General features: G+C 42.5%; 2 protein-coding genes across 5 annotated transcripts in view; both read right to left on the reverse strand.

Annotated features, from left to right (window-relative positions):
* The window catches only part of LOC122178201 (complement C1q and tumor necrosis factor-related protein 9A-like), a 9,015-nt gene extending 7,918 nt beyond the window's left edge, over positions 1 to 1,097 (reverse strand). The window contains exon 1 of the mRNA XM_042868236.1: positions 1 to 1,097. This exon is cut by the window's left edge and continues 224 nt beyond it. The gene's annotated coding sequence lies outside the window, so the exon portion shown is untranslated.
* Positions 1,098 to 2,739: 1,642 nt separating this feature from the next.
* Positions 2,740 to 60,566, reverse strand: SPATA13 (spermatogenesis associated 13). Of its 4 annotated transcripts, none has more exons than XM_042868232.1 (13): positions 60,390 to 60,566; positions 44,339 to 46,132; positions 32,040 to 32,402; positions 28,710 to 28,854; positions 18,547 to 18,683; positions 17,930 to 18,109; positions 16,690 to 16,875; positions 14,226 to 14,405; positions 13,349 to 13,581; positions 10,583 to 10,712; positions 9,668 to 10,040; positions 7,823 to 7,897; positions 2,740 to 6,611 (listed from the first exon to the last, which is right to left on the reverse strand). In XM_042868232.1, the coding sequence occupies exons 2-13, from the start codon at positions 45,971 to 45,973 to the stop codon at positions 6,430 to 6,432; spliced, it is 3,819 nt and encodes a 1,272-aa protein (XP_042724166.1). In that variant the 5' UTR covers positions 45,974 to 46,132; positions 60,390 to 60,566; the 3' UTR covers positions 2,740 to 6,429. The 4 variants fall into 4 exon arrangements, with proteins under 4 accessions (XP_042724166.1, XP_042724167.1, XP_042724168.1 ...); XM_042868233.1 differs by lacking the exon at positions 60,390 to 60,566 and adding an exon at positions 47,384 to 47,410; XM_042868234.1 differs by lacking the exons at positions 44,339 to 46,132; positions 60,390 to 60,566 and adding an exon at positions 34,289 to 34,477.
* Positions 60,567 to 72,089: the final 11,523 nt, after the last annotated feature.

The raw sequence follows: 72,089 nt of genomic DNA on the forward strand, positions 1-72,089 counted from the left end.
ACTTCAGCTTTTGCCACGGTTATGTGAAATAAAATTGTTAGGATGAATCAGTAAAGCTTTGATATGCCTGTTCCATTATACAAATGTGTTATTTAAGTTTGTAGGACAGAACGCAGGTCCCATGGCGTTATTTTAGCAAAGGAAACTTACAAAGGTCAGTTAGCAGTTTATGATGGAAGTGGGGACAAAAAGAATATAGAAATTACAACAAAATTAGAACTGTGAATGTGACATCACCAATGTTAGGTGATTATGGAAAAGAAGTAACAGGGCTGAGTTAAGTAAAGAAATTGAATGGCAAAGAGCTTTTCACGTGTAGTTAGCAAGCTCTCCATTGCTGTTTGAAGGGTCGGTCATAGTTACAGCACCTCTGAGTTTATGACCCAAATTTGAAGAAGCCATAACTTGATGCTTCGGTGCATCTTATTGACATTACTGAAACTGCTGCTCTCCGAGGCCTAGCAGGAAAGCAACTCAGTATATCATCAGCTCCACAAATGCTGATCATGAACAGTGAAGGGTGAAAACCATTAGTAAAAGGAGTTAAATGATATAAGAAGTGGCCTCAGTTCACCCTGGTTGTGCAAGTGATTGAAAACCTTGTGTCCGGGGTGGTTCCCGCACTGCTAACAGCTGACAAACCCGGTCTGTCCATTGAACAACCTTTTAAAAAAGCCAGAGCACAGCTGAGCAGTGAATGGTTTTCACTAAGATCTTCACCCCCACCCCGTGGTAATAAAAAATATTACAAGCTTTATGGTGAGAAAAGGTGCATTGTGCAGCAATTAGCTGCTCTCCTTGAATCATAGAATCATTGAATCACCAAGGTTGGAAAAGACCTACAAGATCATCCAGCCCAAGCATCCACCTACCCTATAGTTCTCACTAAATCGTATTCCTCAGCACAACATCTGAATGTTCCCCTAACACCTCCCTGGCAGCCTATTCCAGCCTGACCACTCTACTGGAGAAGCAGTATTTCCTAATGTTCAACCTGAATCTCCCGTGGTACAACTTGAAGCTGTTCCCTCTAGTCCTATCACTGCTTGCATGAGAGAAGAGGCTGACTCCCACCTTCCTACAACCTCCCTACCGGCAGTTGTAGAGAGCAGTATGGTCTCCACTAAGCCTCCTCTTCTCCAGACTGAACAATCCCACCTCTGCAGCCAAATTAACCTATTTGCTATGCTAATGTGAAGAAATGAGAGCCACTACAAACAATGCCTTTCTCTTTACCCCTCAGACCAGCACTATTAATCCAATTTGATGCCTTTTTGTTGGTTTTATTGAACGCAGAACCAAGAAGGACAAACGTTTCCATCAGCTGTTTTGTAGCATTCCTTGTCACAGAAAAGATGGCTCGGAAGTAGTTGTGCAGAAGCAAAAGGTCATCATTCGTTCTTATCAATGCTGCACCTGAGTGGCAGGAAATGCATATATGGTTTTTTTAGATTGATTAGTTTGATAATTACCTTTGTTAGGGCTGAACATGACAGTAGCGATCATGGGATATATAGTTATTATATATCCAACTGTATGACTGGGTATCTCCAAAGTCATAAAACGAAAAGCTTCACCTGATAGATCAGCTCTTGAAGAACTTAAAAGACAGTGCTAAGCAACTCCCTACGGAATTGGGCCTGAATGTCAAAACATTAAATAAAGTGCACAAATGAGGTCACCATGGCCAGATTTCAGTTGTTAGAGACTTCTGAGGGACATCCTCTTCAGGAAGCCTACTGACCATGACATTGTACTCCATGGTTTGCAGAAAGTATGTTTCTCAGCCATCCACAGCCTCACTCTGTGCTCACATTATGTATTTTGCTTCGATCCCTGAGCATTCAAAACAAACCTTGTCCAGCAGTGGCACTTGGAGGCCTGGAAATTGCCAGCTCTGAAGTGAACCAAGAACTAGATATAAAAGATTGAACATTGAAAGGAAAGGGATAAGTCAGCAAGCCCAACTAATTTGCTATCTTCTGAGTTCAGCAAAACGTTTTTCATGAAAAGATTTCAGGAAATCAGATTATTTTGTCAAAGCTATTGTGTCTCGGTGAAACCATTTTTTAACATGGCCTTGAGCAGGAAGGACACGTGCATGCCATTCAGATGTGGTCCCTTGCTGCGTCACAATGATGAGATACAAAAGACTTTTCTCCACTAGCCAGGGCAGCAAGCTGAACCACACGCATTTACACAGCACGCCCTTTGGGTGAATCCTTTTCCTGGGATTTGGGTATTTTCCAAAGAAAACAGAACATAAACCTCCTCACCTAAACCACAGAACTTAAATCACCATCCTCTGTTTGCTACAGTTTTATTAATAGAGCAGCTGCATTTGCACTTACTTCCAAGGGTACTGGAGAACAGACTGCTAGGACAAGGTAAAGTACAATGACAGTGGATGCATATATCTGGGGTCTTAATAAGGATGGTTTCTGAATGAACAAAGAAGAGTTCAGCCCCACAACTGGGTTCAGCAGTCTGCTAAAATGAATTCGTACTGGGAAGTACTGAAGTTGTTACTAGAAACCAACAGAAGATGGTGTGATATGTTTTTTCCTTTAAAATAATAAAGTAAATGGGACAGCTGAAAAACGCTTGCTACACAGAAGAGATTTTGTAGCCAGTGTAAGAAGTCCAGCACTTCTAAAACTGTACAATAAAATTTTATAAGACACAGCTGAAGAACTTCAGCTGTACATTATTTAATTAAAACACGTACAACGAGAGGAAAACAATGGGAATGGAAGTTTGTACTTATTTCCAGAAAATAGATTCATTTGACAACGTTCCAAGAGTAAACAAACATTGTAATGCAATTACTTCAGAACAAATACACATGAAGACACTGCAGTCCTATACATTGTGTTTCAGCCGTCAACAGCCAACTCATCTGCTCTGTAGCCAAGACGCTTGATTTACAGCACATGTAACAGCACACAGATGGTGAGATGCACAAAGTAAGATAAAATGTTACAAAACACTTGTCAAAATAAAATACACACGCAAGTTCATCCCTAGTATTTACAACAAATAGTTTTAAATTAGAGATCGTTCAGAAGGCATCTCCTACACACTGATGCCACATATAGAAAAAAAGCAGAAAGGCGGTCGAGGAAAGGTACTGTGTTAGTTATGGCTAAAGACCTTTGGCTCCAAAACTCTGCTCCAATTATTTTCAAAAGACAGCTAAAACGCAGAACATTTAAGCAGTCTGTCTTTGAACTCCTTCACTACACCGACCACTAAAACTCAATGTGAAATTTAGCATGGCAAGAGCCACTTGTAAAACAATCGTATTATTTTATACATCAAATGCTCCCAGTTAGATGCAATTATGGTTTGGCATTATCCTAACTCAGTGGGAACACATTTGAAGACAATTACATTTTACTGCATCTCATGCAAAAAGTCTGAGGTTGTCTGCTCAGCAGGCCATCAGGAAGGCTCTGGCTGTGCTTTAGCTAAATGAGGCACAAGTATGCTTAGTAGTTGCCCTAGAACATTTGACAGTAACTTATAGCAAACAAAAGTGAGTGGAAAAGAGCTTTCTGAAGGTAAGTTTTGTCATCAGGAAAGTCAAGACTTTCATGTTCTGCTAAAGGACAGAGATGCTAGAGCTGAAAATTTTACATTTTATTAGCAGCTCTTTTCCCCACAGACTCTGAAATCAGACTGATCCCCGAGTAAACATTCGCCTTACTTGTTGGATAATGTAATCGTGTTTTTGTTTAACCGTAATTCATTTAAAAGATTATGGTGTAGTTCAAATTTGGCCTGCCTCCTTACATTTTATCAGTCTTGCTGTATAGCCAGCACATTCTTTGACCGACAAATATATAACCCAATAAAGTACAGTGTTGGTAGCCTCTTCAGCTATTGAAGATTGCAAAGAAAGACACAGAGGACATTATAAAACACATCTACAAGTAGGGCACTATATATAAAACTGTCCTGAGTAATTTGCACCATGAAACGTTTTCTCTTTTTGAAAGTTCTCTTAAGGGAAAAAAACAAAACACAACAAAACAACCTGCTGCATCCAAAACCACATACAAACATTTCTGTTCATTGTTAGGGCTAAGGCACCAGCACTACTACATGGGAGGAGCCTTTATGGGCACTGATGTGACAGAAGATACATCCCAAAATCTTTTCATCAAAGACAAAATTGTGAATCTAACTCTCACAATGTCTCCAGGTCACTCTGGGAAAGTTTCTGCATCTGAACTGCAATCCAACTTCAGATGTGTTTGCATCTGGAACAATTCTTTCAAAATGTGGATACGAAATATCTCCGCTTCCATGATATGTGCACTGCTTTGGTTTGCAGGCCTGAACACGGGATGTACCCGTGAAAATGAGTACGTAAGAAGCAGAGAAGGGTTGCTCAGTTATGTGGAAGGGCATGCATCTACACTGGCATTTGGAAGTCAGTTCATCAGTTTAAATTGAGCATGCCAAATTATCTCTTAGACAGCTTGTTTTAAACACGAGAACTGAACCCAGCCAGCTTTTGTCACCGTCCTTCTTGTGCGCTGTCTTTAAGCTGGGCTGTTGAAAATGTCAGTGCATATTTCCAGTTCCTAACTGTTTCAGGTCATCTTCTATCACTACAGAAAAGCACAAGCAATGAAGTTCACTATGGAGTGAACAATTTGGCTGAGCATCACCAGACTTTGCATTATTGCTGAGCTATATACACAAGGCATTTGAAATGTACAGTCGTCACAGATGTCATTTAAAATCAAAACTACAAACCTGCACTTTGCAGAAGTTGCAGAAAGTTACCAAATCATAAAACCATCAGAGTAGTGGGATTCAACACTGATGATAAGTAGAAAGTTAGAGGTAAGAATAGCAGTAGGAACAAATACATGTTTAAAATAAGGCTTTTTTTACATTGTTATTAAGATGCCTGGCTTCTAGCCCATTGTTTGTTCTTCATATATTACAGATTCATTACAAAGGTGATTGCATCCACTGTCAAAGAATACTCTTGGATCTACACTTATCATTTGATAATGCCCCTAATCAGCAGCATATGATAAAGTATTTGAAAGACATTCATAACAAATCAGTTCTGAAACATAAGGAGTCCTCTTTTCCTTCCATATTACCAATAGTCTTGCCATTCTTTGTGAGTTAGTGAGTAGAAATGATCAGTGCTGCAAATAGTGAGATCCTGTTTCTTCTTGGTGGCACTTAGAAGTTGTTCTTCCAGATCAACTCACAGCAATGCAGGTCACATCCTGTGGATGTGACCAGAGCTGACTTTTCTCCAGCCAGATCCTTCCCCTTCCAGCACAGGCCAATGACTCTGAGACAGAAATCCATCTTTGATCCACATAATTATTCTGTCCCTTCCAGTAGGACTTCTCTTTCTTTGTGAAGAAATCTGGTCACAACTCATTGTTGATTTCCAGTATAGAAGAAGCATGGATCCAGACTGTTCTGAGAACTTAATGGAGACATTTCCACTACCATTCATCCATTTTCTAAGTGAAGCTACATGAGTACAAAGTGTGTGGGCTAAGTAGCATAGCCATCAGTCAGCAGTCAGCTCGTACTGTCTCACCTCTGACATTGTACATTCACATTATCTCCATTAAAAAAAAAAAAACAAACTTTTTTCACAGAGAAATAAGCATACTGGGAATATAAAGAAGCGTCTCCCAGGCTAAGAAGTGCACAAGAAGTGATATAAAAGCTCTATACTGAAGAGTATACATGCAAGCAGTATATTGCTCTGACTGAAAGAAATCAGAGATGCCCTGGGCGCCTCTTGTATCCACTTGTATGCAATAAATGCACACATCTTTGTAGTCCATTTTGCACTCTCTTCATGTTTCTATATGACAGAATAAAACTCCCCTGTTCCAATCTGGAATATGGTAAGGCCCTGTGAGACATTCTCCTGCCACTTGGCAATTTAATAGAAAAAGACAGGAAGGATTAGGCATGTTATCCACCTGATTTTAATGGGCAGCTCTGCTTGGTTCTCCAAAAGGAGAAAACTCCCCCAAGATTCCTTGCTCACATACCCTTAAGGAAAAATCCCTCCCTGTACTAAATTTGGCCATCAGCGTAAGATTAAGAAAAATGAAATGTTACAATGATCTGCACAGTTCTATCATTACTTCAGCATAACTAAGAAACAGATCAAATACTGCTGCTTTAGAGTAACAGTAAGCTGTCTTTGTCCAAAGGAAACTGCTCTTCATTAGCAATGCTGACACTTGGCAACATTTACTTCAGAGCAGGGCTGAGCCACTTCATTATTCTTCTAGACAAAGTTTTATTTCTGGCTCAAGGGAGCCCACGGTTTTTCCTCCAAAACTGGAGATTCACTGAGCTTAAATACGCTTAACTGGGTCTCCAAGGTCCTTCCTTGGAATAAGTCTCTCTCCATGCTGGCGCCCTTCACTTTTTGAACGGGGTGAGTTTGTTGAAGGTATGCCAGAAGAGGGATGGCTTCCGCTTGGGTTCTGCCAGGGCGAAGACCTGCTGCTGTGGGATGCTGGTGGGCACGGTGATGTGGCGCTGATGGATGGGATGCAAGCTCTGGTGCAGAGGAGGCACAGGACACCCATTATAGCTTACACCTGGAACAGGAAGAGTTGAAGAAAGTATGAGACAGCTAGCAGAGTTACCAGCGAGGGGAAAAATTGAGCATGGCATCATGGGACAGATCCGGTAGTCAGTAAAGACAGAATTTATTTTGCCATGACATTACATGAAAGCACTACTAGGTGTCACCCTCTCTGATGCACAACCTTTTAATTGCTGCGCTTATTTGTGCTAAGAATAACACCAGTACAAATCACTGGTACAAAAAACAAGCAACCATTTCACAATGCCTGGCAACATTATCCGTATGGGTAAATTTGCATATATCAAAAGGGAGACGCTTAAAAAAGTAGAACCTTTTACTGTAGTCAACCCCCTGATAAGACTAAGTAAAATGCCGCTACCAATGAAAATATATTTCTTCATTTTGGGAAATATTTCTGCAGGCAAATATCCTTAGACTTTGGACCTGGATATTCTGAACAGAATCTCCTGATCACAACTTTCAGCCACTCCCCTGGTAATCCAGAGCGGTTTTACAGATATCTCATGATTGCTAAAGTGCTTTAAAATAGCATTAATCCCAGGGAATAGAGATTAATTTACTCCTTTACTCCTAAATTCTGACTTGGTCTGTTCCCACTTGCTCTATTTATTTTCTCAACACACTCAGAAACTTACTCAAATTAAGATTGAAAAAGACAAAACCACACGATTTCTGAGAGGGAAAGAATAAAAAAAGTTTCCAGAAAACCAAGTTTCTACTCCTTCACTGTGCACTTCTAAGTAATTAGCAAGAGAGGACAGCAAGGAACTATTCTGACTATGCTATTTATGAGCTCACCAACATGTGGCACGCAGAAAGCATATTAAAAACTTTTCAATAGAAAGCACAGAATTACTGAAGAGTAAATTGTCAGAATAAAAACAAAGGAAGGAAAAGGTAACTCTCATTTTTGATTTCCTCTCTGCAAACGCTTTCTTACAGCTGTAAATAAACCTCTTGTTCTTCTTCTCTGATAAAGAGATAATGGCAGTTTACTGTCTAGAGGAGAACGGGAAACTGACTTAGTAGGCAGTTCACAAAGGTGTTTCAGTTTGAAATTGGGCTAATGGGAATAATTCAATCTCCATGTAAACCCAAGAAGAAAAGGTAAAAGCTTCAGAAAATCAATCCCTGTACTTATTCCTGATAACAAACATGCTGCAACAAAATAGGAGCACAATGCCATTCCTAAACACCTACCTTTCATTTTTCCATGCCTTGACTTACGGGCGTTCTGCATGGCTTGTTTCTTCTGGTTTTCTGAGATTTCCATTCCTATGAGAAAGAGTAAAGAAAGGACATGATATGAAAATATTTATCTAATCATTGCTTATACTTCCCATATTTAATGAATTCATTTGCTGATCCACATGGAATAAAAGATGTGATTTAAAAGCTGGAAAAGCTTTCTGTGCACTGAGCAAATCCATGCTCTTATGTTAGATTAGCCTCTATGTATAAACTCAGTACAACACAAAGAAGGAACTATTGTAACTCCTTTGCACAGTTCTTGAACAAGACACTGGGTGGACATCATCTTCATACAGCATGTCCTCAACATGCCAAGGAAGTGTCCCTGGCAGCGCAGACATGGCAGAAGGCTATGGAGGCCAACATTCCCTCTACCCCGAGGACAGAGCATCCCATTGGGGCTGCCATCAGCCTGGGGTTGGATCCCACATTCCAGTTTCTCACATATGACATACATCAGGTATGTGACTGATGTGTGCTGAGTACAGACAAGGCAGACATCCACTGTGAAAGGCAGCCAAAGATCTGGCATCATTTGGAGCCCATGGACATGCACTTTATTTTCCTCTCCCTGCACACATGGCATTGGAGACACACAGGTATGTTATGCCAGCATGAGCAAACTACGCGTTATGTGATGTCTCTCCTTTCACTGATCTGTACTTGAAGAGCACAGAAGCTGCAATTCAAAAGCAGAATGAAGTAGCTGCTCTCATTCCATTCTGCCTTTCCCTGCATAGCTCTATGCTTTTAAAACTCCCCTTACTCTTTTAGCCCGAACTTACAGAGAACTTACTACAAATCAGTCTATTAACTTACAAAGAGCATTAAGCCATAATTTCGGGGTGTGAGGTTTCTTTTATTTTATTCTGCTTTTTTTTTTTTCCTTTATAGAAACAAGAAAACAGACAAAAAAAAAATGAAAGCAGTTTCATCAGCAGAGATCAGACCACTTTCTTAGGGTTACTATTAGTGGTTTGGAGAAGGATTTTCTGGATGTGGGCTTTTTTCATATGTATTCATAAAAGCTAAGAAAAGCGAGATATGGTTTGGGAGACAATGACCCGCACCAAAGTGTTTTTGAAAATAGAAGTAAAATGCCATTTGACGAGTGTGTATTTCATCTCAGAGCAGTTAGATTAGAGGCTTTACGCAAACTCCAGCAAGATAACTTACAAAATCAACAAGACAAATTTAAACCTGAGGTTGAGAGCACTGGCGCCCTTCCACTGGTTTTGGCTGAAGGAAGTGTTCACTTATGAAAAAAAAAAAAAAAGAAGAAAAACAAGTTGTCTTCTGGGTAATGGAGAAAATATCCAAGCTACTGTCACACAAAACCAGACAGATATTGGCTATTTCTACTCAACTATACTTCTTCTAGCTCAAGACACCTGCGTCAAAACAGGTACAACTACTATGGACCTGCTCAGCTCCACAGAATTGCATGACCCAGGCTTAAATAAGTGTTAGTGCTATTAAAACAAATCTCCTCATTATCATTGCCACTGCTACCTCTCTTCTGCAGCTACCCCTTTTGAGTTTCCCCACGCTCAGGGTGTTCTGGAGCAGTGTTGCCTACCAGGAAGGGAATGGTAACATGGAGCAGAATGGCACACGATGACAGCACAAACACACCTGAACAGGCTTCACTTATACAGCTAAAGGCCATGTCAGGTAACAGAGGCAACAGCTCCAGAAGGCAGAGTGCACATCTGCACAAAGCATAAAAAAAAGTGGAAAACAACATCCTCTTTTGTTCTTACTACCAGAAAGAGAGGAAATCCTTGCACTTACCCATTTCCTTATCTTCTCGAACTCTTCTCCTTTCACTTTCACATGCCTCCATCCATCTCTTCTTATCCTCCTGCTTTTTTGCACAGAACAAATGAACCTCTTCTGTTGCTCTGTTTATTATCTTAAAAGCATTCTTGACATTAATGTTAAAGTCTTTGTCTCTGCCATCCTCAGTGTCTACAAGTTTCATCTCATCCATGTCGATACGATCCTTATAATACAAGATGTCCCTTCTCAGTAGGTCCTTCTTACAGAACACAAGTTGATGGTCAAAGAGGAAGAAAGTCCTCTGCTGGCTTTTGCCTTGCTTTGATATTTTGGTCAGTTCTCCTGAGTGGATCAGTTCCGAGCTTCTGGCTAACACATCTGGTCCCTAAGATGATACACAGTCTTTAAGTAAGTAAACATTATTTTCGGATCTTAGCATGTGCCTAATCAGTCTCACTTCACTAATCAAGTCTTAACTCCATTTTATTGTATTTTAACTATTAGAGCTGAAAATGCCATAGAAAGTAGATAATCTCATACAGGTGAACTCAATAAAAGTGATTCTGGTCTGCTTTCTTTCAGCATAAATTGGGAGGACACTTGTTAAAGTCACTGAAGCAGGTTCAAGTTTGATAAAACAACCACAAATCTGGATGAGATTCTACAATCCAAGTACAAAAGAAAAATCCATTTTGTCATCTCCTACATGTCAGTGCCATCTCAAAGACATCTGATCGTGCACTACCTGCTGCTCTTCCTGAGCGATAAACAAAGTAACCAGTAACAAAACCACTGCAACTGGACTTTCAACTGAGCAGTGACCAGCTGAAAAGTAGACACCCACCAACGACCCTCCATGCAGAAGGACAGACCTTGTAGAAGACACTGCACGCAGTACCTTTGATCAGGAAAGGGTCTGGCACTTACCTCCCAGTCTACTATAGACACTTGCCAACATGCAATCTTGTCTATGCTTTCCAATCTTCGTTTTCGCTCATTGATTAGGCATGCCACATTCTTCATGGCCTCATAAGCAGCTTTTATGTTGTTATAATCACTGTGAAATGTAGGCATGTTTCAAAGATCACTTGTACAATGGGCATGATGCACTTAGAAAATGTGACATGGTACTCGAACTACTGTCCTGCATTTATCCTTTTACTCAAAGCACTTAAAGAAGAGACATGATTCTCAGCTATCCTCGACCTCACACAACAATCTGTACAGTGCACTGCTGCATTCTGTGCAGGAGCAAATGACTGAACTGGTGCAAGGAGGCAGAAGTAGATTAATGAATAGATATAGTGTCTCTACTGAAAGCGATGGTAAAACCCAAAACTGATTATACATTTCACCAAAGGGATTTAGAGGGATTTTATAGTGACGATCATCCCTTTGATCAAGTTTAACAGTTGCATTTCCTTCTTTTCATTCCCAGTGGCTGGGGGAACAAATGTGAACAAGGAAAGTTATGCAGGCAGAAAAGATACCAACAGCAACCTCAAACAAGTTGAGCAAGGGACCCAAGAGCCTGAGCACCAAGGAGAATTAAAGTGATAAAGTGGCCCATTCTCGTGGAGAAAGTGTGCGAGAGCCAAGGCTGTCACCTTCCCCCATCTGCTCCAGATGGAATTCAGTCTCCCGTTCTTCCTCCATTGCTCTGCTCCCCTCTTCTCTCCCTGAGCTCCACATATGCTTATGGCTCTCCCCAGCCAGTAGGCAGGTTTGGATTTCCCTCTGTATAGAATCCATCCCTCCTTCACCTTTCTCAAATAGTCTCTAAGAAGAAGGAAGGAAAGAGGCTTATTTTTTGCCTTACAGTCCCAGCTGCCTCTGTTCCATTATCATTATGACTCCTGCAGAAAAGGAAGCTGGAGGTATAGTATGAGACAGAAATAAACCCTGCCAGAACATCAGTGTCACTGTCCTGTTTATCTGCTTCTGTCTCCGTTCCTATTTTCATCAGCTGCTGCTGATGGATGCATTTCTTTACACATCTGCACTCAGTATACTCAAGAAGTGAGATGAACAACAACAAGATCCTCCCTGTGTCTGGGAGACGTCCCAGGGGTGACCACTGGACAGTCACAGTGCTACTCCTGTCCTTCCTTATCTCAGCTCCCTCTCCCAGTGTGTACATCAGCCCTCACTTGTGGCACAAAGCATGGCCTTCATGGCAGCCTGTCCACACCTTCAGCCACTTTAAGACAACAAAAGAAAAAGCCACAGAAGAATAGGCTGAATTTGAGCTTTGCTGAGGTTCTGTGTGAGTGTGGGCCCGTCTGCTTGTGGGCACCTCTGGACACTGAGAGCATGGCTGTGTCTGTAGGCACCAGAACTAAAGCCCTGAATACCAGCAGTCAACATCCCTTCTGGTCCCTAGCAAAAATGCCCTTGTTTCCAAGTGGAGTTTCCTGAAGGCTGAACAAGCACAGACTTCTGCCCACAAAGCATCACCTCAGGCTGCATTTGGACTTTGAGCACTGGGGTCACAGAGGAATATTTTTCTTGCAATTGTACGATAAAAAGGTAGGCATTTAAAGATAAAATCTTAATTTAGTCAAAGAGGTAATCAGCCTAGGAGTGTATCCGAAAGGCTAATAACCTGCAACTTCAGCTCTTACTTATCCCAGGTGAAAATCTAATGTCTGGTGTTGTTTCCCAAACAGGGTAGATTTAGGCTAGATATAAGGAAAAATTCTTTTACAGTGAGGGTGTTGCAGCAATGGAACAGGTTGCTCAAAGATGTGCTGGATCCTCACCCATACAGACTTTCTAGGCAAGGCTGGATCAGGCCCTAGGCAACCTGATGGAGCTGTGGTGTCCCTGCTCATTGCAGGGGAGTTGGACTAGATGGCCTTTAAAGATCCCTTCCTACACTCAGGATTCTATGATTCTATTCAATGATTCTAAGTAGTTCGGAGGAATGGAAGAAAAATCAATCGTCCCTTCTAGTATCAAAGCCTTCTGGTACACACCAAATAAAAAAGTATTTATTGTGGGTTCATGAGAAGAATTCTTTTATTAATTTATAGCTTTCCTTTTCTGAAGAGCTGTTACTTTTACAGTACTTTTCCTATCCTGTTAAGATCTCTTCTCTAGTTCTGTATTTTTCCTCTGATTTTCATCACTTGCAATGTTACACTGAGTGGTAAAAACTCAGCTTGTGTTTGGTGAGGAGTTCAGTTCTGAGAGAATGGGATCATTACGGTGAGCTTACAAATGAACAAAACAGTTGTTCTAGCATGTATCCAGAAAGCCCACTGATGTAGCTTAGATATAAAGCAGATTACAAAGAGTGCAAATAACAAAGATCCTCATATCAGATTTTTAATGGAACTGCTATGGAAATAGCGATCTCCAAGTATTCTGTATTTATTTTGGGGCAATAAGAATTTGCCTTGAAGTTACTGGGAGACTTGGTGGAGTACAACCTACTTTTATTGTCAATTTTTATCAGAAGGCCACAGCAACAAATGCAAGAATACCCAGGAAATCCCTGAACAACATTTTGCTAATGATTTTTTATAAAATTTTGATAATGTTGTGATGGGTCCAAGATGCCCATAAGGAGCTCCCCTCTATTGGAGTCACTGGTAGTTTTGCTCCTGATCTTGAGAACTGCTGCTTTGTCACCAAAAGCTTTCAGTAATTAGGTTACTGGGTAAAGGTTTGCCTTTTTAATTCTCTCACCTGTGCTCCTGCGTGGTGTATTTGAGCAATTCTGCAAGCTGCAGAGGGTATTTGCAGATTTTTTGAACAGGTGTGAGAAGAAAACCATCGATGGCAATGTCAATCATCTGCTGAAGCAAGCGACAGGCCTCGAAGAAGTGACGGTATTTGCCCTGTTTCATTAGTTTGGAAAGTTCAATGCAGGCACTGGGATGATTGTTACAATATTCTGAATAAATAGCAAAGCCTTCTTGCTACAAAAAAGAAAAAGTCAAAGCATTAACCGATGTAGTTGATTACAAAGGATGAAAGACATTTTTTGTAACAGCTGCTATATCTACTTTAATTGATTCATTTTTAATATTGTTTCTAAATTCAGTAACAACCAGCTTTGTAATTACACATAAATCTACCTTTAACTTCCAAAGCTGTGTATGTTCTCTGTATGAACACAGAGATAAAAGCTTTCATTAAGTCAGGATGATCAAGCTCATTACTTCAAGAAGTGCTTTTGTTTGGGGAATCCTTGAAATCACAATGACTTGACAGCTACATTTCTATTATGAATTAAGACTCCTTGCCCACCACCTTCAATCCTTATTTTCTTTAGGAAGTTACTGCATGCCCAAATAAGCGATCTGAGATCATTGCAGACAGTCCAGCTCATCTGTGATCACTATGGTTTTGAAATCGTGCACAAAGACACATACTTCCTAAAGAGGAATCTGAAATATTTAAATATTTTTAAATTTGATTGCAAATACTTTACATTCTAAAATGCTACCTGTTTAAAGCTCAACATTTGATAGCCACTTGTTAGTGAAGTCCCCTCAAGCAGTTATCATTTTCTGATCAGATTTTGTTCATATCATAAATAAAACCAACTTCTGCAACGTACATGTTGGAGAAAGCATGACCCTATCTCACTCAGATGAGGTTCTTCTTTGTTGTACTGTTTCTCAAGATCCTTCAAAAACTTTCTTTGGAATTTGTAAATATCCTCAATATTTCCAAAAATGGTGCTCAGCTGGGCTGTGGTGAACATTCCTGTATGTTTGCGACACTGCCGAATGTAACCCTGGAAACAACAAAAACCTCATCAGTTTGAAGATACAATAACAGTTTCTGCCCTGAAAGCATCCCATTCAACTGGCAAAAATCCAATGATTGACGGGCATGTGAGTGGTTTCCCAGCCATACAGACACGACTGGACAAGGAGATTGCAGATTCATGCCCAAATCGATTCTTCCAATGCAACATGCAACTACTGCTCCGGCTGCTGTGCTTTTCTGTAATCCCCTGTGCCATAACAGTTCTTCTTTACAGGAACAAACACTGAAACAATTAATATACAGACAATTTCTACCAAGGATAAAATACTGGTTCCTTAGGCAGCTGGTATAGGTAGGACCCAGTCTAAGTCAGGGAAGCAAAATTAAGGTCATATTATGATATGTTCAGAACATTTAGCTATTCTTCGCTGAAAGTACTGGTATAGTACAAGAAAGATTGACACAAAAATACAATTAGTTTTCCCTTTTTGTGTGTGCTCACTTGCAAGGACATTACACAGGTCCAGTTCCTTTGTATCCAATGGTAAGTAGATGCAAGTTCTACTCCACAGCATTAGGTCAGTAACCAGATCCTATCAGTGCTCCCACAGCCAAGAGGTAAACATGAGGCCAGGGGCTCCAGACTCAGCTGCTGTCACCATGCAGAACTTCAGCTACCTGCTGCTCTGGCTGTGCAGTGACAGGAGTGTGCAGAACAGCAGCTGATAGCACGAATAGCAGCTGTGCTCCATTCCCTTGTCAGTTATGGGTGCAGATGACTCCAAAGGGTAGCTGGTATGACAGGGGCTATCTGTCAGGCTGCTCCATGTGGCCGCTTCCAGGCAGGGTTCTCCCAAACAGCTTTGGGAGCAGACAGATGTAAAAAGCCTGCTATTGAGGTTTACCAGGAAAATAAGCTCCTGTGTAGCTCTTTAATGTGGACTGCAGGCACTTCTCAAACACAGCAAATTTCTCCTTCTTGGCTGCACCAGCGCTAGTGATTCATTCTAGTGCAGCACTGGCACATTTGGACTATTATCTGCAGCAGCTTTTCTGGCTCAGTCCTATCTGAGTGTATTTTCAGCTCATGCCTGCTTGCACCACCCTACAGATTCACTTGGAGGATAACAGACCATCTCTACCCAAAATGTTGAACATGCAGTACTGTTTCTATACTTCAAAAATGTGTATGCTCTTCTGTACAAAGCTCAGAGGAATGTCATCTTATTTGAAGGAGATATGTATTAGAGAAACACAACAGCAGACTAAAAGTTAGTAAGTTGGTACAACATGTAGAGAGCCCCAGAACTCGGCTAGCCATGGCACTGATGCAGCTGTGTGTACAAATTCCTCCCTCATCCTTTAGGCACTCAATCAAGCTTGCTATCAGAAGGAAACAGTAAATCTAAATGACAAAACTTGCATTTAAAGTTTTGTTTTTTTTTTAAAAGCCTGCCAGTTAACAAAAAAATTTTGTGTTTTTGTCTTCCCTTATATCTTTCCTCAAAAAGGCCTGATTCACTAAAAAACAAACTGCTGTCATGTCTACTGCGTGGTCCATGAAAGAACCTAGCAATGACTGAAGGATAACAACATAGCAAATACAGAGAGAACCAGCAAACTAAGTGTAGTAAGAACATCCTGTAGGTTGCTAAGCACCCATCCAGATGTTAACCACAAACACACGTGAAAAACAAGTCAGATGCATCACAGTCCACATCAGAGAAAGCAAATGTCAGTGAAAAGTATTAAGAAGCTTCTTGATGGAATGAGGTCCCTCATGAAAATTTGAATAATAAGAAAAAAAACAGTGTTCTCAATATTTCATGGTTCAAACCAATTAGTTCTTTAAAGACTTTGTAGCTCTGAAGCATCCAAAAAAAGTCTCTTTGCTGGAGAAAATCTCATCCAGAAAACATTCTTTTTGCACACTACTTACAAAAGGTTTAGTCTCTGAACTGTAGCAGATTCTATTAAAATCACTGTAAGTTCTCTATCTAAACCAAGTGATAAAAAGCTTTAAATAAACTGCACTTCCTCTCACTTATTACTATGGAAATAGCAGTCAGACATGCAAACTATTTTTTCCGTGTCAAAAGTGGAATGTTTTTTTTTTCAAAAAGGAAGTGGTGCCTTGTGGCAGCCTGCAGAGAGGAAAGCCTTACGAGGGCACAACGAGGATCTGACCGACAGCATTACAAGCACAGTTTAGAATATTGTGACATGGGAAACAATTCCCTTTCTTAACTTAGATGGGATGCTTTGCTCCCATCAAGTCAACTGAATGCCCTCAGCTAAAAAGTAAGTACCTCACAGATGTCCTTGAGATGCTTGATATAGACTCGTTCTGTGTTCATAATTTCCTGTATAACGTTGGTTCTCATCTGATCCTTGTTTTCAGCTATTTTCTGACGATGCTTGCTAATATCTGCATCTTGTTCTTCATCCTGGATACTATTGCAGTTTTCTGGCAGTTCTTCCTGATTAACTCGCAGCTGCAGCCACAACAAAGCAGAGCAGAGTAAAACAGCAAACTTTTACAAAACATGACAAAATCATTACAAACATCTTACAAATAAGAGATAACTTGTGACAGAAATGTTCCCATCCCTTCCTTACAAGACAGCATTCCACAGAAATAAAAATTCCCATTCTACTCACCAGATATTCAAATAATGTGTTGAGATTTTTTTTTCAAGTTGGTTAAATCCATGGCTCTCTACACCCAGCATCAGAGAGATGCATGTTGTGTAGCCTGTGTATCCTCCAGAATTAAGTTTATTTCTTGCCCTTACTAATAGTTAATGTGCAATTTGGGCCATACCAGCTTATGAGTAAAAATTTAAAAAGCAAACAACTCTTTCAAACACTTCAAAATATTCTTTTACTGCCCCAACTCCCTGTCTGAGTAACAGCACCTCCCTCATCCACTTTCTTCTGATTGTCCATTTTGTTTAGAGAGCTAAAGGCAGGAACCACCTCTTGCAGACTGCGCAGTACTTAAGTACAGTGTAGCCCAAGTTTCATTAAAGGCTCTCAAAAAGTAAATTAAATTAAATTATAAAACATAATTCAGTGAGATCACTCAAGAGTCACAATAACTTGGTTAAGTTCTGACGAGGAATCTCAGACTATGAACCAGACTCCTAAAGAAGACTATGGTAATAAATTATGCCATTTTACCAAGAAATCCCTGCAGTATCAGAAGCCAGCAGCACACAGCACAGCTTGCCCCAGTCTCTCACACAAACTGCTGTTCTCTTTGTATACACTCCTGGCTGAGCTTTCTGCTGTCCTCATTTCTACTAGTGAAATTTCTTTGACTACAAAAGGACCATACAAATAAAGAAGTGAGGAGCCAGAGGATCTGAGGGTACGATCCTCTACTGCATTATAATGTGGGAAGTCACCATGAGTTACACCTCTGGTGTTTGGATGTAAAGATGCTGAAGATCTGCCCCTTCTTTTGGACTTAACACCATGGTCTCCGCCATGTTCTACTACAAGGACCTCATGTATGAATGGTGCAAAAGCAACAGAGATACTAACCCTGACAAAGCTAGCTGGAAACCAGGCTTCTTTGTCCTCATTTCTTCCCCACCACCAGTCTTTGTTGGAAGCTTCCAGGACTCTAATGACATCTCCAGCTTTGAAGCCCAGCTCTTGATCATCCATAGTGACATGGTCCCAGAGAGCTTCTGCATAGACAATGCTGCCATCGCTTATCAGCTGAGATGAGAAGAGAAAAGGGATGTGAAGGACAAAGGATAAACAATGAACTATTTATAAATTACCAAAAAAAAGATCAAAACATCTCACCAGGGTGCCCAAGATTCATCCTCCTAGAGGATAAAACTAAAATTCTGGAATTTCAGAAATCTGTGCATGCATCCATTAGAGTAAGAACAAGCAGAGTCCTACTGCAGAGCAGCTATATAGCTAATGAGTCAGGCTTCCAGTGAAGTGTTGTCACTGTGCTCTTCCCTTGGCATCTCACCTTGCACACTGTCCGAGGCAGGATACCACAAATGCTGGATACTTCATTATGATGGTTACAGCCATTACCCTTTTTATTAATAAGAAACCACCCACGTGCGGAAAGCACGCACTGCACCGTGTTAACAATGCAAAGATTCCCCAGGATGGAATGCAACCCAGGACGTTACCTCATTGATGGCGAGCTGTTCCCCTCCAGGCTGCAGGTACCTCGGTGTGGCTTGGCAGAGCTCTTCGTAGCTGTAATCTTCCTCACTGCCATTGTCATCCACCAATGCTGAAGATTCGGTCCCGCCATCTGCAGCAGCTAAAACAAAAGGCAGAACAGCTGTTTGTGCAATCATTCTTACACAAGCATCTATTCCAAAAACAAACAATGCGAGAGGAATCTCTTTGGAGTTGCCTCTGTTACTATGAATATAACAGTAACAATGAAAGCGTAGGGTTCACCGGAAAACACTCTTCAGACATGAATTACTTTTTACTCTTCTTTGTAATTTTCCCTTTTAGCATCTGATGAAATAGAGACGTTCTCCTTTCTGTGTGCAAAAAAACAGAATTACTTTTTTTTTTTTTTTTTCACTAAATCCAGAAGAAATGCGAAATAATCTGACCCAGAAGAGAGGTCTGGGTGCAGTTACCACCACTGCCAGTCCCTGGCTCTGTCATATCCCTGACACGTTCCCCAGGACACCATCGAAATGAGTAAGCAGCCCACATCTTGCAGGCAAAAACAAGTCAGAAACAAGGTGAGCTTCATCGTGTCTCTACAGCCACAGAAACCAAGAGAAACAGCAAGGAAATGACTGTCTCTGTGCACACGAAAATCTGGAATTACTACATAGAACTTCACAGAATAGTTTTATTATCTGGGGCTCCATCTCCAGGTGAGAGGTCCTGGTGGCTATCATCTCCCCTTCACAAATGGAAAGGATTGGTTTGGGGATCAATAACACTGGTTGACTCCAGTCCACATGGCTCAGAGCCAGACCCATGGCTTGGAAAGCCAGCTGCAATGCAATGTCCAAAACAGTTCTGGGGGTGAGCATGAAGCGCTCACGATCGGTGTCTCACTGCTCAAATGCACTGCCTGGTTAGTCCTTAATTTATCTCCACAGGTTTACTCCTAAGGTTGTCCCGAACTAAGAATAACCAGAAAGTCTGAAGATCACGCAGTCCTCAATATCCAGTCAAAAATAATACCTAGAATGGGGTGCTAGTGTTGAACTCCTTTTTTCATGTCTGCTGTGTCCCAGATAAGCAACGCAGCAACCCAGCATCCCTCTCCCTTCCAAGGGGGAGGGATTTCTTGCCTGAATTCTTGAACCTGCTGCTCCCACCCACTCATGAGGCACAGCAGCAGACCCTGCCCTGCCACGCTGCCCTTGCTTTACCCATGTCACAAACAGACATATTATCAGTTATCTATTTTACGGTGAGGATTACTTCAACCCCCACTTCTGGCTGCTCAGACCATTACAAGCATATTTGGTCAATTGGGTGTTGATGTACAAGAGATCAAAACTGAGAGCCGCACTCATTAAATAAAAAAGAAGAGTTCTGTTTTCTTTAAAAGAGGAAAAACATGCCACGGTCTCGATGTAATGCAACACAGCTATTCTACCATGCTCTGCTACCCACTGGCACTTTAAATATGCACTCATGCTGATGGCATAATAGCAACAAACAAGGATGGGGAATTCCTTCTTAAAAAAAAAAAAAAGCAAGATTTTTTTCCTAGGGACTCGTAAATCTGAGCACTGATAAACTTCTCAAACACACCCTGTAAAACATATTACAAAACCTGCAAATAAATAATTCATGAAATCAATGTTTAGCTTATAAATCAACAACAAAAACAACACCTGCATCATCGCAGTGATCCCTTATACATTTCCTCTGCAATATCAGTGCTGCCTGCTGGTTCGTTCTGGCGGGGATGGCACACGAGGATGGCACACCAAGACATCTCAATTCATTTAGCTCCAGGTGAAAAATGGCTGCGATTTTGGGGTTGATAACTGCTCACTGTTCCTCGGCAAATCAACCAGTTCACACAGTCTTTGCAGACAGGGCTGCGCGCCGCAGATGGGCAGCTGGAAACTTAAGGATGCTTCGGAGCGCTCCCACCTCCCAGCACTTCGACCACCGGCGTCACCATTGGCTGCCGCGAGTGACACGGCGTGAGCACAGCCAAGCCCCCCACCTGGCACAACCGCCTCATTCAACACCGTAAAAAAAGAAGAGCGGGTACTCACTCGTGCCCATATGGAGGCTCTCCAGACTCCAAAACCGTGCCATTCCCCCGCGGGCCACCATGCTGACACCGGGGTACCTGGCCAGGGCTTGGGGAGCTGCTCACGAGGGCCCAGCTCGGACCCGTAGCCGCCTCGCCCCGCCGCAGGCTGCGCGGGAGGCCGGGGCTGCGCTGCCGGGGGAGGAAGTGCCAGAGCGGCGGCGGGAGGCGGCCCCGCAGCGGCGGGGAGGGCAGTGTGCCTCGCTGCGATCCCAGCCCGGCGACTGCGAAGGGAGCGCTGGACGGAGCGGGGAGTTCCTGGAGTTCCAGCGGTTCTAATGTAATCAGCCCACCGCTGTTACACCACACAAGCAGAAATCAACAATGAAGGCCTTTTTTTTTTTTTAACGTGGCTGTTGGAACTGCCTCACAGCGAACTGCTGTGTCATTACGCAGGGCAGCAGAAGCCAAAAGGTTAAGGCTGCAGAAGACAGGGAGAAAAGGGAGGACGGAGGCATTTTCTCACGCAGATGGCAAGCAGGGAGCAAAAACAGGGCTCCCAACAGCAGTTACTGGCTGCAGTGCCCACCATCCGCACAGAACTCCCTCCACCTACAAGCTCCCTGGGCACTGCCTGGGGCCGCTCACCCTGCAAGGTGCTCTCGCAGAAACCCAGCCTGCCCCACTGGACTGGAGGCTGAGAGGAAATCCCTTCTGAACTGCCTAACTTCCCAGTCATCTCTTGCTGCTTAGTGGATTGCAGTAAGCTACTCTGTATTGCAAGATGCTGACATCTACCTTCACGTTCTTCTCACAATTGGTAAAAACACAACTGCAAAGACAGAAACCAGCTAGGGAAACATTCAGGTACATCACCGTGCTAGTGAAGGCTTCTCACTTTACAGCAGCAGAAAACAAGCTCTCTGCCATGCCAAAACCCCTCTTGCTGAACTGCCAAAGGGAAACCAGATCAGACACCACACCGTTCTTACAGAGGAGAGATTAGAAATCATCTCTGGAAACCAGTCATCCGATTTGACTCTTGCAGAGTGGCACAGAAGTGCGTGTTTGCCTGGTGACTCATCAGCACTCCATGGGCTGCTGCCAGGAGGAGCCTGCCCTCCTCCCCTGCACAGTTCCCAGCTGCGTGGCCATGAACACAGCTGCCACTAAAGCTCTCCTCTGGGTGAGCTTCTGGTGGGCTCATATCCTCACAGATCAGCCGAGGACAGGCAAGGGCTGCCCTTGCAGTGGCAGACCAGTTAGTGTGTCCTCACACACTGCTCACCACCAACAACACTGAAAATGCTGCGTAGAGCACAAGTGCTGCAGCAGCAGAAGCTGGATTGCCACCTCAGGGAAGTCTTGTTGTAGGTACCCTCCTATGTTTGCTCCCAGCTCAGTGGTTTGATGTTACCAAAGCATGCGAAGTTTGAACCCTAAGTTTTGGTTGCCTTAAACAATTTGAACAGACAGTAGGAAGTACAGAACATATAATAAATCCCACTTCATCCTTTTCTCAATATTCTATTGAGGCTTTGTATAAGAAAATGTCATGGGACCCACCCACCCTAGGGCAGAACAGAAGTGCCCCCGACCCACTGTTCTCTGACAGCAGCAGGCAGCAGACGCCTAGGGAAGAACATAAAACCAGATGAGGCATGTAATGGTGCTTTCTAATGTACTCCCCTACATCCCAGCTATCTGCAGATCTGATTCCTCCTGGGGCAGATGCGGTATCTCAGTGTTTAATGAGCCAGTATTTTCAAATCACTTTCTGCATTTCTGTAAGCTTTTGGGATCTGACGTATCATGTGCAGCAGTTAATTTTGTAGTTTAATTTTACAGAACATGAAAACTGTCTTTTGTTTTGAACTTAACTACCTGAGACTTTCATTTAGTTCTTACATCATTAGAAAAAATAAAAATTCATTTTTCCCATGCCAATCAGTGTATAGACATTTATTCTCCTGTTGTTCTTTTTTCCAAGCTGAAGTGCCCAAGCCTAGTTAATCACTTTGCATAGAGGCAGTGAATGGATTTTCCTGTCCTTTTTGCCTTTCTTTCTATTGTCCCTTGTAAGAAATGCTTTTTGAGGTGGAGAGGAGCAGGCAGATGGCCTCCACATGCCACCCCAGTGGCACAATCAGGCTTTCTGTTTTGTTCTCCATTCCCTTCCTACAAATTCCCGCCCTTGTATTTACTGTTTTGACGGTTACTATGCACCGAACTGACATTTTCTTTATCTGTAGAATCACAAGGCAATTGCCTTCAGAAAGTTCAAAGTCCACCCCTCAGTAAGCCGGGCTTGTTTTCCTTCATGTGCACTACCTTGCTTTTATCAACACCAAATTCTACCTGCTGACAGTGAAATCCCTGCCATGAAACCTTTCTGCTACTCTGTTCAAGCAGCTTGTGTTTTCACTGCCATGAATAATGCAGCCCACATGCAAAAACAGTAAATTCATCCCAGACCTCCCTTTCTACATTATCTGTGAAGACACCAAACACAGAAGACTGATGCAATCCTTCACATGTCCACTCATGATCTCTCCCCTTTAGAGAACCAGTCACCTTCCTCCTCTCTCAGTGCTTCATCACTCAGTAATGCATAGGAAGACCTTCCCTCCCATCTCCTCTAAGAAATGCACATTGACTCTTCTTTATAAGAGTCCACCATTCTGTTGCTGTTACTCTATTATAGTTTCAAAGTACTAAGTACAGTATTTATATATTCTATGCACTGTTATGTCAGATTCACAAGTCTACTGCTCACTGGATCACTCTGGGTGCTTTTTTACCAATGGGTATATCATCGCTGCCATCAGTTAAATTTGGCCCATGAACTACCCCCCAAATTCTGTTTCCTCCAGCCTGAGTCAACCAGCTCAGCTGCAGATATCCATAGAGTAAGATGACACATACCCTCAAAGAGCTGATATTTTATCCTCCACACACCTGAGGAATGACTCAAGAATTGTTTCCCTTCCTGTAGGTTTCCTGCTTAGCTGCACTAAGTAGTTATTTACAGTGCACCTAAAAATGTAGCACCGTTCCCCATTATACTGCTTAAAACACACAGGAGCAATTTCAGTGGTGCTGAGGCACAGGCTGCCAGAGAAGCTGTGGATGTCCCATCCCTGGAGATGTTCAAGGCCAGGCTCGATGAGATCCTGGGCAGACCTAGTGGCTGGCAACTCTGCCCATGGCTGTGGGTTGGAATGAGATGATCTTTGAGGTCCCTTCCAACCCAAGCCATTCTACAATCCTACGATACTATAAGTCTCCTTTTATGACTGTGCTTGCTGCCATTGACACTTCTCTGATTTCCTTAGTTCGTCACATGTATTATCATTTGCATGATCTCAGGTGGTTCATAATTGAATCTTGTTATGATGCTTTTCCTGCTTTGGCATGGCAATACTAATCCATGGATCCTGTGACACTTGCTGGTGCGATGAACTTGTTAGTTTTTCTTTAATACATTAGAGACACTCTTTCACTGGTACAACTGCCATCCCTATATGTTTGCACAATGGATGTGCTCTGCTAGCTATCTTCCTTCGACCACATTTATTATATACCCATATGCCATGTAGCCTCTTTGAAAATATGTGTATTTCTCCATCACACTTTTAAATGTTCACTACAAGTGGCGGGGTTTCCTGTTTTTCTGAATTGTTTTTAAGCAACATTTGTCCAACAGTTCCTATTTTGCAGTAGAGTTTTGCCATCTTCTGCCCCATCCGTTATTTCAGGATCACTTAAATTGCTTGTAAAGGATGTGTTGTCCCATAATGTGTATTAGTTCATCTTGCCAGCTTTCCCCTAATTCTTTGTTTGGAAACTACTCTATAATCTCTTGATTTGCGTGTCAGTGGCCTGCTTTTCTTTTGCTTCAGAAAACAAAGGATCTTTTCATTTCAAATATTCCTCTGTTCATAAATAATCCAAATCTCCTTTTTTTTTTTACACCATTTTTCTGCAAGAAGGTGCCTGAAGTTACAAAGGCCTCTCTGTCTGACACTGAGCACACTATTTGGCAGCATTTCAGATAATTTTACCATTGAGCTCCTCATCTCCTAGTTTTCACCTGACAGCTTCAGTCTGCTTCCTGTCCACTGCCATTCCCAGGGCACCTATCTGCCCCACAGCAGGGAAGGGGATTTCATGATGCTACTTAACCTCCTGTTTCTGTCTTCCTGCCTCTCTGAGCTTTTCAGAAGGCAGCAGCCACCAAGGAGCTGCTTGCAAGATCAGAATGTTCCACCCTCCTGCTGACAGTCACAAACATGCCACCAGTGCACAACCTGGCAATATGCATTTCCTGCTTTCTCACCTACTTACATTCTCACTCTCCTGGGGAGCAGGATAGCAAGGACATAGTAGTAACCTGCAAACTGTTTTCTCGGGGAGTGATTAATAACATCTGCTTATTCATTTCCATGGCCAATAACTTACTTGGGGTGGCTTTTTATCTGAATGGTGATAGGAATAGAGAACCTGAATACCTCCTCTCCTAGTCTGCTTGTGCCTCAGCTGCACTCTGCACAGGCTGCACAGCTGCTCAAACCCAGCCCTGATGAACTGTGAAAGTCCTGACTGAGCTGTGAAAACCTTGATGGTAGCTGAACGGTAGTGTGGGCAAATAAAAGGATGTATTCATCTCAATAGCAAGATCTACGTTTCAACTCAGCATCTAAACTCCCATTACAATTAACATGAATTGAACAAGCTGAGAGAGGAATTCAGTCCACTCTAAGGATAGTCCTTATCAAATCTGCTCTGGGGGAAATTACTAAGGGCTCCCATCAGTTGCTTTAACTAGGTACTTAGGCCCATTTCAAGTATTTTGGATGATAGGATTTCCATATCATGAAAGGAATAGGTTGCCCATAGGTTCTTGGTCTCAGCTGCCAGTCCCGTGTGTAAACTCAGGTATCCCTGTACTGGGCACCTGGGGTGGGCCACTGAATCAAGCCCCAGACCTCCACTGCCTGTGAAGGGTGTTTGAAACTGTTACTCTCGTGGAGATAGTCACATTTGGAGTAAATTGAGCTGAATCCCACTCCACCTACTCAGAGCTGAGGCTATCTAAAGGGGTTCACAAATGAATTCAGCCAAATTCAAGCCCATAGGGTATAAAAAAGACAGAATTTCTGAGATGTTAATAATAATTTCTTCTATTGTGATAATTAGTAACTTCATATTAATTTAAAATTGTAATACTATAAGCAGATAAGTAGCAGTAAGAGTCACAAGGGAAGTTTCCTTTACGTCTTGGCTGTTTCTGACTCCTACAGCATGAAGATTCACCGTCTTGTAACTGCTGATTTTCTAAAAATTTAAATCTCCAGTTCTATCTCCCACTGATAAAAAGTAGCCGTGCAATATATTGGGCTTTAACTAGTCAGTAAAATAAGATACTGCTGGTTTTCAAGGCTTGGGTCTAGAATTTCTGTCTATAATAAAGGGCTTCTGTGTTATCAAATTTCACTGTACATGAGCAAACAAAAAACTCTCACATGTTCAAAGACAAGGAAATGCCTTGTGAATTTAAAAGAAAAAGGAAAGAGACCAGAATGTGTGACACTAGTCACTTCATTTTCTATTGGAGCTACTTAGAATATCTGTGCAATAGCCCTTTAATTACAAAGCCACTTGCTTTCCCACTTGCCTTCAGGGCTTTCATTAAAGAAGTTTTTCCTGTTCAACTTCTATGTTTATTATAACAAGTCATAAAAGTCCCATCTAGTATAATCAGTATTGCTTCACTGTCTTGAAAACTGGCAGAAATCTTGCTTTGAGCACTCATCATCCTGATGCTTGTATTAAGGAGAACAGCTATTCTAAAGCTAAATACCTGGAAACACACTACCCTCAGGCAGGTGTCTAGGGTAACTAATGTCGTTTCATGTGATTAACAAAATGGAATAGATAACTCAAAAAAACCCCAACAATTTATTCTCTGATACTTAATTTCTTTTTTTTCTAAACAAAATCTGTTCATTTGTGGACAGTCTTTGGAATCACAGACTGAGATCCCACATGGTTGCAACAAGGACTGCAAAAGGAGATGCAGTTCACCTCTATGCCCAGTTTGAATCATTAAGTAAGCTGAGATACCCACAGCAATGACACACCCCACACATGGGTTTTACAGTAGTTCCCAATGTTTTCCTATAATAAAAATGGAAACACTAATATTGTATATATAACATACCTCTTTGCCATAGGAAGCAAGTTTGAACTCTTTTTCTTGGAGAGCACCTTCTGCAGAAAACTGCCTAATATTTAGGAAGAAAAATGCAGTTTAAAATGTTCTATAAACTGATCTGTAGCTGACAGATTTTTGAGCAGAATTTGGATATTACCCAATGCAAATTTAACTTAGAATCATATAAAGCAAGTACTGACTATTAAAGATAAGTGTAATTTTACCAAAGAAACATTGAAAAATGCTTTTTGTTAGATTTCCTGCTTAGAATCATAGAATCATAGAATCACCAAGATTGGAAAAGACCTCCAAGATCATCTAGTTCAACTGTCCACCTATCACCAACGTTTCCCCACTAAACCATGCTCCTCAGTAAATCTAAATGTTTCTTCAACACCTCCAGGGATGACCTGACCACCTCCCTGGGCAACCCATTCCATTACCTGACCACTCTTTCAATGAAGAAATTTTAACTATATTTTATTTAACTGTATTTTAATCTGAACCTCCCATGGTGCAACTCGAGGCCATTCCTTCTCGTCCTATCGCTAGTTATGCTGGAGAAGAGGCTGACCCAACCTTGCCACAACCTCCTTTCAAATAGTTGCACAGTGATAAGGTCTCCCCTGAAACTCTTCTTTTTCAGACTAAAAAGTCCCAATTCCCACAGTTGCTCCTCATAGATTTGTGCTCCAGACCCCCCACAGCTTCTCTGCATGACTCTGGACACGCTCCAGGGCCTCGATGTCTTTCTTGCAGTGAGGGGCCCAAAACTGAGCACAGTACTCGAGGTGCAGCCTCACCAGAGCTGAGTACAGGGGGATGATCACCTCCCTGCTCCTGCTGGCTGTGCTATTGCTGATACAAGGCAGGATGCCATTGGCCTTGTTGGCCACTTGTGCACACTGCTGGCTCCTGTTCAGCCAAGCACGGACCAACACCCCCAGGTCCATTTCCTCTACACGGTCTTCCAGCCACTCTGCCCCAAGCCTGTAACATTGCCTGGGGTTTTTGTGGCTAAAGTGCAGGACCCGGCACTTTGTCTTGCTGAACTTGTTGTAGTCATAGCAGGCCCTGTTCAGACATCTTTACTGATTCTGTGCGCAAGGAGGCAGAGTGAAGGCTCCCAGCAGCACTGCGTGCCAGTGAAGGCTCCGAAGTGAACATCTGCTTATTTCCAAATCTCATCAATAAAACACAACTGTTCAGATTACGCTCACTGTGAAAGAATACAATTGATACCAAATTCTTCTCATCTGCCAAGAAATGTTCCACTAAATATGACTTTATATTACTTACAGATAACACTGTGTCCTAATAGGAAAGAATTACAGAAAAAAACACGCAGCATGTATCAGAGGCTGTGAGGAGGCAATCTTTTTGGAATCTACTCATCATTGACCAGAAATCTAGCTGGGCTACTTGCACCCCTGAGGTAAGCAAATGCAGCTGCAAACACTTCTCAGAAACAAACTATTCAATTATTTAACGCTTTTCTACCTAGGAAGTGAAGCTGAATGCATAACAAAATTGTAAATAGATGTGGTGTGGTTAGCATGTGAACTCAAGCATGTTGTAACTTATTTCCTTCATACTTAGTTTTAGCTGTGGGCAAACATGTGAACAGAAAGTGGAAAATACAGGAGCACAAGTGGCATAAAAGAGTAAACCAGAGCAAAGAGGAGGTGTGAAGAACAAGGTTTGTGCAAGCACCGCAGGACAAGCTACTGATGAGAAAGTTATAAAACTAAGCAAGCTAACTGTGCACAGCTTTGTCACTGAGTTTGTCTGCACCATTTCCTATTTCACACTGAGCTATGTGCTGGCCTAACCGGGGCCAGAAGCTGAGACCCAGAGCTAAAAGATCTTGCACTTCTCACCATTAGATGTTCTCATCTGCCGCCGTCGCCCAACGCGGTCCAGGCCAATGGGAGTGCTCTGTGAAAAGGTGAGGGGCCGGAACCTGGCAGAGACGGCTTTGTAGGGGGGCACCTGGTGTGCGGGGACGGGCGGCCGCGTGGTGGGCTGCAGGGAAAGCATGAAAGATCAGTGTTATAACCAACTCACTCATCAGTCCGCTGAGTACAACGTGGTGCGAAGGATGGCTCCTGCTGGTAGTCCAGCTAATGACAGGGGCAGCAAACACACCCACCCCACACAACCTCAGGTTTCTTAAATGCTATTCACCATATCACATTCTGTAATGTTATAGTTCTCTGTTACATTAAAACTCCTTAGTTTTCTCTTACAATCAGGCACACAGTGGAACTTTCATCTTGTAATACTCCATACCTAAATGCTCTGGAATCTAACTGATTTCAGCTAACTTTGCAAATACCCATCTGAATACTCTAAGAATGACAACACTGCTACAGCTGGAAGTTGCATACATTTCCTAGGCTGCTTTTTTTCTTCATATAAGTAAAATAGATTTCTTTTGTAAAATTAGAATGATGGTCTAAATGATCCCCTGGCTCTGAAGATCCCAGGAGTCACATTAAAAAGAGATAACATTTAGCTTACTTGTAAGTTTATATAGAAGACATTTTCTTTATTCAAATAATTCATTTGCTTCATTATGGTTAGAGAACCCACCTATTTGCAAATTGAGTCTAACTTTATGTCATCCTTGGACATCTTCACATCAACCAGGTTGAATGACCTGGCATAAGCTCTCCATGTTAGACAACAAAACTCATCATGCAAACTTCAAGGAAAGACATATTTAATCTTCTCTCATCATTCAGTGGTTATTGTTCATAGGCCCTTTCATTAAATAATCTGAAACATGAGGGCTTTTCTTATGGTCTATCTGTTGACACTCCCTTAGGAAATCAACAATTTAGTATTGTTTGAAAACTGTATCTCACACCTGAGCAGTCAGACAAAAGCAAAACACATTAAAGAAGGAATTAACATTACGTTCCCAAAATATTCCTTTGAGTTTTCAAAGCTTTTAAGAAAAATATCAGCAAGGTAAAGATCAGTCTTTGAAAGTCCCATGTAAAATCCATCTACACATGTATTCCTGATTCATTAGCCCTTTTCTCTAACATTTCAGCTACAAATGTACAAATGTAAGGACTGTCAAAAAGTCCAGTGTGCATTTAGTACAGTTTAACTGCGACCTTGTCTTCAACTTCATTTCCTCAGTACCCTAGCAATGTCTCAGGATCCTATCAATAATAGACTAAACAATAATAAAGAGTAAGTCAGATCTGTTGCTTCAAATAGCTAACAAAAGTAATGTCAGTCACTATACACAAATAATCGGCCAATTAAACAACAAAGTTATTTATTTACAGGCAATTAGTATTTTTTTATCTAAGGCATTAATCCAGATTCCTTCTCTCTCCAGTGCTGTTATTCTGTGGTAGACCTGTGAAAGCCATGATTTGGCTTAAAAATGTGCCCTTCTTGGGAATGCTCCATACTTTTGGTTTTGGCCACAGTTCTGTGGTCCCAGCAGTGTGCTCACTGAAGCACAGCCCTTGCAGCAGCATCTGAGCAAAGAAAGAGTCAACTCAAACGGCTGCGCTGGTGGATAGTCTTTAGCTAATAAACTGAGCAAGGTGTGAGCAAGGTTTGAAGAAATACCCATTTGTTTTCAGCAGTAAATGAAGGGGTTGGAATGTTCAATGAGTTCCATAATAAGCAAGAATTATCTGGGTTGTTTTAAAGATAGTGTGTTGCAATACTCAATATCCCTCGAAATCCATGTATCTGTGGGTAAAACGGCTGGACCAGGCTCTGGGCAATCTGATCTAGCTGTGGATGTCCCTGTTCATTGCAGGGGAGTTGGACTAGATGACCTTTAAGGGTCCCTTCCTACTCTAAGGATTCTATGATTCTATGGCCAAAAATTCATAATAAGAGCTTTCCTCTTTTAAGTATTGACAAAATTAATTTTAAAAATATCCCAGTTACATAGCCTTTGATTGAGGAAAACCTCCATTAGCTTCAGCCAGTATTGCTGGTACCAACGTCAGGATCCATCATTTCATCAAGAAAATATAAAGAAAAAATGTGCAATATGACAATTCATATTAAAAACTGCTTTTCACAGAAGACTGAAAATCCAGTACTAACATTATTTCAGCAGATAGTTTCAATCAGGGGTCTAGCAGAACCATAAATAATACTGCATTGGTCTTTCCAGAAAAAGTAGTATGAGAAAGGTTAAGAGGATTCCAGATAATATTACTAACGACTGGAATCACATTTTTAAATTTCTTTTATTACTTACTAATAATAAATTTGTGCTTTATTAACTTGGCAGCTCCTTCAGGAAGGAGTCCTACAGCTTTTCTAGAACGTGGAGGACACCTTACCACTGCAGCATTACCAAGGCCTTGGAGACTGGAGCTCTTTAAACACCTACAAAACAGGGCCATCACTATGAACAGAACAGCAAGTTCCTTTATGCACCATACCTTTTCAAGACTACCTCCGGGAAAAAGGAGCTATTTTTGTATTTCAGATGTTTTTTTATTTCTCTAACCTAAGCCAGTGTAGAAGGCAAGTACGTATACAGGTATCCATCGAGCACTAACTGAACTACTTGCTATTTCCTTATGGGCTTCCTATATTCCATCAGGTCAATTTAGAAGTACACAGGCAGGCTTTTTTCACACTGTCAGTGTTCTTAACTCTTTATTTCAATAACTTACACCATTTCTAAACCATTTAAGCAATTTTCTTAAGTGACTTCCTTATTAGTTTTAAGTACCCTTAGTGTACCAATCCCAAGATTTTGAACACCACAACAATCGCTGCAGGTTTGAACTGATCTGCTTTTGGGGATTTTGAAATGACTGACAAACAATATGTTATTACCATATGTTTGCACTCCTCTGTTCCTCAGAGTCTACACCCTGTGAGGTAACTAAATACAGAGCTGTATTACACATGAATGAGCTCTTACACACCCATATGGGAAATAACGATCACTCCAAGAATGAAACAAGGTTAATTTATAATACAAAAAAGATATCCCAAAGACAGTATCAGTTTTATTCCATGCTGTTTTGTTTTTTAACAACAAGACAAAGAAATTAGTGACAAGGAAAGCAGAAATTTGAGTATATGCTGTCAGCTTGACAAAAGGGAAGGAAGAAAAGGAAGCATCCATTCTATTTTCTAGGCTGAAGATAAAGACAAGGAAGTGAAAGGGTCTTATGCAGTTTGCAGAGAGCACATCTCTATCTTACTTGTGTCAGCAGACCTTCAATTTCTTCTGCCGGACCGCTTCCATAGAAATTGACCCCACCTATTACAGAGATGGGTCTTCTTTTTCGCCCTCTGGAGTAGCCTACTGTATTGCTTTGGATCACAGACCCAACAGAAGCCAGTCCTGGCTGATTTTCTCCATCCGTGCAGTCTGTCTTCTGTGCCTCCACAGCAACTGCATCTTCAGGTATGGAGATACTTCTGATTGACATTTGGCCATAGTCTGAGAGTGGTCTGGGCCGAGACCTTTTTCCAGAGCCCCATCTCCTGGGCGTGACCCTTTGTGTGTCTGTCTTTTCTTCATCCTGGGATGGGGACTTCTTCCAATGGTCATCAGAAACAACCTTTTTAAATGTGAACAAGTCAAATAAGCTACAGAATTCTCTGATACTTAAATCAATTGTGAGTTTTTCACATGGCAGATCAACTTAACATTGCTAAAAAGAAAGTGTTACCGTAAATACAATAAATACAGCTGACAATTCAGGAAGACATTAACTTTGCAAAGGAAAGATATCACTAGCTGTTTGTGCTGTGTAAAGTTAACACTACATTGGCAGGACCTCTTAGGCAAATAACATCACTGATACCATTAGTAACTCACCTATGACCTTTGCTGTGTCTAAAGGCACTTACGACATTATTGTGAATACTGCATTCACTTAGTCCTGTCTTATGGCACTTGTAGAACTTCATATACATAAGAAACAACAAATATAGCATTTGTTAAAAACAAAAATAAATAAACACACACATTTTCCTCTGCTTTACCTGCACCCAGTGATGGAAATAAGCTGTGAGTCTCAGTGCGAAGGTTTGCTGCTGCCAGGTTACAGCATGTGAAACCAACATGGGCAGTCACATTCCTCCTGTCACCCTTCCCACACTCTTTCTAGTGTCAGATCTAAGATTGTGTGGCTGTGTGCAAATTGTTTTAGTGAGGTGATTCATTTTGGAAGGGAGAAATTACTTATCATGTCAGACAGAGCAGAAAGAGTGATACAACGCTATAAGGCAAATATAGGAAAATTAATCTTTCCAGAAAGAAAAGCTAAGAAAATATAAATGTCATTTGTATTTAGCAGCCCATTTGGCCCATTGAGGCTAATACCCATAGGTATCACATCTGCACTAGTACTGCAAATTTGGTTTAAAACACCCTTGAATGAAATACTTATCAGTGACAACATTTTGAAGGACTTCAGTCCACATGAAGTAAAGCTGCTGTGAACTTCTCTTTCTGAACTTCTGAAGTTTTTGAGAAGAAAATATTGCACATAAAAATTTGTATTTGTATTTGTTCACTTTTGCCTTAAATTTCCAAATCCTCAGTATTTCCTTGACCTTTCGTGGCTCATCTATACAGAATAGAACAAAAAATAGAGAGGGGGAGACAGATGTTTCTGGGTTGGATTTTCATGACTGCCAGCTGGAGCAAGTGACAAACTCCAATTCACTGTGAGCAGGTGAACCCTGCTGTAATTTTTTATGAATTATGAACTAATTCTGATCTTTTTGTAATAAAAATCAGCCAACTTCCTTATCAAGAATCTTTACACTGCCCAAGTGCATTTCTGACTGTTCATAGCTAAAAAATACTCCAAAAAGAGAGGCTGCATTTTGATTGCCCGTGGCTACCATTTGTTTCTGTTTTAGATGAGATGAAGGCAGTTCAGGTACTGCATGTTCAAAGCAACCATTAGCCTAGAACCTGATTTACACTGATTTATACCTGATTTGCAATGAAGCCTGTATAAAATAGTTCATCCTCTGTTACCTTCTGCTCTACATGCCATTTTCAACCAGCACAGCCTTTGGTAGCACCTGATAGAGTAGCAAATTTTGACAGCTTAAGAGAAATTTCATTGTATAAAACCACTTTAACTAGTAGGCAGCATTATTAAATAGAAGTTTAATATGATTACTGCAATTGAGATATGAAAAATGATCCATGTCCTTTGTCCTACATTAAATTCCTCCATTTATGACAGGAAATTTCCCCTAAATAGAACACTCTTATAAATTCTGCATTCAATGGCGTCACAGCTATCATTCAAGAACACTTGAGCTTCCCTGCAGCTTTCAGCCCACAACTGGCTGAGCTGAAGCCATTCAGAGGGAAGTGAGCACCCAGCTGCCACACCGACAGCTTCAGCACAGCAAGTGAGGCTGGCCCTAAGCCCCCTCCAAGGTCATGGCAGCAAGAGCATAGGTGAAATAAGGTTCTTACCTCTGAATCAGACACAGGTAGAGGGTCTCCACATATACAGTAACTGAGACAGGAGTTCAGAGTCATTTTATATTTCTCTTTTTTCCAAGTCTTGTCTCTAAGAACCATGAGTGCAAATAAACTCCCTGCATAACCAGTCAGGCAAAGTTCATCTCATGACCTGCACTTTTAGACTGAGGGAAGGACACGTCACATGTCATCTCCTAATCTGCTTTTTACACACTTATCTTGAGCAATAACATTTGCAAAGAGAGGACTGTTCTCCTGTAGCACTCCACCTACAGTAGTTGATTCAAATGACAGCATCTGATCTGCTGTGCAATAAATAATCCTGAAGGACATGTATTTTTAGGCTTACACCCATAACTTGCACTGAAGAATAGTAACAACAGAGGAATAGTAATCCTCTCCTAGCAAAAAATCAGAGGAAACCAGACTGATAACCTGATAACCACTGCTGTAAGTGACCTACTCAGGCAGGAGGGGCCCAGTCAAGAGATGCTGACTGCCAGGAATAAAATACCCAGCATGGAATTCATAGACTCCAGTAGTTCAGGCACTTAAGCAAGCTCCAATTATCACGAGCTTCATACTGATATAGCACCAATGACCTCAAATGATCTCCTCTTGATTAATCCCTTACAAGTGAAATGGGGTTTATATTTGACGTTTACAGACATGGGTATAGATATGCATGGCACTTAATGTAGGGCAAAGATCAGATGTCACACGCTGACTCCAGAATTCTAAGTGCTGGTCAGAAATTTCAAGGAATTTCAAGATTCCCAAGAACTGAAGGTCTAATGAAAGCTGAGTCCATGCTGGTCTTTCTGAAATTCACGCCTGCCAGGCAGGCTACAGAACAGGGTTACCAGTGTTAGCAAGGAAGATCATTCAGCTTGTCCTTTGGGCTGCGCCCTCAGTTAAGATTCGTAAGTCTGCAAACACAAACAGATCTAATGATTTATACTGGTGCAGATTAATAAATTTTATCCTGACATTCCTATACCAGTGTATGAGCTGTATTTCAACCATTTTTCTTTTTCCTGCCGGCAGTATTTCTACAGATACAACCATTTAAAATAAACACTTACTTCAATCCAGACTACATGTTTTTATTGGCTACTGTTCCCATGTAATGTGTCCATCTGAACTGTTAGGGTGATATTCAGCTCCAGATAACCCACACCTAAGCGCTGATGTCTGCAGTGTCTGTATGTTAACTAGATGTTAAAGCTCTCACTGTAATCTGTGGAAACCTGGTGCAAGATTCTTTTGCCTAAACACAATCACCCAATGCCATTTCAAACACAGAATCATAGAATCACCAACGTTGGAAAAGACCTCCAAGATCATCAGTCCAACCATTCACCTACCACCAATATTTCATCACTTGGCATGCTAAAGAACCTGCAATATCTCCATACTCCATGCATCACACAAGTGCAGTGCAGGCCCTACAGGAGGCCTGACTATCCTGAAGCAGCCCCTGGAGACAGGGCAGGGGAACTGCCCAGGGCTCCTCAAAAAGCACTGAGTGTTTATGCTCAGGCAGTCAAGTTGAGCTCCCACTCAATAGTATCTGTGGGACCTACAGTCAGCTCAGCCGTGCAGCACCAGGAGCAGAAACCAGTGGCCAAAATGCTGTGAGGAACCCACGTAGATGAGATGCCTGCATCACAGAGCCCACAGCCAGCTGGGATGTACTTCTCCTCTCCCTGGCCCAGACTGATTTCCCAGTGCAGGTCCTGCAGCTGTGAGGGCTCAGCTCTGCTGCGACCTCAATCTGGCACCAGTACAACCCTGCTGCACGCAGGGGAGCTATGTTGCCACTGGCATTCTGTGTTACTCATTAACATCAATGTACGCAAGATCAGTTCAGTTGTTTAACCACTGAAATCTTAACTTAGCCACTGCAGCCGGTTAAGAGCCAGGTTTTGCAATTACTACTTAGACTACAGAGTACATTTTATAAACTTGGCATCAAAAACTGCCTCCAGAGGGAGTGTTACACAAGGTGAGGGTAACTCTCCAGAGCAGCACAAGATGTCCCTGTTCACTGCAGGGAGCTGGGCTAGATGACCTCCAAAGGTCCCTTCCAACTCAAACAATTCTGTGGCTCCATTCAATGACTCTATGACTTGATCTGTGCACTGTGGACGATCTTGCTAACGAGGATGCAAGTTCTATCACTGAAATTGCAAAAAATTTGCCACTACCTGAAATTGCACGGAGGAACTTCTGCTGGCATAATGATACCGATCATAAATAACATCCCACACTCAACAGAAGTGCTTGGCTGCATGAAAGAAAAACCCACAGCTATAAATGCAACACAACACACGCCTGAGTTAACGCTTCATAATTTATAGATATATAAAAGTATAAGGGGACACTTCAGTCTCTAGAAAGATTTTTCCCATCTCCTTTCTCCATTACCCTTCCCTCTGCCAGGAGAGAAAATCAAAATTTGAGAACGTCTGAGAAGTTTTAACATCCTTTATTATGCTGTATTTTCAGTGAAGGCTGAAATGTGATGGATAGCTGGCGATGTTCTGTAAATGGTGAGGAAAAAAAGATTCTGGAGTATTTATAGGGCAAAACTGTGGTATTTGTCCTATTTCGTGTGGGTAGGATGCTTGCATTGCAAGTGCATGTTATTGTGTTCATTTTGAAGTTGTACATAAAACTGTATCAATTTGTTACACTAGCAACGACAGCTATACATCAGTATTATAATCAGTGTCTATTAAATAGCTGATCTTTCTGCATAATCCATGATCTACCACTACACAGGAGCTGCCAAATTCCTGGAACTTAGCAGCAGTATTAAAAATGATTTTCAATTAATATGAGCTAGCAAAAATGTAAAGGGCCAAGTGCTCGTGACCTAGGTGTCATAAATAAATTCATCACCATCATTTAACTAAGTAAAAGTCCAGGCAGTGTGTCTCCACCCAGGAACATGATAAAAGGTAACCTTTGCACTTTTTTCTTGTTGCAAAACAGCAACAGGGGAACACTAGTTGTAGTTCATTTATCATCACTACTAACTGAGGTTAGAAGGTTGTTTATGGACGTGATCAATAATTTTATTACCAAACTGCTGTCACAAACACAGAGATTAGGAGACTCCGGATACAACAGAGCCTCCTAGAGAAAACATATTTATTGCTTTCTTTCCAAATTTTATTAAAAGGTCCTAAAATGTAATCAGAGCTCAGTTACTTTCCACTTATCCACTGGGACTGACGATTTCCAGTGCTGCCATCACAGCAGTGGTTATCATGGAAATGACTGTTTTTACTACATTAAAAAAAAACCACTTATTCAGTCAGTGTATGCATCTTCTATCAGAAACCAACCTGAATTATTAAACCTGTTCATTTCACTTACAGAAAGAAACTTTTCATCTGCTCCTTTCTCATTAAATGCCAGTTGCACTACAACCTTTGTCTTTCCATTCCAGTGGCTCATACACATCACTTTCTAATTAGCTCTGGAGAAAGCCCCAAATAAATGCATTGATTATTTGCCTCAAATAGCAATACATTGCCATTTGATCAGTGGTCTGTAGGATGGGAATACGATCTGGCAAACAGCTGCAAAAATACTATATAGAACCACATGCATTGACACCTACACTAACAAGCAAAGCAGAAGAAATCAAAGTAATGCAACATTCAAATTTTAGTGTAAATTGCAGCTTCTTGGGAATCAAAGCCATTCAAGCAGGATAATTTGTCTTCTTTTTTTTTTTTTTCAAAATTGGGTGGATCCACAGATCGAAATTTTGCAAAGCGCTGCTTCAGAGGGGCTCCTCTAAAGTGCTCCTGCTGCACTATGCACGTGTGAGCTCCTCGGATGCATGCACAAAAGATTTGCATTGCAAGACAGTAAAATCATATTACTTTCATTCCTACTGTGCTAAGAATCAATCCCTGTTAGCAACACAAGCTTCTGCAGTAAGCACTCATTTTGGAAGCTTTCGAAGTTAGAAAAAATGTGTATAATTCTACTTGAGGGATTTGCTGGCATTAAAGCATTTATGGAATTTTAACTAATCTACCAATTTAAATTTACCAATAAATCACATCAGAAGTTCTATACAGATACAATCCCAAATCAAAGATGGCCATATGTTTCAAAGGCATATTTAATACAGATTTGCTTCTTTTCACCTGCCTTGAAAGCATGCTTATCACCATCAACAAGCCTAATGCTTTCCCAACATGCTTTACAAAGGTTACTGAGTTCACCTCTGTAATATTCACATTTCACAGATAAGAAGCAGACACAAAGCAGTTTGGTAATTCAAGTTGCACAGGAAGAGCACAGCTGAGCTGGAAATGACCAGCAGATCTCCTGACTCCAGTCTGTTCTTCAGCCTCAAGGATTTCCTTCATCTGTCATTTAATGCATTTCCAAAGCCAAATGCAGCCAGCGCATTTCTGACTGGCAGAGGGGAGGTACAGGAGTATGTATTTGCTTTGCAGAAATAATCTGATCAGACCTATGAAATGCATGTGTGCTAAAAACACAAATGGCTTCCTCTAGTTTTCTGGTGTCTTGATATTTGGGGATTGGATTTGGGGATTAGAGCTGGATGATGCTCTAACACTGTTAGTATCTAAATTATAAGCTAGTGTGCAGTATACAGCAAAGCAGCACTGATATCTTTTGAGACTTTCAAGATATGCAAGCACTAATAGCCCCTAAATAATCCCTATAAAACTTCTAAATCAAGGCTTGGAACACCCCAGAGCATGTAGGAGGACTAAAAATAGCCACCTTCCTTCTACATGGTGAAACCACTGTAACATCCGCTGGCAAACCTCAGAAGCCAGATGTTAACTATAGTTTGAAAGTGGAACTTTCTGCAAACAAAATGGAACATAAAAAGCTGTCAGACTCCTGAGTATTTTTCCAGGAAGAGGTTCCCTGGCTCCCCTTCTCCCCACTCTTCCAGTGCACAGTCTCATTGCCGGAGCCCAGACCCAAACCCAAGCATCCAGCAGGTCCCGAAAAAGTCTCAGCCTGCAGCCTGCAGCCTGCAGTGGGTGGAGCTGCCTTGGGCAACTCGATGTCTGCAAACTATTAGTTGCTAGAGAACAGCGTGAGGGTGAGGCCACTGTGGTTGAGCTCAGAGCTGGAGGAGCCGAGCCTGCTGTGCTCCACCTCTTCCCCATGCTTGAGGTGCCAGCTCCACCCTCAGCAGCCCCTGGGTTCCAGAAAGGGCAAGCACAGGTGGCTCAGAGGAAACCTGTGGCTGCCTCCATTCTGTTCAGACATCACGGTCTCACAGAACCACATAATGGCTGCGGTTGGAAAGGACCTCTGGTCCAGCAGGGGCCCCAGTGCCCAGGGCCACATCCATGCAGCTTTGGAAGATCTCCACGAGGAGATCCTACAGCCTCTGAGCAACCTGTGTCATTGCAGGGGAGGGCAGCTGGGGGTGAGGGAAAGGGTCTGCACCAGAGGGCAGTGGGCATGGAACAGACTGCCCAGGACTGTGGGCACAGCCCCTAGTGTCAGGGAGCATTAGGACAGTGCTCTCATATATTGAGATTGGATTGGGGTTATCTTGCATGGAGCCAGGAATTGGACTCAATGATCCTTATGTGTGTCCCTTTCAACTCAGGATATTCTATGGTTCTATGATACATGAAGCAGCCCAAAGCAGCACTCCAAAGCCTGGGATGTAAGTCCTGATCTGTGTGAGCAGCACCTGGCAGTACCCAAAATTTCAGGGCACTGGAGCCAAGTACCAGAGACACTCTGTAAAGGTAGGAGAAGTGCAGCAGCTCCCTCCAGGACAAACACAGTGAAGTCCATTTGCATTTCCCCTTTTAGAATATAAATTTGCAGGGATAACAATCTCACGTTACTCTACCAGTGTTTAAGAATGGCCAATTTTATTCAGAACTGCAGAGTTACTCTTAAACAGATCCAGAAATCAGATTACTGTCCACCACTGCCTTGCTCTTCCTATCCGAAGATACAGCAGCAAAAGATTAAAGGCTGCCCTGAAAGGCAGAGTTTGCTGCAATGAGTTGGAAGAGTTTTTTTCTATGGCAGGAAGAAAGATATGTGTGTGCTTTAAGGGCTCTGTGCTGTATCATTTCAGTAAGCAGCTCTGCAGTTTGGGGTTTTTGCAAGGCACACTACTGGTTTCTGGCTGAGCCTTGTGTGAGCACACTTGGAAACTGTCCTTTGAGCACCTCGTTAAGGTGGAAACATTGTGTAGCAACGTATGAGGCAGCCCAGAGCTCAGAGCACCACTCAGTCTAACGGAAATCTTTGCTTGCCATCAGAGATGCTGTTGAGAGCTCCTCGAACTGCTCTCTGCTGTCCCTGGCCAGAGCAGCACTGGGAGTCACACCAGAATGCTCAGCACTTCGCTGGGAGAAATGAACCCAGCTGAAGTTCTCACACTTATTTACTTAATCCTTCACAGTTTAGCACATTTTCAGTCATACCAATTAAGGTGATTAAGCCACACTCTAACTACAGTGGATGACCCGGAGATGAATAACAACACTAAGAGCTCAGGAAGCTGAGAGCAGCTGACCTGGCACTGTGAGAGGGTGAACACAGAGGACAGAGCTCAATCTTCATGTTCCCACTCCAACAGTTCTTCCAGGAGCTTTACCCCAGATTAAGCCATCTGTGCACAATATTCAGAGCCCAGAGATCTGCAAGGAAAAGATGGGAGCAGTGGCTCCATCCTAGTCCTGTGATACAGCAGGTTACAGCCATATTACCCTGCAAACAGCTGAACTCCAGGGGACTGCATGGTGTGGATGAGGTAGGACCACCAAATGTTGCATGGCATGGACATAAGTGAGTCAACGGATTGATCCTAGAGCAGTTAAAATATAATCTGCAAACAAAATATCACCCAGCTAAGTACAGCAGAATTACCTCTTCACATACAAGCTATCATTCACTTACAGTCACGTAGATAAGGTGTTGCATTTAAGTAATAGAAAGTCTAGTGTAACATGAAGCCAGATGCCAACAAGGCAACTTAAACAGCCGGTGCTCCAAGAGCTTGCGAAACAGGTAATATGTCAAGTAATTCACTGCTGGGTTTTTGTCACAAGCACAGAAGAGTGTGCTGTTTTTGCAGCTCATGGCTGACATAAACCAGTTCAAAGAGAATTTTTTGTTTTGTACACTGATGTGGGACTTTTCTTCAGGAAAATATAAACTATGTAAAACAATCCAAATCTGAAATTGTACTTAAGCATCTCCTGGTGCTATTTAAAAGCAGCATACTGGGGTATGGGAGACACTGTCAAAAGCAGAGACTGGGAGAGCAAGGACTGTCACAGACCAGTTTGGTGATTCACACCTATAGTTTAACGCATGCTGAGACACAGAGCCACGCTGCATTTAGTCAGCGCTTCCCTAGGAATCACCACCTGCAGAAACCAGCAACTGAGAAGGCCAAACAGCTCACCTTCTCCAGTCTTCAGCTGAAACCAAAGGACAGCAGCGACAAGATGTCAAGTCTGAATAATGGTGGGGAAAAAAAAACATGACACTAATTCAAATGATTTGGTAGATGCCCTTGTGAGAATACCATGAAATCAACTTCACAGCACTAGGGAAATGCTGGGTAGCTTCCACATCTGGGCATGCATGGAGTTGTGAGCCTGCCTGGTTAGAACTTTGTAGAGAAATATACCTCCGAGCCACAGGGATCTTAATGGCTTTTACATGCTGGCTTTTCCGCATAAAAAAGAAGATGTGTGAAACAGGGAAACTATGTAGATTTGCCCATGAACTTAAGGTTCAGTCTTTAAAATTTTGGATTTGCATTGCTCAGCATTGCATCTCAAACAATTGCAGAGAACAAATCAAGCACCTGACTGTCAAGGAAATAATGCTCTGGGTGGGTACAGCTCTGTAATACAGAGGTGTGAGGTAGAATTAAAAATGAAATGTAGTTGAAAGTTCAAACCTCAATGACCTCACTGTGTGAGTATGTGGCACTTGCCACAGTGCTTGTGGGCTGAATAAGCTCCAGTTAAAAAAAAACTGGCATCTCTGGTACCAAACTACCTTTATGCATAATAGTGAGGAGGAGTAAATGTACAATGAAACCCTGCAAAGACATGGCAGGGAGAAACCACACTGCTCTTCCTGCTTCACGCTCATGCTGAGTGCCATGGCTGTAGGGTTGCATGGGATGGGGAGCAGGTCTGGAAGAAGAGAGGGCAGCACTTACACTCCTTGCAAAGTATGACAGCAGTAACACTGTCCCGCACACCTCATGTTTCCAATCTGTACCTGCACCCACCCCCAAAACACTGCTTTTTTGGATCAGAACGCAAATCTGGGTGCAGCTGCACCATTTGGGCCATACAGCCGCACACAGGCTGCTCTGTGCAGTGCCTGCAACACGGGGAGGGGGTTTGGTCCCCTTGCTGCAGCCCTGCTGAGCACAGGACCTATCCCTGTTGTCACTGTCATTTCCTTCATCTCCTGAAGGGCTCCATCCTACACCATCTGTGCATTCTCCACACAAGCTGCTGCTACCAGTGCACACAGCATACTCTAGACAACTTAAGAGAGCATTAAATTGCACTCACAAATAACTTAAAATATATTATAACATTAAGTTCAAATTGCATGCTAGATAATAACAGAATGTGGTGTTAAAACTAAAACTGAAGTAACTTTTACCCATCCAACACGGATGGGTAAAATTTATTTAAGAGCTTCTGAAAGGCGTACTGGTTTCTGGGGAGTCAAGGGGAGGAACAAGCTGAATTTCTCTTGTGTCATGAGCCTAGATCACCACTAGATGGTAGATGAGTAGCATTAATCCTCCCATTTTGTTCCTAAGAGACATCATTGGCACATGGATGCGTGACAGCTTCTCACCCCCTTGGAAGTGTGGAAGTGTCTCCCTGAACACACCCCTATGTGAGGGTATTGAAAGATGAGTGGATGGGTGGAAGGATAGAGGGATGGAAGGATGGAAGGATGGATGGATGTTGCAGCCCTGAGACTTTGGATGAGGGACGATCCCAGGACCCCAGTGTTTGTACATACTGGGCTTATCTTCCAATCTTACTGTAGTTGTAAGCATTACAGTAAGCAAACCTGCTCTTCTCCAGCAGACTGGCAGTATCAGTAAGTTCTGTAACCATCCACAGTTAGTTTGTAAAATCCCTGCCAGGCTTTTAAAAGTAAGATGGTTCACAGACATAAGACTAGCATAAAAGGCTGAAGTGTGTGCATACCTAAGGTAAATGACACATTTAGTCAAACCAAGGTGGCTTAAAAGCACTGGCAGTTTAATTTTGTAAATGGTTTTCACACAGACCCTCCACAGGGCTTCAGTTTTAGGTCTGCATTTACTTCAGCACAGCTACTGATCTATTGGGGGTATGAAATACCAGTTAGATACAGTGGGGTGCTGGTGGCTTCTCTAATGCTTCAGCGGCAACACATTCTGCTGCTCAAAGCTGGCAAGCAAATATCCGAATAGCTTACACTCAGCATAGCCACCAACACACAAGGAAAACATTGACAACATCTGAATGTTTAAACTTCTGTATCATACATTTCAAGACACACTGCTCTACAGATATCATCCTGTTCCTGCAAGGCTTCCACGGGAGAAGTGTTTCACACTGAATCAACACTATTTCCAAATGTACAGGCTTCTTAAGGACCTTTTGGCTTGGAAGAAACATAGCCAGACCCTGCCCGGGCTGGTACAATCTGACAAGCCCACATGACAAGCTGTTATAACTGCAGGGTGTAATAAGCTGCCCTTGAAAATGTACATGAACAGCTTGGCTGCCAAAACTTTCTTGGATGCTAATGCACAAAGGGAAAATAATTTGATGTTAGCTTCCAAAGAGAATATATTAAAGAAAATAATTGCTGTCAGCATATTTTAGCAATAACGAGCTGCAATAGCCATTAGTATTCTGGTTATTTTGCATTGTTTGCATTATTTTGCATTAATAAAGAGAAAACCTGATGGATAAATATCAAATTTCTAAAGGATTCTGCGTTCTTTCTTACCTCTTCCTTTTTTTCTTCTGCACCAGGGGCTAAATTGAGGCTCAGCTGAGAGTGACTGCTGATGCCACTGTCCTCATTTCCATCATCGTAGTACACGGTTTGCACAGCATCCTGGAAGCAGACGGGATTCCTGCCCAGCTTTGGCCCAACTTCGCCTCTCTCCTCACTCTCTGTGGAGCTCAACGACAGCATGCTATGATGGTTTGAGCACTGGAAGTCCATATTGCACATCACTTTCTCCATGCTGGAGCTTTGAGGTTTTGGAGCGGTCGGCCTGACAGGGATGTGAGGATGTTCAGCATCACATATAAACTGCTGGGGGGCTTTCGGTTCATCCGAGTCCGTATCAAACACTTCGTTGGGAAATGGCCCGATGTCACTCAGAGTAGGAGACAAGCTATCAGATTCTGCGATACCTGAAGATGTCCTGAGGTTTTTGTCTTCAGCACGAGCTACATTCATTTCAGCCTCTTTATCCTGAGCAGCCACAGGGCTTTGTAGACAAGGTGTTCCCGGTGAAGAACAATCTAGACTAGATACTGAGGAGGTGCATCTCTTTCTGTCGTGATCTGTGCTACTGGAAACCCTGCGGGAATAGTCATCATGCAGTCTGCTGTTTGACCTTGTTCTCTGGGATTGCTCACTGGGGGAAGGAGCCGTGCTTTTAGGGCCATCCTTCTTCCATGCACCCTCTGTAACATTACTGACAAGCTTCAGAACTCGGTCAAAATCCTTCGCCCTGATGGGGCTCTTCCATCGCTTAGATCTCCTCTCGGGGTTCCCATTTGTTTTGTCTGAGTCAGCAGAAGTAACGCTCACAGTCCTTGCTGGCATTTGTTTCTCATTCGTAGCCTTGAGGTCAGTAAGGTTTGAGGTGGACTTCCGTTTGAATGAGCTTTTCTTCAGAAAGTTCAAATTATCTGAACTTTTGCTTCTCCGATAGATGATCCTGTTGTTCTCAGAGTCCTTCACCAAAATCTCACAGATCTTTGGCTCTGCGAGGACAGGAGATGTTGGCCTGGTGCCGTTGTGGTGGCTCTGAGCCTTATCCGTGTCGAGCAGGTTGATGCGGCCGGCACCATAAGCCCGTCGGATGCTGCGTGAGCGGTGCGTGTTCCTCAGGAAGGACTCATCGCTTTCCTCGGCATCAGAGCAATCGGATGCCAAACCATCTACTGCACTCTGGAAATCCTGCAAAGGCCCCGAATAGGAATACCTGTTAGTCTGAACTCTCACCACTGCCCCGTTTGAGTCGTGTTTGCCTACACCGTTCTCATTTAGGATATCGGGGCACTCCCTTGCTTGAATCCCTTGAAGAACAGATGATTTCAGCTTCTTGAAAGACCCCATTTTCCTGATGGAAGATAAAGCATTCCACGTAGAAGAGTTACCCATCAAAATGAGAGAGCGAGGCCTGTCAGAGCTGGAATTTGCTCGTTTCCGAGGAGTGGAGAAGAAGCGCATGATTTTGGAAGGGCTGAGTTTCTCATCTTGTGTTTCCTCTTCACAACCATCACTGGTGCTGTACCCCCCATTGTGACTGACAGAGGTCATCAGGTTCGGAGGCTCCTTATTATCCATCATGACACAAGTGATGGCATTGCTGTTCCCACAGCCATTCTGAAATGTGGTCATGCCCTCGATGCTGCAGGCATGGAGCTGAAGGCTGGGGCAGCTCACAGCCACGCCACCATCCCCAGAAGCTGCCCTCGCTGCCTGGCCCACATCTGCTGCACTTGAGCTCCTTTTGCTCCCACGTTCACCAACTGAGCTGAGCTCCTCCGGCTGCACCGCCTGTGCCAAGAACACAAAGGTGACCATTAGGGAAATTTCGGTACAAAGTCCCCTCCTAGAAGAAGTTTGGACCTCACTGTAAGAAATAATGACATGAGTGAGCTCAAGGAGTTCCTTCCAGCCGCACAAAGGTGTGCTGCAGCAGGAAGAGGACATTAATAACACCCTCAAAGTGTAATTGCATTTGTTGGCAATTTAAGAGACCAGAATAATTTAAGTATGTGCTTGTTTTTCTAAAGCTTAATGAGCTAATAAGTTCAGTAGTACTGCCACACCTACCTTAGAACACTGCATGTAATCCTCACACATATTTAGAGAGAAAAAAACTGTTTGGCAACACAGATGGGAAGTTTCATTGAAAGCACTGAGCGTGGCCACGGACTACAATCTTGCACTCCAACAGCGAAAGGCCCATGTCTTCCCAACACTTGGTGCCGTGGGGAGGCTGCACGATGCCCAGCTGCCTTTGTTCCCTTGCAGGTAATTCCGGAGTGACAAGGGGGTGCACAGCTTTGGCCTCAGGCAGTGCCAGCAGCTGCAACGGTGGCACGACCAATACGGTGCCACGGAGCCACCAGGATGCGCTGCACCGGGAGGAGTGTCCGGGAGCCGAGCACCCACATGGCCTCCAGGGGGGACTCGTGGGGGCGAACGGGCGGGGGTTCGCGGGGCACCACGGGCTGCGGGGATTCGTCCCCCGACCACGGCGAGGAGCGGCGGTACTGGAGACAGCGCTGCCCCCTCCTCCTCTTTGTCTGCTCCCGGGCCAGGAGGCCTAGGGGCTCGGAGAGGGGGAGAGGTGGCTCCGGGCAACCAGGCGGGGCGGAGGCTGAGCCCCCCCGGGCCGCGGTCCCTTCCCCCCCCCGCGGGGCACAGCGGGGCTGCGCATCTCCATGAGAATGGGGCCGGCAGCCGCGGGGCAGAGCACGGAGCGCGGCGGCGCTGGGGCCGGCGGTTCCCTCCCGAGTGCAACTTTAAAAGGAGTTTTCCGAACCTCCGGGGATAAAAGGGTTTTCTCGTGTTTCAGAGAGACGCCGGAGATCCTCCGCATCGCCGCTTTTAATCCCCTCCATTCACACGGTCGCAGCGTGAGCCCGCCCTGCGCGGAGGGGCTCCGCTCGATCCCGCATCGCAGAGCGGACAAAGCTCCGGGCCCCGGCCCGCACCGCTCGGGGAAAAATCATAATAATAATTTAAAAAAAAAAAAAAAAAAGAAAGTAAAAAAGAATAAAACTAAGAACGAGAACCCACCGCTGCTCCCGGCAGAGAACTTCCCGAAGAAAGCCGCTTTCTGCACCTGAACGGGCGGACGGCATGGGGAAGGAGGAGAACAAACGCAATGCGAAGGAATCGGAAGAAAAGGAAGCGCTCAGCGGGCAGCGCGCACCCACCCCGCGCCCAGCCCCGCACCCTTACCTGGGGGCAGCCGCGCGGCCCCGCTGCCCGCACCCGGCCCCGCCGCTGCCCGCTCCCGCATCGCTATGGCAGCGGCCGCCGCGGCGGGAGGAGGGGCGGGGACGGGGGGCGGGGCGGCCCGGCCCCAGGGACACCCCCGGCAGCGAGGACACCCCGCTCCCCCGGCCCCTCCGCGATGCTGTCGGAGAGTCTGAGCGAGCATGCGAGGGTTCTCTTCCTTACGCGGCCCTGGTAAGCCCCACATGTTTGAAATAAAAGCCTCCGGATGCCTGGCGGTCTTTTATGACCCTTCGAAGTGTACTCAGTGGCTATCTGCATATGCCTAACCTTGCAATCCGTAACAGATAAGCACGTTTTTATTTGATATTTAGATTGCGCTGGGCCCCCAAAGTGTTTACAGTACCAACCACTGGGGAAGGAGTCAGTGTATTCTCCTAAATATATTTGCTCAAAGACGTAAGTGCTATATAAGGACTGCTACGGATTATTGAATTACAAAGGTTGAAAAAGACCTGTAACATCATCTAGTTCAGCTGTTATATACCACCAGTATTGCTCAGTGAACCATGTCCCTAAGTACCATATCTCCACATTGCTTGAAAAACTCCAGAGATGGTGACTCCACCACCTCCCTGGGCAGCCTATTCCAGTGTTCAACCGCACTTTTGGAGAAGTTCTTCCTAATCCCCAACCTGGTGCAACTTAAGGCTGTTATGTCTTGTCCTAATGGTGTTACCTGGGAGAAGAGGCTGACCCCCACCTCAGCACAATCTCCTTTCAGGCAGTGTGGAGTGCAGTAAGGTCTTCCCTGAGCCCTCTCTTCTCCAAGAGTTTGTTTAGAGCCAGGCTGCCCTGCTGTCAGACACATTTTTGCTGCTTTTCTTCAGACATAGCAGTGTGAACTCACTGATACAACCCAACCTCTGAACAGTGTTCATATACTATAGAAAAAAAAGTGTGAGACTGTCTTACAGCCCCATGTCAGAATGCCTGGCAAAGGCACATAAACATCGGTACTTCCTTCTCAAATTGTTTACGGTTTAGCATATTCCTACACGCGGACTGGACTTGTCAGTATAACTAAAACAGCCTGAATGTGACTCAGGTCAAAGGCACAATGACAAAGGGGCAGCACAGTTCACAGCAGGACAGACTGACAAAGTAATGAAGGCCATCAGCCCGTCCTCCAGAACTGTGACTGTGACTCTGCACACTGTAATTACATCTCTGGAGAGTAGCAGTGACGTTCTCTTCAAGGCAAGGTGTACTTAGGGGGTAAGGCAAATAAATGGGCTTAAGGGATGTAGGTCAAGTGAGGCGGCAAATAACTCTGGCAGTGACAACAGGATTCTGGGCAGTCAGCAGAGGGCACAGCTTGGTACCTGCCTGGCTTGGCTTTGTGTACACCTGTCGGAGAAGTGAAGTTCTAGGAATGACTCAAACAAGTGGGTGAACTGTTGCATTGGGTGCTTTACAGTGCTGGGCACAGGCAAATGGAGAGTAAGACTGGAAATGTCTGTAGTGACCGTGGCTGGTGTAGTCCTACACTTGGGGAGGAATAACAGCATGCATCTGTACAGGCTGGGAGCTGATCTGCTGGAGAGGAGCATTGTGGAGAAGGACCTGATTGTCCTGGTGGACAGAAGCCAGCAGTGTGTCCCTGTGACCAAGAAGGCCAATGCTATCCTGGATGCATTACAAAGAGTGTGGCCAGCAGGTCAAAGGAGGTGATTCTCCTGTCCTGGTGAGGCCACATCTGGAATACTGTGTCCAGTTCTGGGCTCCCCACTTCAAAGATAGAGATTTCCTAGAAAGAGTCCAGCGGAGGACCACAAAGATGATAAAGAGCCTGGAGCATCTCCTTTACGAGGAAAGGCTGAGAGACTGGGACTGTTCATAAGATTGAGAGGGGATCTCACAAGTGTTTATAAATATTTAAAGGACGGAAATCAAATGGATGGGACCAGGTTCTTCTCAGTAGTACCAAGTGACTGAATATGAGGCTACGGGCACAAACTGGAATACAGGAAGTTCCGTACAAACATGAGGAAAAACTTCACTGTGACAGCGCTGAAACAAGCTGCCCAGAGAGGTTGTAGAGTCTTCTTCTCTGGAGATATTCAAAACACACCTGGATGCTTTCCTGTGCAACCTATGCGGGAGAACCTGCTTTAGTAGAGTGCTTAACTACATGGTCTTCAGAGGCTCCTTCCAAACCCTATGATTCTGTGATTCTGGTGATCTAAGCCATCTTGAGACTATGCAGGAGATGTTCTCAGGTCAGCGCAAATGAGACGTATCTGCTTTAAGTCTTTGGAAGAAGAAGACTCTGAGGGGGAACTCAGGGCTGAAATGGCAAAGAGGCAGTGGATGTGTCTATCAGATGTCAACTGTGAAACTGCTTTCAACAGTACTGCAAAATGGTCTTCCCTACTGTCTCTAGAGGTTTGTGCTTGTCCCTTAAAAACTCCTAATAGAGCAATTCAAATCCAGTTTTCATTGAATTCATGTTCCTATACTTCTGTATCTTCCTTCTGAGTAGCCTTAGCACAGTGAAGTATCCCCGGAGCCTTCTCATCTCCAACCTAAAAAAGCCCAGCTCCATCAGCCTGCCTTCATAAGAGAGGTGCCCCAGCCCTCTGATCAATTTTGTGGCCTCCTCTGGACCCATTCCAAAAGCTCCATGTTTTTCTTGAGCTCAGGCCCCAGATCTGGACGCAGTACTCCAGATGTGGACAAAGTAATCCAGATGGGGCCTTTTCAATCCACAAGTCCCCTCAGAGGAGGGGAGTGCTCAGTTCTACCATCTATCAGCTGGATAAAAAAGCAGAAAAAACAATTGAGCGGGAAGTGAACTGAGCCACTACTTCAGGTCCTTCCTTTATCCACCCAACAGTGTTCACAAAACTAAAGAAACTCTGATAAGTTTGAGATTTAATCCCTCTATTAAATGTACCTAAAGCTCACCAGCCTGTTAATAACTGCTTGAGGAGACAGAAATGACAGCAGAAGGTATTGACAGACTAAAGACTTGGTCACAATAACTTAATTTCCTTACAAAACCGAGCTAAAACACTCCGTTTTGATGATTAGGTAAAATATAATTGTATGTTGCATTCCCCAGATGTCACTAAATTTTATGACAGGAATACATAGAAAATTGAAATTGCAGGAATAGTAGTAATTGGTCAGTCAGACATTTGTAAGGTTCCTAAAAGTAAATGTTACAGTTTTCATCTTCCATCTGCTCATAACAGACATTCTGATGGTCGTATGCTCAAACTCACCTCTCCTTGATGCAGAATCACCAAGTCATAGTCTGTTCTTCCATACGAGTGCAACGTGAAGAACAGACACTAAAAGAGCGTGCTATGTCTGAGAACAGGATTAACTTTCTGTACTGCAGACTAATAATTACCAAAGTCTTTTCTTAATCTGAATTGTGATTTTTTTTCAAAGGCTGGGAACCAGACCTGCATGTATGTTCAGGTGCAGTCACATTGAGTAACATGATGCAAACCAAAATGTATCAACACAGCTGCCAAGAGAAAGAAGGCAGATCACTCTTCTGACCTTATAAACAACAGCACTTTTACCTGTCGTGCAATATTCAAAGAAAATCAAGGTGCAGTGTTCCATCAAAGTCACGAACCAAAGTTTCAGTAAATCACTCTTCCTTGTATGAAGGATTTTCTACAATCATAGAAAAGCAAAATATCACCAACATTTCTAATGGAAAAAATAGGTGTTTTTGAAGTGGCAACTCCAGCTTTTTACATTCTTGAGAAGATTAATATTATTTGTCCCTAAGAATGCTTGAAACACGTCAAGAAGAACAAATGTACTGCACTTTTACAGGTTCCTTTGAAAAAAAAACCAGCAATGTGTGCTGTTAGCTACAGGCTCATAGATGGTCTCCAGATAAGTAACAAAGGATGGAGCTGAGAGGTTGACCAAGTACGGTCATTTATTAAAAGAAAGTACTGCAAGAAAAACATATCTGGATTGAAATATGTATAAGATTTTTAATAATGGCTTGATAATGGTGATCATACTTCTCGCAACAAAAATGAAACACTTGTTTTAGAAGCTCAAAGTCTCTAATTTGAAAGAGGTTTAATGTGCATGTGACAAGGAATGAGAAGGATTATTCCAAGTGTAATACAGGTGGGAAAGGATTACAAAAAATGTGACATGGGAGAAAGAATATTGAGATTTATAATGAAGAAACAGCCCCAAAAACTTTTAATAAGTTGTGATGTATATTTTAGCTTTCTCACAATAGCAGTGAGCACAATTAAGTAATAAGAAAGTAATTCATCTAAATCTGAAAAGTCTAAACAAGAATGATTCTCCCTGATTAGTTAAGAAATCTTCTCTTCCACTCCCACAGCTCTGTTGTTTCTTTTGTGGTTCTTTTGTAAATACTACCTAAAAGTCCATTTTAAAAGCAGTCTTTTTTTTTTTTTTTTTTTTTTTTTAAATTGTACTCTTAAAAGAGTGGGGGGGAAAAAAAGCCAAAAGGAATACATCCAGGGAAACATAACAAAAACATCTGTCATACTTCAACAGATATTGGGCAAGATGGCAAAGGAAGTAACATATCCTTTAAATTAACGAGTGACTAAATTTAATTATTGAGATGCAGAATTACTAAAGTAGGATATCTCTGCTTTAAACACCAATGTCTTTCCTAGGCTGCAGTATTTAGCTAATGCAGCAGTTTTGAAATTTGCACCTTCCTTCTACATCCCAGGGAAAGACTCTCTTGCCAGCAATTAACCTCCGAGGAATCTCTGCACACTGACAGGTCCCACAGGGGGAATTAAACTGAGTCATATATCTACTGAAGTGAAGGGCAACTCCCCCTCTGACTTCAATGGGAGCAGGATCAAGATCTCTATTTGTATGGTTTAGAAATGAGGGAAGAATAGTGTGGCTCTGTAAGCAAACCCAAACTAAATATTCTTTGTCCATTTTATATGTAAACTGTGTGGGAAATTAATGTAGGATTTTTCCATTTGTGTATTTCTGTAACCAAATCAGTAATAACAAATTGAAAGGGATTTTCCAAATTCAAGAGCTCTGTCATCCTGGCACAGAAAAATTCCATTCCAGAAAATGAATCATGTTGCTACGGAAAACACTCAAAAGACAGCCTGGGTTAAACTAATGGATTAACTTCTTAATTTACCCAATGAAAGCCATTATTGCCAGTGCATAGGGAGCTGGGATACTACTTTCTAAAGTCCAGTTCCTGTTGCATTTACTTAGCAGTATGCCCTTAACTCACAACCAGTTCAATATAGCTAAAGACAATTACTGAGCAAAGTAGAAGTTTACCACAGCTCAGTCTAAATCACAACACAATAAACTGTTCTTTTTGCTCTAATCATCCAACATTATCTTTCAGATATGCTTTGCTGAGGTTGTTTCACTGAGCTTGCTCAGCTCTGTTGAACACAGAGACGCAATTTAGGGTGAGCACAATAGCCCAGCGGAACGACGCCACCAAAGAAAAATGACCCTTGTGTACCAGGTTACCATTGTCCCGTCTCCCAGTTGCTCTTACTCACCCACCTACACCACTCCAGCTGCAGGCAACTTAATGATGGCCTCAGCCTTTCAGCCAGGCATAATGCTATTTACAGCCCCCAGAGCCTGGCTGTGATGCTATTCTTCCTGGTCATCCTCAAGAGGCATTATTCAGGCAGCGTGACGTGAAGAGATGGCTGGTGGTACAGAAAGGCAGTTCCCAATGAACAGATCATTGTGCTGAGACATAAAGAAGACTTCCAGCTACCAATTAGGAAGGCTGAATTCCACCTTTATTTTGTGCCTTACAAAGTGTAAGAGATAGGAAGAAAAGTGACCATGGAAATGGAAAGTAGACAGAAAAAGGAAGGAAAAGAGTTTAGTAAAATATTCTTTTTTTTTTTTTTTTTTCCTAAAACATACATTTTTCTTTTTTCTTGAAAAAAAATTTCTAGGTTTTCTGTTAAATGGAATTGCACTGGATAGAGTATATGAATAGTTGAGAGGAAAGAGTACAGGCCCTGCGAGCTGGAACTGTCATCTCTTCCTGCTGCCTTTTGTCTTCTCTTCCATCTTTCTCCATGGCCTTTTCTGCCATTCCTTCATGTCACATCTCTCCTTGTGTCACACCCCTCACTATCCTGTCTAACTGCCTACAACCATTCTGTATTTCTTTTCCTTCCTTGAAATAATAGCATGTAAGAGTGACAATTAGGAGCTCTTTATCAGCCTCCTTCCCCTCCCACATAATTACCCTGATGTCCCAGCTTCTCTGCTTCAAACTACAGCTTTCCAAAGTTACCCAGGAATATGAAGGTGCCTGTTAGACAACCAGGAAGCCAAATAAAAAATTAGAAAGATAAATTCATACAGAAAAGGATTTGACGAGCAGGAGATCTGAGAACCAGCTACAGTAGGTGCAGGGTCAGGACTGAGGAATGGGAAGGCATCATTGATTTTTCTTGATGAGCAATAGCACGGGGCAATTGTATTTTATTTCCCAGCATCAGTTCATTGGAGAGCAGCCCTGCTGAAAGAGATCTGGGGAGCTCAGTCAACAACAGGTTGAACGTGAGGCAGCAGTGTGCCCTGTCATTCAGGAAGGCCAACAGTGCCCCGGGGTGCCCCAGGTCCAGAACTGCCACTGGGCAGGGGGACGGAGTGTCCCCTCCGTGCTATGCACCGCCAGAGGGCGGTGGGCATGGAACAGCTGCCCAGGGCGGTGGGCACGGCCCCAGTGCTGCAGCTCAGGGAGCTTTTGGACAACGCTCTCAGAGGGATTGGATTTGGGGTGGTCTCATGTGGAGCCAGGAACTGGACTTATAATGCTTGTGATTCCCTTCCAACTAGGCTTATTCTGTGACTTTATGGCTGTGTGCCTCTGCTCACTGCTCCACACCACAGCTCAGGAGGAGGAACAAGCCTTGCCCTTCACCCCTGCCTGACTCATGGCTCTGCAGAAGGGAGCAAGGACACGGCAACACCACAGGAACACAGAGTCCCACAGGCACCAGAAGAGGTGGAGGTGCTTTAGAAGTGAAGTGGGTAGTGCTCCCCTGGGAGCAAAGCCATACTGGGAAAAATTATGCAGAGTTATATAAGATCTCCTGATGCTTATTAGAATAAAATAACAGGTCTCGGGAGAATAAGTGGCCCAATGTGATGCAATAGCAATACCCAGCTGGTTCTTGGCAGCTGTTTACCTTCACTGCTTCCACAGTGGACAGGGCAGAAAGCCCTGAACAATTACAGCTTTCGGTGTGTTCCTGAGGTGAGAGCAGAGAGTGTCTCATTGGAATTAAGAAAGGGATAAGCAGGCAGCAATCTGTGCGGAGCATCAGGTTTAACCCAAGGCAGCTTCTAGGCTGGCTTGTGCTTCCAGAATCACATGGGTGTTTTCAATTACTTATCAACACTTTCTTTTGTTTAGACTCTTTTTGCAATGACAAACATAATGTCTTTGTGATGGCCTGAACTACAAGAAACCTTCATGGACGCATTTCTGGTAAAAAAGATTGAATCATCATCTCTGCAGTGTTTCTTCCAGGGGGAAAAAAAAGAGAGAGAGAGAGAGAGAGAAACAAAAACCACTTGCTAATTCGATCTCTATTTTGTTAATAACTTACAGATTTTGTTTGAATTTACAAAAAAAAAAAAAAAAAATCTTACAGAGTGGAAAAGCTATAAAAACTACCAATCTGATTAGAGTGGATGCCAGTGAAGTGCTACAATAGCAACTGCATGCTTGGGAATATCTCTTATCACAGTATTAAGGCTTTTAAAAAATATATATGCTATGAATTTAACCTATCTGAGAACTTCAAACTAATGATAAGCCTCCAGCTAATACTCACCTCTCTTTTTCTTTGGTGCTGTGTCAACGTATTACCTCCTTCACTAGTAAAACTAAAATCAGGGATATTTTTGTAAAAACATGAATGTCAAATTTAATCAAACTGCTTGTTCCTTCTGTCAGGAAAAGAAGTTACTTAATTTTAAAGATGTAGAAAACACACTATAAGTGATTCTCACTTGAAAACTTATTTCTGTAGACATGGGATAAGATACATACCAACTTACGACTTTTGGATTAGTATTTGGTCCTGTGAAACACAGCCATATGTACTGAATTAGATATTTTATCAGAAGGACGGTCAAGGAAATTTCCTTATGCAGTCTGGTAACGTTTCCAATGTTATAATCTATTTCTGGGCAGCAGTACAAGTAATGAATATTACCTGTCTCTGTAAGCTATTGCAGTTGTCCTCCGATAATGATAAGGAAGAGAATCTAACTCAAGTAGCCTGGGATAGAGTCTGTTGTGTATATCCAAGGTACAAAATCGAGCAATTGCCCTAATTAGGGGCAACAAGAACTAGTGCCATGAGGGATTTTTCTGACTGGTGGCTCCTAAACCCTTTTTCCTATGAGTTGAGGTTAAACAACCAGTGTTTTTACCTGGAAGTAATGTTACATTATGTGGAAAAATGAACACTACATCTCAAACTGGAGAGATGCCTTTCTGACAGACTAGGAAAGAGGGATTCTGGATTTTGTTTCTCTCTGACCTTGGCAGTCCAGCATACTTGTCTCAGCTAAAGTGCCATATGTGTAAAATAAGTGATGATAGGAGCAGTACCTTATAACCTATGGGCCTGCGAGGACAAATCCATCAATACTTCTCTGGCACTTTGATGCTTACGGTGATGAGAGCTATAAAAAGTGCACCCACAGAGAAAATAATCCATTATCTACCAGTGCAGAGGACAAACCCTAGCATCCGGTTTTTTAAAGGAGTTCAGAGTAAAGTGCCTGTTTTAAGACTCAGTTGCCTATTTTCATGATATTCCATTAATCTTCTAAGCTGGAGCTTGCAGGTCAGGCTGACAATTTATGTGTTGTAACAGCACAGGATAGCTCTGAACTGAAAGATTGAACACATTCTTACTACAGAAGTTAATTTACATTGGCAAGCTGTCCTTGTCTAAACATTGAAACACATGGACACTTCAAGTTCTGTCAGTCATTATGGCCCTTTTAAAAAGGCCTTGATAAGGTGCAGGCTATGAAACTCTAATGCAAAAAACCTTAGCAGCCTTTCCCTCAGTACTCTGGGTATATAATTAGGTTATGAAGCTGGATGTGGAAGCACCAATCCTATCCTAGGGCCATCTTTTGCTTAGGAAATACTGAACACAACAGCTTCCTGAATCAGATCTCTTCCCACCTCTTGATTTTCATTGCACAATTCAGCAAACCCTCTGTTTCTGTGCTGGGACTGGAATGGCTGCTTTGCTCTCCCCTTATCCCACAGCAAGACAAAGATGCTGCTGCTCCCCATGGACCACCTGCTGCTGTTCAGCTCATCTCCTTCAATCTGAGTTTCTATGGGAGAAGTGACGACTAAGAGCATGCCACTACCTGGCCATGTGCTCATGATATTCTTGGCTGCACCAGGGAAAGTACAGTGAGCAAGTCAAGGGAGGTGATACTTCCTTGAACTCAGTGTTAGTGAGGCTGCACCTGGAGTGCTGGGTCCAGCTGTGGGTCCCCAGTACAAAAGAGACCTGCACATACTGGAGAGGACCCAACAGAATGGCAGCAAGATGCTGAAGGGGCTGAAGCACCTCTCCTGTGAGGAGAGGCGGTAAGCTGGGAATGTTCAGCCTGGAGAAGAGGGGAATCTCCTCATATTCACAATTACCTGAAGGGAGGGTGCCAAGAGGCTGGAGTCAGGCTCTTCTAGTGTCATCTAGTGCCAGAACAAGAGGCAGTGGGTACAAAATGAAACACAGGAGGCTCTGACTGAACATCAGCAAACATCTTTCTCCTGTGTGGGTGATGAAGCACTGGCAGGAGATGCAGAGAGGCTGTGGAGTCTCCATTCTTAGACATCTCCAGAATATGCATGAATGTGGGACTTAGCACCCCGGTCTGGGTGTCCCTGCCAAAGCAGACGTTGGGCAGGTGACCTCCAGAGGCCCCTTCCCACCTCTACCCTTCCCACCTCACTCCTTCTGTGCTTCTGTGATGAGCCAGCTTGCTGGCTGCCCCAAGCTGATGCAAAGCATGTGGTGGAGATAAACATCCAAGGGCAGGGAGGAAAGCACAGGTAGGAAAGTGGAAACTCCTCCTTTCAGGAGCCACAGGACTCCTGAAATGGCTTCAGGCTCCAAATTTGTCTCAGAAGCTGGCCAGAAATGCTGTGAATTGGAAAGAGCTGGAGGGACAGAGATGTGCCATTGGGGGAGGCTGATTCTGTTTCAATTTCCACCTCAACACAAACATAATACAAATAAAGTCTCAGTGAAGGGATATTGAGAGTGCTGTATAATCACAAATACAGATGCCATCCGATTTCTTTTTATGCAGAAAAGAATGTGGTGAACCAATCTGTGTTCAGATAGCTATTCAGCCTTACTGGTAATTGGATGGGCAGTGTGCAGAGGCCAACCTTTACCAGAATGCTGAAATCTGCTGGTTTAAAACCTGCTCTCACAGCCTGCAAAGCAGCGGGTCTTCCTGCTTTGCCATAGGCAGCATATGTTGAGCTGAGCTGCTGGTGACACCCCCTGTCAGCATCGGGGAATTTTCCTAGCACAGACAAGATTTATATGAAAACTTTAACTCTAAAAGTTCTGAAGATCCACAAATGTATTCCTGAATATTTTTTTAACCAATGCGTCCAAGATGCTCTGTTTTAACAAGCCAGGTTTGATATACTACAGTATCCTCCCAGGCCAAGAGAAGATACTTCATTTATCAGAAGTCCTATTTTTCAGTTGATAAGCAGCTCTCATGCAGTATTCAGATCATATTCTGAGAAACACTCAGATAACTACCATCAGATGCCGTGTACAACATTCTACATCTACCATTTCCCAACCCTTAAAAGAAGTACTAAAATCAAGTAGAAATGATTCAAAATTGACTGCTGTGTTTTCAATTGTGCTGAAGTCTAAGGAAAGGGGGACAGAGGGAGTTCAGGATCTCCAGAGAAATAATTATTTCCTAATGTTTGCAGTAAGAGGTCACAGCTTCTACTAAATCATCCCATGTGCTGGTAAAGTACGTGCTCTTTTCTCACCCATCTTGCTTTTCCTACTGCCTAGAGCACCAAAGCTACAACATAACCAGTAGAAACCAACACGCAATTCATAGACAAATCTTATTTTACTGGAACCTCTAAGCTTTTGAGAATTTATTATTCCAGATTTAGCCTAGTATTAAACGAGAATGAAATCCAAGCTTTATAGAAAGAATTAGACTTGCTAACACGTCTTAATGAAGGAGAATTAACATGCAACCAACCCCAGCCTCATTTACCCCAAAACAGGAGCTGTTTTCCCAGGAAGGATATGGAGTGCTTGTGACTGCTTTCTTGTAGATCACGTGGTTCCTTCAGCCTACACTTCAAGTTTTGGAAAATACTTCACTGTCATCAACAGTCCACTCTTGGTCACATAAACTTCTAACTATTTCCACTTTGTTTTAATGGGTAAACAACTCTTAACTTCTTAGTATTGCTCACTTGGCTAATTGTGCATAAAGTTACATAGAAACCTCTCTCACTAACAACTCCTAGAATCTCTTTCTCCTTCGTGTTTGCTTTTTTTTCTTGCTTGTTCCTCAGAAACACACAACGGCTGACCTGTAGGCCATTGCTCCAAGGCAGTCACCAAGTTGTTCCTTCTGCTGCCAATTCCTTACCCTGACTTCAGTTTATGTACACAACCGGAGCTACAATCTTGCAAACATTTTGCACACACAGCTCTATGCTGTGGCAAGCTTAAAATCATCCCTATCTGCTCAGATAATCTACAGGTAAGTTTGTGCACAACTGATGTTTGATTTGTACAAGTGGGGCCAAAGGCCAATAGTGTGATAGCTTATTTTGAAAAGACACAGTTTTTTGACACAGAGAGATATTTGCATTAAAGTAAGATTCCTCCAGCAGTCACTAGAGCAGAACTGTTACTTTGGCCTAGCTCCTTGCTTGCTTAATGATATCTGGGTGATTTCACAGAAACAGTGGGGGCTGTGGCTTTGGAAGTCTGTTTCCTTGCTCCTAGATTGAATTAAACCTTGCCACTTACAGGTATCCCTTGCTTTTCCTTGCTAACAGTGGAGAATTGCGGTCTTCATTTACATACCAAACAGTGATAACAACTTCATAGAAGCAGTAATTGCAGTACATTTTCTGTGCCAAATACTTCAGATTTTATAGCACAGACCAATCCCATACTTTTCTCACAAAGCAGGTTTCAGAGAGAGAGCAGTGATTAAACATTGTTTGCTCAGGCTACACCACATCTTGATCTCATTAAGATACATTTCCCAAAATCTAAGCAATAGATTGGCTTCATACTCTTTTGGTAAACGCCTGACTTAAAAGTTGTGTAAAAGTGCAGTAGCCCAAAGCAGTTGCAATCAGTGAGAAGACACCAATATGGGGAGTAACCATTGGCTTTGGTCCATATTCGGGTGGGCATCTGCCGAGAAAGCAGAGTTAATGCCAGGGAAGCTTCCCCCATATCTCACTGCCAGCACAATCCACTTGAGCTTGTGGCACACAAAGTGCTCTGCTGTGGGTTGTGGAAGTGCAGCAATGCAATCCACACAGCACTGGGCAATGAGCCGCACAGATTACCTGCAATTCTAAAAACCACATACATGCAGCAGAGCAGAGCACTGAAGCCAACACACAAAAGATTAAGTATTAGTCTCAATCTAGTGGTTTTGCACTTAACTGTAATAACGAATAAAACCATAACTGTAAAATGTAATTAATTGCCACAATACATACCTAAATATTTATGTTGTCCTTGAGACCTGTTGTTCTGGATAAGATTTAATCTAAACATCTGAAAACCCATTGCACAAAATGTTGCAGAGCATGGATCTCCTTCCAGAAAGCTTGTCTGGGCTCAGGGCTGGAGCTGCAAGTGCATGCCTGTGTGCCCACAGCCCTGCAAGAGGCTTGGCATGGCCAGGAGTTCTCTGCATCTTGCAGGCTTGAGTCCCAAGTTAATATGTAACAAAAGGACTGCACAGCCGTGTGTGAAATCAGCAAGTTAAACATACATGAACAATAACTGCAATGAGGGAGAAGCAAGTATATTCACGTGAACATTTCATTAAGATCTGTTTGCTGCACAGTTTCATACACAGTATTTATGTATTTCCCATATGCAAGCAAAAAAGTTTGGGGAAGTGTTCTGTTGAAAGTGAAGTTAAGCAGTCCAGGGCCTAAAGCTGCAACCTCTAGTTAAGTATTGCACAAACAGTGTTGATTATTATCAGCTGGAACTTACTGGTGCAAGTTGCATCTGGCAGCGTGGCCAGTGTGGAAGACCAAGAGCAGCACATGTTAAATACTCCTCCACAAAAATAAGAATGAACCCCAAAACATTACTATGTAGCTCCAGTACTCACAGGTGTTGGCAGCAGAACAAAGTACCAAAATCACACCTGCTCATCTACCGGAACAAATAAAAGAGGTTGAAATCAAAGGTTAAATGACGTCTCTGAGAACTGCAAAGCATGGCATGAAAGTAACTCTCTGTGTAGAATCCACTGCAGGTGCAAAGCTGAGTTACTACTCAGTTATTATTATGGCAGAGCAATACAGGATGAAAAACCTGCCAGAAAGATAGGATGTGGTTCCCTGCTTTTGCTTCCTGGTGTCCGGAGGTAGAAACCATTTTACTCAGCCACCCAAACTGATGCCAGGATCTGTGCCTGGCATCACATTAACAAATGCAGAATGCTCTTGGCTTTGTGCTTTCTAGTCAGTAGGAAACGTACAGCTCCTTCCTCTACATCCCTTCCTATCCGCACAAAGTAATATATAACAGATTTGATATGTGATTCTGCAACTTCCAACTTCACTGAGTACTTTTTTTTTTTAATAGGATAATGTGGAGAACAACTGTAATCCTGAATGCAAGAGAACACTAATTCAAAGAGAAATGGGTTTCTGTATTACATTTATTGGAGTTATTCTGTGAATAATCACGAAGAGAATGTTTAATAGCAACATTACATTTTACTTCTTAAAAGAAGTGCCAACAGATTTACTCAGTAACACAGTTACATATCCCGAGAGCATTTCAAAACATTATTAATAATTCATAATGAAGTATCAGATTTCATATATATCTCATGCAATAATTTGAAATTCAGATATTGTTGAATCTCTAATTATTAGTAGTGTCATTTTAGCTGAAAGCTCTACTGGAATCTAAATACCAAGAAAATCAAGCACAAGAGTCTTAACAGCAGAACTATAGCTCCATGTTTGACTAATGCTCAAAGCTTTCAGTGAAAAGAGGAAAGCAAACTCGTCATTGTGATACTCTTCTCATTCAGTGTTGGTCTTCTGCCATTTTAAGCCTTCTGAACCAGATACAAGGGCCACTGAAGTTGAAGAGGCAATTTCCTCTGCTTCTATCAAACTTTAAGTAACGATTTTGATAAAGCCAAAGTCTAAATAATTTTCATAATCTCACATCAGTCACCAACGTTCTCATCTGTGGTGCTGCCATATGACTGATTATATTGATTATGGTTCTGGGTGAGAAAAAGTGAAGAAAATATCACATATTACTCTGAAGTTTTGAAATTTTAAGAGAAACTGAAATGCAGATAGTACTACATCTCCAGGCTGCTCACAAGTATGAAGAAAAGGCTTGGGATTCAGAATAAATAGGAAAAAATAAAATAATAAACAACTGAGAAACAAATGTGGAAAATGGGTTTTCTTACAGATTTTGTTATTCTCACACGGAAAACACTGTTCATGCTTGGCACGTCAAATTCTAATATAGAAAACAGAGCAAACTTTAGAGAGCTGTATGGCACTTCAATTTCTGGCAAGACTGGCAGAAAAGTCTGGTCCGACTTTGGCAACTCAGTAACTGAAATATCTTCATGAAGTTCCTGTTTAGAACAATAGATCATTATGCTTTATACCTGAATTGTTCTTCTAATCTCAGAATCTTGAAGTACCTAGCAAACTTGAGTTAGTCAGACCTTCAGAGCATGTGAAGCCTGTTATACTTGTTCTAACATTGTTTTTGTTTTTTTTTTTTTTTTTAATTGAAGAGGCTAGTGTCTGCTCTAACGATGTCCAATGTTCTGATACTGCTATATGTCCTGTGCCCTCATCCCAGGATCCCACACTGCATAACTATTGGTCGCTGCAGCAAAAGCTGGTCCCAACCAGCTGAACTCAATCAGATTTTTCTTTTTTGTCAACATAAGGCATAGCAGAGTGCTTCTCATCACTGGCATCTCAGTCATCACTACTGGAAACTACCTTCAGTGCACTCCACAAAACTTCTGGACTGCTTGTGCCCTGCTGTGTCATCCCTCTAGCAGATACGGGAACAGCTGAAGTTCCCGTGAGAGCCAGGGTTCACATACTATCTGTTCATGACAAATCAGAACACAGAGAAATAACAAAAAGAAATTCATAAAATTATAGAAGCACAGAATGGTTTGTGTTGGAACAGGCCATCGACTTCCAACTCCCTGCCATGGACAGGAACACCTCCCATCAGATCAGGCTGCCTAGCTCCCCATCCAACTTGACCTTGAACCCTGCAGGGATGGGGCATCCACAGCTTCTCTGGGCAGCCTGTGCCAGCTCATCACCACTCTCATAGTGAAGACTTTCATCCTAATACCTAGTATAAATCTCACATTTTAGTTTAGCACCATTACCTCTTTTCCTGTCAGTAGAACTGGTACTGATAGAGTCCCTCTCCACTATTTCTGTAGGCTCCCTTTAGGTACTGGAAGGCCGCAATGAGGTCTCCCAAGAGCCTTATCTTCTCCAAGCCTAACAAATCCAGATCCTTTGACTTTTCTTCACAGGAGAGGAGCTCCAGCCCTCTGAATATCCTTGTGGCCCCTTCAGGACCTGCACCAATAGCTCCATGTCTTTCTTGTGCTGGGGGCCCCAGACCTGGACGCAGTCCTCCAGGTGGGTCCTCACGGGAGCACAGAGGGACAATCCCCTCCCTCACTCTGCTGCAGCCCAAGATGCTGTAGGCCTTCCAGGCTGCAAGCGTATGTTGTTGGCTCCTGTTTTTTCATTCACTAAACTGAAAAAGAAAATAAAAAGAGGCAAGACTGCTTGTTGCTGTATCAACTAAATTAAGACATTTCGATCTTAACAGCTCCATGCAATACAAAGTAGGCCTTGTAAGAATATTTAGGCTAGCAATTGCAAATAATCCAGGCATAGTCTCATTCATAAGATCAATTTATCATGGGGTCATACAAGGCAATTAGGCCTGGACACTGAATGCAGAAGAGATCTGATTAACGACCATCACCTGAAAAGGTGTTCTAAGTGATCTGGTTCTATTTTTAAAAACATTTTAAAGCCTTTGAGAAGATTAATTCCTCAGCCAAAGAGCTGAGTACTTTGCTGCTGCTAAGGTAAACTGATGAATTAATTGAATCTTCAACACCAGAATATTCTTTGTGGAATTCTGAAGGGATAGTGCTTTGTTATTGTTAGCATCAACACAAAAAAGACTGGTATCCTTTGCCCTGAAAGTCCTTGCAGCCAGATGGAAATATTCCAGCCACCTTCTCTCTCCTTTTTCTTTATCATGCCATTCAGCAAAAGATTACAATCGGAATCAAAAAAGTTGTTTCTATTCTTCAATAATGAAAGCTCATTTCATAAGGAAAACTATATAAAATCCTCATTAAGGGCATTATCTTTCCAGTACTGTCAGTGGTGAGCAAGTCTGAAGCTAGACTACGGAGACTAAAAACGGAGAGAGAAAACCCTCAGTTTGGAAGTAAAGCTCCATCTCGGTGCAGTTTAGGAGGGCTATTTTGTTTTATGCAGTGCTGCAATCAGAAATTGCTTTCTGTACTAGTTGCCCAGACAACTGCTACTGAGTTCCTCGCGAGTACTATGGCAAGAGAGGATTGCCTCTCTAGTCCCCTAAAGGAAGGAGATTTAGGGCAGTCAGTCAGTGTTTATGGCACAAAGAAAGGTACAGTGGTTGAAGACGTATTCAATGCAGAATAAGGAGGTGAGAAGGGTTAAGGAGCGACTGGTCATTTTAGCAAAAAACCAATATTCCAGAAGGATCTCTTCCTTCATGCTCTTCTATTCTATTGTACAGATTTAGAATGAGAAAATGCAGACCGCCACCACGGTGGTTATTTTGTTCCTAAACAAAAAACGTGATGGTCTCCGTGCCAAACCCCGTTGGGCTGTGGTGCAGTTTTCTCAGTGGTTCCTGTCAGATTGCAGTGAGGCTGGAAGAACTGCTGCTAGTGACAGGGGCTTTCCCCAGAGAAATGCCGTTAAGGGGTGGAATATCTTCTCAGATGGTAACTGTAGATCTTAATGCAATGATCCCAACAGTCCAGCACCAACAGCTGTCCTTTGGGAGTAATGGCAATACCAACCGGGCAGGTGAGTCCTTCCCGGATTAAGATATTATAGCCACCTCCTTTAGGAAAATGCAGGATTTCCTTACGGCTGCTGTCAGCAACGATGAGGTCTCCCCTGGCATCTACACACATCCCAGCAATGCACCTGAAATCCTCGTTCTCAGAGAAGAAATGGCTAATAAAATACTTGAAAAAAAAAAATACTTTTCAAATGAGATATTTGAAAATTATGGATTGTTGGGGTTACTTTTAATTATAAGGTCCCAATCAACACATTGGAGCAATGTGTTACTTTTCAAATAAGATATTTGAAAAGATACCAAATGGATGTCAATATTTAAAATAAGATACACTGGAAACAATAGTGAAAGACGCAGTACAAAACTTTTAGCCAGATTTCTGAATCTCCTTCTCAAGAGAAAGTTGTTACAACTGGTCTAAATTCCAAAATTTCAGCTCACCAACCATCCTGTCTCCAGGAGGCTTAAGGAAGAACATGAAACATGACAAACACAGAAATGTTTGTCCTCTATTTTGCTTTGTCATGGCAATCTAAAGGTTGGGGTCCTCCTAAATCACCAGCTGCATCCAGAACACACTGTTTTTCAGTTCTGTTCAGACAATCTCTCAGGAATTTTCTTGCTTCCTTTCTATTTTCACTAATTCTTTGGTTTCCACATCCCCACATTTCACTGAATTCCCATAACTAACTAACTACAGGGGGTGAAATGCATTTCCTTTAGTTTGATTTTAATCTCCTGCCTGGGCAATGCTGTGTCTGGTTGAAAGCCTCATCCTGCCCAAGGGAGTGGAGTGCTGGGTGCCTCCAGCCCTGCAGACAGATGTGTTGGAAGGGAGGTGATGCAAGAAACAGGAAGGATGGCTTTCCAGGCGGGATGAGTAAGGGGAGAGGCAGATATGCTAGCTAGGTTTGTGGACTATTGTCCAAACATTTAAACAATAGTTAATCTTGCTTCTTCTAACATTAAGAGGGGATTCCTAGTCTCAATGAATGCAGTATATAAATCATAAACAAATAATTCATTCCTTAAGTGTATGCTGTTTGGATTTTTTTTTCCTATACATACTATTCATATTTTACACTGTCATCCATGTTTTAACAAATGTATTTAATTCACTCCACCTTTTTGCAAGCCAGAGAGTCAGAGCTCTGCTGATGAATGCTGTCAGTTCTCCCAAATCCCTCATTCCTCTCTTAGAAGTCAGGGAACCAAAATTACCGTGTTCCACATCAGTCATTTCTCTAGAGTATTACAAAACCATGTATAGCAAGGTATTTATCCACCAGGTCTGCTTTCTTCCTGGACAGCTAAGCTGTTCCATCAGAAACACAAAAATGTTCTTACATAGCAGCTAGCCACCCAGCATACCAAGGAGCTGTGGAGCCCTTGGTTCATTGTTGAGGTTACTTTTAATTACAAGGTCCCAATCAACACATTGGAGCAAGGCAATAGCTTTGGAACATCAAACAGTTCCAAATCACTGTACTTAAAAATGCTGAGCCTTGTCATAAGCACAGAGAACAAGTTGCAAAGGCAAAAAGGAAAGCACTTCAGCTCAGGGTGAATTTAAAGTCCTTTTGCAGGCCTCTGCAGAAAGATGGTGATTTAGAAAAGTCAGCTTTCAGTAATTAATTTTGCAGTGTCATAACCTCCCAAATTGTTCCCATTAATTATCTCTAATCTGCAAACTGATAGCTTCACACATGAACTTCATTTTAAAGATAGTTTCTGTACAATATTTGCCTTTAACACTTTGCATTGATTTTATTTTGCTAACAGGAGCATTTTGCCTCATTATTATTACTACTACTACTACTACTATTATTACTATTAGTACTATTATTCAGGTTTTAATTTGATTTCTTTGATCTGTTAAATGGATGAGCCATTTTATTGACTCTGCCTGGAGACGGTGACATCTCCCTCTTGGAAACAAGCATTCTGGCTGCAGTTCAGTCTCTGCAGCAGTATTAATGCAGGGACAGAACCTGGTTTCATTTGAGCACTTTACTTGAGTTCTTCCATATGCAAGTAGGACACAAAATTATCATAATTAAGAGTTAGTAGAAAATAGAAGAGAACAGGAATAAGGAAGTACATTCCTCATCATGCCAATGTTAACAATAGTTAAAATGAATGCAGGATCTGTTGTAGAGCAAGAAGTTTCTTTCATTAAAAGGAAACATCTAACAAAGTATATGAGTTGAGCTCAGCAGCTGCTGCAGCGTCTGTCCTGCCCTGAGTGGGCAGTTCGGCGAGCTGTTTAATGTCTGAACTTTGAACATTACAACAGACTTTTATTTTCTACTGCCACACGTGTGTATAAAAGCCTTTTAAATTTTCTCATCATAGGAAATGTAGGAGAGATGAAAGGATGAAAGAGAACTTGTGTCAGCAGCGCTGGGAACATGTCAGCAGTGCTGGGAAGTTTGAGCTAGGGCCATAAATGCAATAAAATAGAAATTGCTGAAAGAGTAAGCTACAGAAATATCTATTTAAAATATCTGCTTAATTTCGTCAAAAGAAGAAATGAAGAAAGGTGGCACAGACAAAGAAAGCATGAATTACTTACTAAATCTAACACTATGCAGCTGATGACTAGTACTTACGCCAAGGTCACTTTCAATGAGCATGCAACAGCTGAGTCCAATGGGATGGTTTGGGTGAAGGAAAGAAATATATTTGAGGCAGCTGGTTCTTGTACACCAAATTAACCCGTATTGATGCATGCAGCAATGGGAGAAATGACCTCCAAAACAGCAGTGATGACTTCCAGGATCATGCATATAGTGAGCCCAGTGTATAAGCAGAGCCAGGTTACAATGTGCTTAAACTGCTTCTGAGTTTGTTTGACACAATTAATCAGATGTTCTCTGGAAGCATAAACCATTTTCACAAATACGAAAGCATAGAAACACTAAATACAACATTCTGCCTATGAAAAATCCAGGCTGTGATCAAGGAGCCTTGCAATGAGGGCAGGAGCAGCAGTGCTCCCAGGGATTCCACCACAGCCCAGGGCTGATGCTTGTAGCCTGGCCCTCAGATTTAAGTAAAGATACAGCATGGTGAGAGAGCCCACACATAACAGGAGAGCTGTCAGAGCCCTAACCTCTGCATTCCATCCACCCTAACAGTCAGCAGATAGCTTGCAGGAAGCTGTGGGAGTTAGCAGGCACTGAGCTTGCTCCTGAATGGACCTTGGTTAAGTGAGCTTTTCCCTGCAGTTTGTGTGTGCTAAGTAGCCCCATTTCTTCATATGGACCCCAGACTCAATTCCTTTGACAAACTGTACTAGAAAAACTACACAGATCTGTTAGAAAGCATAAAGTAAGCAGGCAACACTAAATACATTATCAAAGTGCATGAAACTATTGTAGTTGTGATGAAATGTTAGTGATTAATGTTCCATCCCTGAGGTCTTCAAGGTTAGGTTGGATGGGGTTTTGGGCAGCCTGACCTAGTGCTTGATCTAGTGGTTAGCAGGGGCTTGGAACTAGGTCCAACACAAGGCATTCTATGATTCTATGGCTGATTCTATGCTTCTGTGATTCTGTGATTTACCAGATTTCTTTGCCAACTGATAGGACACCAGTTTGCAAGAGGCTGTGTGTAAGGACCAGCCTACCAGTCACATGTGTGAATTTGTGCATTCCCAATGCTCCACTCCCCTGATGCTTCCAAATACAAATTTCTGAGCACACTTATGAATGGGGTATACTCTCCAGTTCTCTGGTGACTTTTTTAATCCATGCAAAAAAAAAAAAAAAAAAAAAAAAAGGTTTTCTGTTTAATGACACTTTGCCAATAATGTGTCTCTAAAGGAAGGAAAAAAATGCTTCATTTAATCTAAGTTTTGCCTTCTGAGTCTACATTAATTGGTGGGCTAATGGTTAGAGACAACACTAAAGACACTGTATGTGCCTTGATAAAGCTGGTTTGAAAATTGAAATATGTTGATGCCTTCCAGCATTGGATAAAACCTCAGCTGTTCTCTGTGATAGCACTTGTGATATTTGCAGTTTCCATTTTCAGCCTATCTATTTAGGTCTCAGTAGTCACATCTTTTCTCTTTCTTCATTGTCTCCTACAACCTTTCGTTTATCTTGCCAAACTTGGCCTTCACATACACTACTCTGCTAGAAAGTTCTCTCTTGTTACCATCCTCCTAACAGTGCAGTGTGGTCTGCACAGAAATCAGAACGTACACTGGGTTCCCACTTGCAGCAGATCAGTGGAAGTACCAACCATTTTCTTCAAGCCTCTGACCATTACAGCCAATGGCTAATACAACTAAGCTCTTGGTAAAGGTCTGTCTCCACTTACGGTCATTCTACTTGTGTGCTTAATATTCTCACTTTTCTCCCTCATAAAATATATTAAAAAATAATTCCAATTGAAAAATCCATCTTTGCTATGGATCCTGTTGATTCCATGAATTGGGAGTTCAGTCCTGCACACCATTTTCTTGCTTGTGAAGGTAATCCCATTAGTACCAGCAGAACGACTCCAGGACCACGTTGCTCCATGCAGTGTTAATACTTTGAGAGCAGCAAAACATCATTCTCAAAGGACCAAAAAATACGAAGAACCATAAAAATACAAAGAACACAGTATTAACCAAAATGAGGTGTTTCTTGTGCATTAGCAAGGATGATTAATGAATACAGGCTAATACTGTGTGATTGAAGACAAGAAAATGCAATGCTGAATTTAAAAAACTGGGGGAGGGTTACCTGAGTTATTAGCTGACTCTTCAGTCTGAGTGTGAGCTGGTGGGATTTTACACACAGATCTGAAGGCAAACGTGGCTGGCAGAAAGCTGGGAAACTGCCTTCAGTGAAGAGGAGCTACTTATAAAGAAATAGATGACTGGGGACAGAAACTATGTGAGGAGAGGAGAGGAGAGGAGAGGAGAGGAGAGGAGAGGAGAGGAGAAAATCATGCAATTTTGTGAGTAAAAAACAGATTCTAAAGAATCAGTTTGATCTCTTCTTCTCCAAAGGTAACGGGAAAAGGCTGCAAGTACACCCCAAAAGCCAAAACAGCTCCTGCTATTCCAGCACTACGTTGCCCAGCACAGGCACTGTTAACACACTTATAGTCACACCTCTCCTCACAAACATACAGCTTAATGCATAGCAACTATTTAAACTCTGCCTTAGGGGAATTCAGATAAGGAAGGCTTGCAACCAGTGCACCATGATACACTTCATATTTTCATTACCTACCTAGCACACCTACCATCACTAAAATCGCGTATGTGTGTATGTATGTTCACCTGTGTGTATATAATTGTTTACCACATTATTCTTAGGTTATTACAACAAAGTCCTGACTGTTCATGGCATGAGCCAGGTTCAATCCTTGGCTTCATGCTCATCTCAGTATTTTGCAGTTCACGTTGTTTTAGTCAGTACTGACAGCTACTGAAGCTCTGTGCAGAGAGATGAACGTGTCACACCAGGAATAAAATATCTAAGTCAGGAGATTAGAACTCATGTGATTTTGCTTCACTTTACTAATTGATCAATTACTAATTGTACCAACTATGTTGCTTAAATCTAAATCGGACCACGAGGACTTTAAATTACATTTTAATGGTTCAGGCTATGAAATTTTGGCTACTGGTTTCATAGAGTGAAGCACAGAACGTATGAAGATAGCTGCTAATATGCTGCACTGCCACAGAAACACCCACAGCTGTGAACAGTCTGGTTGAATTCCTGTCTAGGTGGGAAGCTTGTAAGAATCCTCTAATTAAAAGCATCTAGAGCCTTACTCAAGTTCATCTCTCAGACCTCAGCTGGGAAACACATCCGTGCAATGGTCTTCCCTTCTTCCCATGCAAGCAGGGAAAGCTGTAGGGTGTCTGTCCACTGGAGAGTTCATCTTCCCACAGACTGACTCAGTGCTACTGTCTGACTCTTATATGTGCTTTGAATAGACTACAATAACACCATTTCATGAGGTACAAAACTTCTAAATCACCTGACTGATGAGCTGCAATTGGATCGCTACTGTTTTCTTCCAGAAAATAAAAGTATAAATTCTGTGATTTGGAATATTCAGTTGAACGGGAAACAGTTAAAAATAATGCATCTACATTTGCTTACAATAAAATTTTAAAACAACTCACAAAATATAAATATCTCTGATGTAGCCCCATGAAAAGTTTCCAACAGGCATAAATCATTGCCCTTTATTCCCTTCCCTTTAAGTATTCTTTCTGAAAAATTCATCCAGCTCATCAACTTTTTATCTGAATAACAGTCTCTGTTTATCAGAACTGCTTCGTAAACTCTTGGAAGTGAGTTCTGCTTATGTCCTTCTAAGGCTATGGAAGTGAAGTATGCAGAGAGTGGTATCAAGGACTGTCAAATGATACTGCTCCTTGTGTTTATGAGTCAGAATCTGAAGGGCAGTCATATTTAGATGACAAAATAGAATAGAAGAATAAATGAGGAATGTTAACAGATACAGTAAGTTGGTGTTCTTTCCAAACCTTGTAGGAGAACATTACTGTGCTTAGGAAAGGAGAAACAAAAATACAGAATTACATATGAAATGCTCCAAGAAGATTTCTGGCCTCTGAGAACAGATGACTCTCATGCTACCAGTAGGAACGTCACTGCAAATTGGAAGAATGGTGACAGGCACCAATTAGTCACTCACTGCTTTGACATGTTTGGTTGCTCCTCATTCATTTGAGATTTGCTTACTGATTGTACGAATCCACTGAAAGTTGAAGGATTTTGGAAGAGACTTACAAAGGTTACATGGAAATCCTGGTATCCAGCTCTCTCTGGGAAGCTGGGCATTGAACTGATGAACTGTATCTTTAGAAATTATGCCAGCCAATTTGCACAGAAAAGGAGGGCAAGGAAAAACCAACATGGTTTTAGGTTTCTTTATTAGCTTTACCAGCTCAAACAGCACTACTTTCTCCATTAAAAAAAAAAAAAAAAAAAAAAATTAAAAATAGTCTGATTGGAACAGAACGAATTTGACCATTTGCCAAAAATTTTGAGATTACAGCCAAACTGTAATCTGAA

The sequence above is a fragment of the Lagopus leucura genome, unplaced genomic scaffold (genome assembly GCF_019238085.1).
Source record: "Lagopus leucura isolate 7727_CA_CO unplaced genomic scaffold, USGS_WTPT01 Super-Scaffold_100001, whole genome shotgun sequence".
In the NCBI taxonomy this organism is placed as follows: Eukaryota; Metazoa; Chordata; class Aves; order Galliformes; family Phasianidae; genus Lagopus; species Lagopus leucura.

Coding starts and splice junctions, on each gene's coding strand:
- SPATA13 (XM_042868232.1), bottom strand. CDS start 45,973: ATGACCACATTTCAGAATGGCTGTGGGAACAGCAATGCCATCACTTGT. Junction 13,582..14,225: donor GGTCATGCTTTCTCCAACAT/GTACGTTGCAGA, acceptor TCTTTTTTGTAG/CAAGAAGGCTTTGCTATTTA. Junction 10,713..13,348: donor TACACCACGCAGGAGCACAG/GTGAGAGAATTA, acceptor TACATTTCACAG/TGATTATAACAACATAAAAG.